Here is a 71556-nt window from a genome sequence, read left to right on the forward strand (position 1 = left end):
GCACGGTCACGGCAAATGGGGAAGATAACGTTCGTCTCCCCGAGGCGGCGGCGGCGGTGGCGGCGGCGTTCTACACGTGCAGACCTTTCGGATGGGGGGTCTGGTTTTGGTCCTGTACTCCAACCGGGCAAACTCCGTAATTGAAGTCAGCTTTCACCTGGGTCCTCTCTGTGCGTGCGGTCCATGGCGGCAGGCCCGAAAGTAATCACGCTGAAGTTGCTCGCAGCTATGCACAGTAGAAACAGGTGTGCTGGCTGGCTCCAAACGAGACCCGCTGACGTCGATCTTAATAGCGCTTGGGCACGCCCTCAACTGGCACAACCCCCCCACTGCACCGCTTGCCTTGCATTGGGCAGGCGTCAGTGTAGCGCTGATTAGGATCATGGTCCGACGGTGGTGCCCTTTGTAGCGAGCGGGCATTTAGGAATGAGCAGACCGCTGACTTGATGCCGCAAAGCCTGCGGGGGAAGCGCTACCATTATGCCGGTTCATGTGGTGCGTTTCCATCGCCAACACCACGCGTACTTCAAAATTTTATTGCCTCTGGGAGTGAGCTTCATCCCGCTATCGACCAAACATGCTGAAAATTTCCCGATGTACCACCGGAAATTGGGGTTCACTTAATATAGTTCCCGCTGATTTTTGCCTTGCTCCTACGAGGCACCGATGCAGCTGCAAAGCATGCGCCCTATATGTCTGTCCTGCATCACATTGCTCCTGCTCCTGCTGCAACTGGCTTTTTTGCCTGGATACTATACAGCCGCAGCATCATGACGCTTCGCATAATAAAGCCAACATACGCGTGTCCAAAACTCGGAAAAAGGTGGTTAACCATGCTGAAAATGACCTTCATCGAGGTTTGCTAAGGGCAATGCCACAACATGTTTTCAACATCGTAAATAGTCTCGGCCAGCCGTTAGATCGCGTTCGCATGAATATCTCAGCTAAATACTTAGCTTCCGAATGTGCATAAAACGCATGTTCACCCCAAAAATATGACTTGCTCTAATCTGGGAGTTTTGAAAACTTTCCCCGTATTTGCGTAACTGGTTTAAAGTGCAGGTTTCGCTGCTGTTGTTCTTCAGACAACACCAGGCATTTTAAAACGTGATGGAACACAGCAAAAGAGGATCTAAAATAACGAGCAGCCGAAGCTCGGCGGCACAGTGCCGAGAGTCCGGACAGTTATGTCGGCCACGACGGACATTAGCTGCCCAGGAAGGTCAATAAAGAATTCAAAAATGTAGTAGGGTTTTCCCGTAGTTAAACCGAGAAGACATGCGGTACCACGTGTTTAGCCTGGTTGACTTATGGTTTTCTTTGCTGGGTCGTCGGCATGTGTGGCGACGTTATTTGTTTGTTAGCAGCGAAGGGTGGTTTCTTTTGACGTGGGAAGCGCTGGAGACGAAGGCACACACGGAAGCAATCAACGAAGCAGCGGGGCGAGGGGCAGAGTCACAAGGAACAGTTCTCCAGCACGAGCGTCAGCCGGCCGCCTCAAGACAAGAGCTTCGTAGTTGTTTGCGCATCTTCAATCCAGTAGTATTGGCCGATGAAGACCACGGCGTGCAGTGCACAACGTCAAGAGTGCGCATATTAGTTCTAGTAGTATTAGTTGATGAAGACGACAACGTGTAATGCACAGCTCGTGGATGTGTGGCAGTAATTACCACGAAGCGTGACCGGATGCAGCGATAAAATAGCGCTCTAGTGCAGTGGCCAGTGAAGCTTTCATGTTTCAGCCCCCGCAGGTTCAAATCCCAGTCGCAGAAATATTTATTTTATACACGTGTTTATAGGTTGGCCAAGGGTACCTTCAAGGACAAGCTTCAAACATTCTGGTTGAACCGGTTTGACCTCTTGAAGTAGTAGTTTCGCGCCAAATGCAACAAAGACATTATTACGCAATGATGACAGTTCAGAGTGTGGTGCCTTTGCGTAGGTTGACAGGTGTGAGCGTGCTGTGAAACACGGAAGTGGAAACATGGGAAGAGCGTAAATGGCAAAGTTCAGTTCCCGATAATTCTTCTTGCACAAAACTCATTGAGGAAATTCTTTCGAGAGGACAATCACGAAGTGCCGTTTAGCATGGAATGCATTCTGAGCCTATTTTGAAGCACAGTCCACGCTTTAAACCGTCGTTAGCTGTTCTGGAAATGCGCATTTTGGCTTTCACGCGGATATGTTCTCTGGGCAAAGGCAGTACAATTTTCTCGTCCCTTTTAATAAAAGCAGCTGTTTGTCGAACGACCTTATTTCCGTTTCTTCTCTTGATGAATTCCTCTTTCGCACTTGCTTCAAATTAATCAAGGAGGGCTAACTACTAAAGAACGTGGCTCTCTTAGTGTTAAAATTCGGTACCTCTTGCACTGTCCTCAATTGTACTAAATTTAGCCCAAATATACAAAACAAATAATTGTTAATGGAACGAATATTTACTTCTTCTGTTGTAATCTTACACGGTCCCAGCGCAAAAGAAATACAATTCCTGATTCAAAAACCCTTATTATAAATCGCCTACGTTTGGTTGAGACGTCCTTTATAAATATTCTACAAGAGTAAAACGCTTACAGTGATTGCTGAAGGCATATACTTGCCTCTTTGCACGACGTATATGTTCTTTGCGCGAGGTATATGTTTCCCTTTAGAGGTTAGGCAGACATGAATTGCAGCACGTCAAGGCGACGCCCATCTTGATGAGCTGATTTTGACGGCGATGAAGGGCAAATTTTATCTAGTTTATTGATCGATGCCTTTCGACGTAAATAATAAAGCAATAGTGATAAACGTTATTTCAACAAATATCTATTCCTGGGCAGCTTTGTCATTTCACTCGCGTTTTCTTTGAATACGAACGGATGCATTGTACCTTGCAGCCAGACTGAAACCATTGCATACAAAATATCATCAATATATTGAACAAACTCTGGCAGGGATTAACACAGTTAAACCGAGTAGACTTGCCAAAGCATGTTTTCCTACTTCACTTAATCTCCGCCTTAATCGTATGACACGATCGCTTGAGTGGATTAATGCCCATATTTGCAGAATTGTTCATTTTCTATTTAACATTCCTAGATCACGGCGGCTCCTCGTATCACTTCCAGCTTCGTGGCGCAGCGCATAAGCGGTGCGTCACTACAATGGCAGGTGGCTGTCACAGCGACTGCTAAGGATTGTGCGTCCCATGTTGCTGTTCCCCACGAACCTCTCGCGACCAATAACTATTCAGTTCACCCGTGTGACTGGGGTAAGCTTTGGTTAGTTCGCAGCACGAGACAAAATCCGGAGCACAAGGCAAAGCAAGATTCTAGCTCGGGGTGTGTAGTCTGGACTAGTTCTTTCGCGATAAAATATATCCGATGCCAGCTAGGCGTGCCAGAAAATACTTAAGTGTTAAGCAAAGCAAGAGAGGAGGCTGCTGTACAGCGACGGGTATCTGAGACAAAAGGACAAAGCCATGTGATTGGAGGCAGTTTTTTTTTGTTTGTTTATATAGTAAAAACAGTACAGATGACTTTGGGATGCGCGAAATGATCCCATGGTTCGAGGAGGCAGTTTCGTTTTTGATACAGGCCATTGGGCAGCGCATGTGTGAACTTGTGGTCAGATATAGTTTTCGAGTGCTGGCTTTTGTTTATTCACTTTATTGAGTTCCGCTAAACCCGACACATCTGTTGTGCGTAGGGTGTCTTACAAAGAAACTGTTTTCCGCACGACAGCCACCGCAAAGAGTTCCTTCTCAGCTAATATCGGGTGCTCATTCAGCAGAGTTAATGCAACTTCAGAAAGCCAAGCTGGGGATGTTCCCCACCTGCTGTGAACTTGTGCAGTAACAAGGGCTTCAAGGACACAAATTCTACATTATCATCATCAGCCTGACTACACCCACTGCAGTGCAAAGGCCTCTCCCATTTCTCTCCAATTAACCCTCTCCTTTGTCAGTTGCCGCCACTGTATCCCCGCAAACTTCTTAATCTCATCCGCCCACCTAACTTTCTGTCGTCCCCTGCTACGTTTGCTTTCTCTTGGAATCCACTCCGTTACCCTTAAGGACCAGCGGTTATCTTGCCTTCGCATTACATGCCCTGCCCAAGCCCATTTCTTCCTCTTGATTTCAACTAAGATGTCATTAACCCGCGTTTGTTCCCTCACCCACTCCGCCCTCTTCCGATCTCTTAATGTTACACCTATCATTTTCCTTTCCATAGCTCGCTGCGTTGTTCTCAGCTTAAGCTGAACCCTCTTTGTTAGCCTCCACGTTTCTCCTCCATAGGTGAGTACCGGTAGGATACAGCTGTTATATACTTTTCTCTTCAGGGATATTGGTAAGGTACCATTCATGATCTGAGAGAACCTGCCATATGCCCTCCACCCCATTCTTATTCTTCTAGTTATTTCCCTCTCATGATCCGGATCTGCGGTCACTACCTGCCCTAAGTAGACATATTCTCTTACTACTTCCAGCACCTCGCTACCAATGGCGAACTGCTGTTCCCTTGCTAGGCTGTTGAACATTACTTTGGTTTTCTGCATGTTAATTCTTAGCCCCACCGTTCTGCTCTGCCTGTCTAACTGATTGATCATGCTTTGCAGCTCTTGTCCTGAGTGGCTTAGCAAGGCAATGTCATCAGCGAATCGCAAATTACTCAGGTATTCTTCATTAACTCTTATCCCCAACTGTTCCCATTCCAGACCACGGAATACCTCCTGTAAGCAGGCAGTGAAGAGCATTGGCGAGATCGTGTCTCCCTGCCTGACACCTTTCCGTATTGGAATCTTATTGCTGACTTTATGGAGAACTATAGTAGCTGTGCAATCGTTATAAATATCTTCTAATATTTTCACATAGCACTCTTCTACACCCTGATTCCGCAATGCCTGCATGACAGCTGAGGTTTCCACTGAGTCAAATGCTTTCTCGTAATCAATGAAGGCTATATATAGGGGTTGGGTATATTCTGCGCATTTGTCTATCACCTGATTGATAGTGTGAATGTGATCTATTGTCGAGTATCCTTTACGAAAGCCTGCCTGATCATTTGGTTGACTAAAGACCAAGGTTGTCCTGACTCTATTAGCGATTACCTTAGTAAATACCTTGTAGGCAATGGACCATAAGCTGATTGGTCTGTAATTCTTCAAGTCCTTGACGTCTCCTTTCTTATGAATTAAGATAATGTTAGCGTTCTTCCAAGCTTCTGGTACTCTCGAGGTCACAAGGCATTGCGTATACAGGGTGGCTAGTTTTTGTAGCACAATTCTACATCAAGTGCGACTAACGGCCACAAGGGAGGAGGATTTCTCGAAGTGCTGAGCGACAACTACAAGAGCACGAGCCTTCTCCGGTTTCTGCGCGAAAATATCTTACATGATTTCCTGCAGTATACAGCAAGCACAAATTGCTACCTCTTTTGAAAGACGTAGCACTTTAGGTTCGTAGCAATTTGGGAAAAATGTAACTGCTAGGTGCTTTCCGTGATTGCCTCAACCCTCTAAGGCGCAACGAATTTGTGATCAAATGGAATGCGAAATAATATTCCACTTATTCGTCTTACGTGTTTTTACAGGGATATTGCCATATTCCCACTCTCTGTCGGTGGACTGCATTTATTTTTTTTAAATCCTGAAACTCATTCGTAGGTTGCAGGCTATTCTTCGAGGCGTGTGGTTGCTACAAATAAATAAAATGTGTCCACTTCTATCGTTAAAAAAAAACGTAACTGATCACTGCAGCACCCGCTTTGGAGAAATTCGTTAGCATGAGTTTTCAACTTCGCACCACGCTTCGTTTTCAAATTTGGCGCTACGCGCTTGCTCCGCCCACACTCTCCATCACGTGGTGCCACACTTTCGGCGTTTTCAAATTCTGCGCCACTTTTGCTCCGGCCCCACCCACTTTTTGGACCGTTCTGGCTCTAATTAATTGACTAATTGACCCATCTCTACCCCCAGATTTCCCTTGTGAGATTTTTTTATGATCTATCAGATGGTACAATTCTTTTACGCAAAAACCCATTCGTTCGGACGTAATCATGCGGACATGCTCCGCAAACATAGCCTTACAGTGCTTACGCATTAATAACTGAGTCGTTAACATCCGAGAAGCAGAAGAAATTTGCCATAGTTCTCCTTCCGCACTGTTGCGATACTTCACCGCCGCAAGGAAGGACGGTTGCATGAGGGAAGTAGCGTTGAAGTAACAGTTTGAAACGCATGAAGAATTTAAGGGTGAGGTATTTCAGTCGCTACGTAGGCTATTTTTGTATCCAGTATTATTTTAATGACGGTAAAATTGCACGCTGGTCATTTCACCTGCTGTGTTCCAGCGTGCAAAGTGAGCGCCATTGCCAGGTACATCGCGAGCTTTCAGTTCAACGCGCTTTCATTGGAACGGTTAAAATACTTCCACTGGAATCGCAATCTACTGTGGCTGCCTACAAAGCCAGTATGTGCCATCGCCCACTGTCGCGATAGTTACGACAAAAACGAGATGGCAAGTGAAACTACGTGGACAGAGTAACAAACTTTAGGATCGAATTTAGTTTTTTGTAAACACAAGAGACTGAAAGCCTGGATAATTATGCCAAAGAACATCCAGCTGTATGTTATTGGCTTTGCTTCAGAAGCAAATTGCCAAATGGTGAGGTTCGGCTAGCCACAAAGTGCCATTACTCGTCCGAATGAACATTAGTGCATGCCTGATAATAATGCAGAAAAGCGCACTTTAAAAATACCTACCCTATCCACTAGCACTAATGGAAGAAAGGGTGTTTCAACGAGACGTGGCGTGCCAAAGATGGCCTTAAGGCGTCGTGACACAGTCATCAGAGAACGCAATGAGCTTTACGTGCGCGTACCGAGAAAATGACTTCCTTCATGGTGAAACCACGGTAATTTCAAAACCAATAGCTTGCTACTTGACGTTGGCCAGCTGCAGTTGCCCAAAACAGGGACGAAACTGCGAAGTAATGAAAATTCTACCTCTTCTTACATTGAAAACAACGCACAATACCTTCAATACTTGCATTAAAAGACACGTGAAATGTCAGAAGATTGGTCCAACTGCTAAGTTTTATCGTATTTATATCAAAGTATTTTGCCGCCAACAAGCCTCCCTTGATTTCAGAACAGCTTAAGAAAATGCTAAAGCTAGCATCCCCAGTCACTCCAGGCGACGTAAAAGGCTCTCGCTTCTTTCAGTTCATGTCATCTTTGTTTAAAAAAGAAAACGGATAAAAAGGTGAGCGCAGAATTGACGAATGCTACTTTAATTCATCACCTGCTGCGCAAATATCAACGATTACATTCACTAGAGTCGAATGAAACTTTAAGCTTCCAGCTGCCTTTTCGACTACGTTACTTGTTTGTCACGACTCCCCTCTAAATGACCTTCAATATGAATTTTGTAGAGTTTAGGAAAATTTGCTAAACCTTAATGAAATCGTTTTATGGCCTCATCTTGGACAAATTTGTCCAACTTATTGCGCATTGAAGGAATTTATGCTTTGCACAGACCTACTGCTAGCGCCAGCCGGTGGCTTCTCCATTGCGTCGGATATATAAGGCTTAGGGAAGTCGAACTCTAATACCACGGACTGAAACAATAAAAGTGAAAAACTTCCTGACATTAATTACAGTGTCGGTCGCCTGAGGTTTGACATCAAGTGTCTCCGCCAATGACACATCAGCGTCATCAGACGCCTAACTGGGCCCAATAGAGGAAAAAGACCTCTCCTCTTCTCGTCCATGAACCCTGTCTAAGAGGCAGCTATTTTATCCCCGCAAATAAGCAATGATACCCACTGCTGCAAAAGTGAAGCCCCTTCATCAGAAAACCGAGCTTCTCGGTGAGACGTTTCGCATGTTGGCGTTTTCCACCTACAAGTGACTCTCGAGAGCAAAGCCGCCTACCAATTCTTGCGTGTGTGAGTATAATAGACTGCCAACATCAATATGTGACATCAACGACATTCACTGCTCTCAGTATCCCTGTGCGTGACCAAAGTCGACTAAAATATGGGCGTTGCGGAAACGTCTTCAGGTATGGTTAGAGTATAAGTATTAGCAATATACGATACCTCTTCGGGCAAGTGCTTAACTTCGGTTCCTTGCAAAGACTTCACGTTGCACAAGAGTATTGTATGTTCTTGATAGGTTGGTTAAAGTGAACCATCACCGCAGATTCCAGTGGAAAGAATTATTTGCAGATCAATGGGAATGTTTTTCTCCTGCATAGGATTTAGCTGGGCTGATGATGACGACGAGCTGCTCTGATGGGCAAAGAATTTTGAGCACTGCTTAGTAAAGGCTTTCTTACCAATTTATTCCTTTGTCCTTACGCCTTTTGTGCCTGCCGCCCTTCACATCAGAGGTGAAAGATAACCTGGACAGTCTCACTGCAAGAAACAAAATGAAGTGTTCATTTCAAAAACTTCAGTCTTTCGAAAGAAATTGCTCCAGAATACGGCTCCTAGTATTAGATTGCAGCCTATAATGTCCTTATTGTCACCCGGATCCAGTGGGGAAAGTCAGATCCGGCCATTCTCGACTTCATTTAGCATTTCTGCTATCCTTCGCTATTGAAGCCTAACTAACCGCACACAGCCTACTAACAAGTGGTCAGAAATAACAGCCAAATGGAGCACAGTGGAAAGCTCCCTGTAGAAGCGGGTGTACCATAGGGATCCATTCTGTCTCCATTGCTCTTTAATGTATTTAGTAGTAGTAGTAAAAGACTTTTAATCAACCATAATTTACAGGCCGAGCATTTCGACCGCCTGGGCGACCAGAAGCCGCTGTTCTTCTTCCCCTTCAGCGCCAAGCCAGTCGAGCCAGGTGGTGATGGATAGAGAGGGTGGGGGGAAGGAACCCGACTGCTGAGCAGCCGGGCAATAGAATAGGCAATGGGCCAGGTCCGCATAGATACAGGGGCAGTTGGGACAGGAAGGGTCCGATCGATAGCGATAGAGGAAGAGGCGGGACGGGGTGATAACTGCATTCATCTGAATGTGCCGAAGAAGGCGAGACTCCGGCACCGTGAGTGATGGATGAGGGGGAGGGTAAAGGCGTTTGTCGAGGCGGAGCTCAAGGTAGACCTCTTTTATGGTGCGGCGAAGGGTGAGTCTCCCACCGTCCTCCGAGGGCTTGGGCCAGGGGATCAACGGTGCCCGGAAAAGTGTGTCGCGGGCGAGCTGATGGGCCAGCTCATTGCCGTCAATCCCTGAATGCCCAGGGACCCAGCGGAGGAAAACGATGGAAGGCTGCAGTGCGGAGACCGCTCGTTCGACCTCCTGTTGGAGAGAAGGGGTCAGGGTGCGTTTCTGTATGTGGTGTATAGCGGCTTGTGAGTCCGAATAGACTGTGTACTCTTGGAGAGAGGGAAGGAGGGAAAATGACTGGAGGGCATGCGCAATGGCGAGGACCTCGAGGGACAATGCGTCTGGAGGGTGTAGATACGGCCCGCTGGTGTGGGTTTCAGGAGCAGGGAGGTGTGGATGGTACAGGGCGTAGCCGCAGGAACCTCGAGGAGCCACGAAGGAGGCATCCGTGTAAGCTACACCCTGGGTATCAAAGAGAGGGGAATGGTGCTGTGCGGCCGCATGACGACGTCCGGCGTGCAGGACGGGGGACATGTTGGTCGGGAGGGGAAGGATACGAAGATTGGGGGCGGGGGTGGGAATAGGAGAGGTAAACGGGGAGATTGGAATGGGCGAGATACCCGCTTGAGTCAATAACCACTGACCCTGACGGGTAAGGGAAAGCCGGGCAAGCTGCGAGTCACGATGGAGACTGAGAAGAGAACGAAGAGGATGGAAGAGGCCTGTGGCAAAGAGCTTAGTGGTAGAGGTAGTGATAGGAAGGTTGAGAGCTGCCTTGTAGAGGCCCACAAGAGCAGTCTCGAGAGCGTTAAGTTGAGTCTGAGTGAAGGAAGCGTAGGGTGCAAAGTACAAGACCTTGTTGAGGGCCAGCGCGTGGGCAACTCGGCACGCGTGAGCCTCGTGGAGACCTGAGCGTCGAGTGACCACGCGCCGCAGGAGGTGAGTTACAGAGTGGCAGGTGGTGACAGCGCGGTGAAGGGATTGCACATTCTTAGCCGCATGCAAAGGGAAGCCAAGAACTTTGCACTGTGTGACGACAGGAATGGGAGAGCCAGAAAGGTGGAGAGACGAAGTGGTTGTGTGAGCGCTGGTAGGAGGAATGGCTGAGAAGGAGAAGCTCGGATTTCTCAGGAGCAGGAGAGAGGCCAGCGGTGGTGAGAAAGGAGTCGATGAGATCTAGGCCACGTTGCAGGGTGTCCTGTACGTGACCGGGAGATCCAGATCAACACCAGAGAGTGATGTCATCGGCGTAAAATATATGATGCAGGTCGGGAATTTCAGCTAGCTGGGAGGCGAGAGGGGCCATAGCAAGATTGAAAAGGGTAGGAGAGAGAACCGCACCTTGAGGAGTGCCTCGGGTGAGGTTGTGGGGGTCGGACAGATAGGTGTCGACTCGAAAGCGAGCGACACGTTTAGAGAGGAATGAGCGGATATAACAGTACATGCGGGAGCCACAGTCTAGGGAGGCGAGTTGGGAAAGGATGTGGTCGTGGCAAACACCGTCGAAGGCTTTGCGAACATCGACGGTCAAAAGGGCGTGAATTTGAGTAGGGGTAGGTGACAGAAACGTGTGCTGGAGAACCAGAAACATGTCCTGTGCACAGACGTGGCGTCGGAAGCCGATGAGAGAATGAGGGAAGAACTCCCTCGTCTCGAGAAAATTAGAGAGGCGAGTCAGGGCCATTCGCTCAAGGGTCTTACCAACACATGATGTCAGGGAGATTGGGCGGAGGTTAGAGAGAGAGGGAGGCTTGCCCGGCTTTGGAATCATAGAAATGAGGGAGGAGGTCCAGGAGCTGGGCAGGCAGCCGCTGTCCCATGCATCATTGTAGGTTTTAAGGAGGAATTCTTTGGCGCAGTCAGGAAGGTTGCGAAGTGTGGTGTATGTAATGGCATCCTCACCGGGAGCCGAGCGTGTAGCATTAGCAGCCAGAGCCGATTCGAGCTCCCGGAGAGTGAAGGATTGGTCCAGATCGGGGTTAGGTCCACCGCAGTACACCGGGTAGGAGGGTGCCAGAGGGGGCGGGAGATAGAGAGAGGCGAGCTGATCAAAAACATCGGAGGGAGTTCCTTGAGTGAGGGCTTTAGCTAGAGTGGGAGCAAGGGCAGGCTTAGTGCCAAGGAGGGATTTGAAGAGAGACCATGTGGATCGCGAGTGCAATGCAGAGTCAAGACGGTCACAAAGAGCACTCCAACGAGAGTGCTCGAGGGAGGCGCAGTGGGCGACGATCTCGGCCCGCAAAGCAGTGATCCGGGAGGAAAGTTGGGCATTGTGTGGTTGGGAGCGAAAGGAGCGTTGAAGACTTTTACGGCGACGCCATAAACGGAGAAGGTGAGGATCTGGGTCTTGGATTGGGTAACGAGAGCGAACGCGACGGCTACTGGACGTGAGCGCTGCAGAGATGCGCGACGTCCAGTCGTCGTAGGATTGAAAGGAGTCGGAGGCGAGATTAGTGCGAAAAGCATGCCAGTCAGTGTGAATAATCGGATGACAGCGAGGGATGTGGGAGAGAGAGGTGGTGATATGGATGAGAAAGTGGTCACTTAGAAGAGTTTCGGCTGTCACCTGCCAGTGAAAGGAAAGTGAACCCCGAGAGAAAGTGAGGTCGGGTGTCGTAGGGCGTTGTGAGGCAGTGCCCGCTCGAGTAGGAGAGCCAGGAGTATTAAGAAGGGTGAGGTGGCGTTCCTGGGCCAGACAATGGAGGAGGCGGCCGGGTTTGAGGGTTTGTGGGTAGCCCCAGAGTGTGTGAGGGGCATTAAGGTCACCACCAAAGAGGAGATGGGAGGTAGAAGAAAGAGAGTGAAGGAATTTGCCCAGAGCAGAGAATAAAGAGGAAGTGACAGGGGGGTTGTAAAAAGACAAAAGGACGAGTGAGATGCGGGAAGAAGGGTGGTAATAAACCACACCAACTAAATATTTAAGGAGGGTGGAGGGGATGTCAATTTGCTCTACGAGCACGTCACTGCGTACATAAATAGACGCAAGTGGTGTGGCCGTAGTGGCATGGTAGGCGCGGTAGCCTGGGACATTGCGGGCCGTCCGGGTCTCCTGGAGAAGGAGAAAATGAGGTAGGGAGGGGCGGGTGAGTAGATACTGGTGGAGGGGGGTCTTATTGTGACAAAGATTTCGGCAGTTCCACTGCACAATCTCGAGGTCCTCGCCAAACGCCATTATGATAGAGGAGAGGAACGCGATGGTACGCGTTCCTTCTTTTTTGCCGGGGGCAGTGACTCATGGACGGATTGAAGCATAGATGCAAAGGATTCCAATTGCTTTGATTGTGCTTGGAGGGTGGTAAGGATCTGGAGAACCGAAGTTTCCAGCTGAACCAAGCGAGTGTGATGTGCCTGTGTGGTGGTTTCTACAAGGTCAGCCAAAGGGGCGACCTGGGCGCTGGAGGAAGGAGTGGTGAACGTGGCAAGGTGCTCATTTAGCTTGCTAAGCTGGGAGGTAAGAGAGGAGGTGGTTGTCTGGAGGGTTTGAGTCAAGGCATGTATCTGCTGTTGTAGATCGTGGGAAATGCGCTGCTGCTCTCGCTGCTGGCGTTCCAGCATTGCGAGCCGGAGGTCGAAGGAGCGGTTCTCGTCAGTCAAGGATGGAGAGGGTGGTGTAGTGGAAGAGAGGGACGCTGGCACCGAGGATCCTTTAACTATGGCGGCATAGGAGCCTGGTGGTGACGTGATCGGAGATGATGGAGATTCATGATTAGAGGAGGAGGAGGAGGAGGAGGAGGAGGAGGAGGAGGGGGGAGGGTTGGTGGGTTGAGTGGCCCGGCGCAAAGCTAGGCGTCGGAGGTATGCAGCTTTAGCACACTCGCGTTGCTTAGCAAGGATGAAGGGGCAAGTGGGGTCGAGGGAGGGGTGGGTGTTCACCTGGCAATGAACGCACCAGGGCTGGGCACACACATGAGCGGAAGGGTCAGCGGGTAGAGGAGCAGCACAGCGACGGCACTTGGCCGGAACGCTGTGCTGGGGGCACTGGTGGGCGCGATGGCCTAGAGTGAGACAACGGGTGCAGGTGGGAGGCTTAGGTTTATGAGGACGGCACCGGAAGGCAACGCGTTTGAAATAAACAAAGTGGGGGATGACGGTGCCAGCGAACGTTATGAGCACTGATTGAGTGGATCCCATCATGCGAGCAGCGAGAATATCTGTTTTGAAAGATTCCAGGTCATGCATGAGGTCATCAGGAGTGAAGTGGCCCCCGACGTTATGGATGACGCCGAGGCATGAGATGGGAGGATGGGGGGTGTAAGTTTTGATGGTGACAGGCTTACCATGAATCTGAAGATGCGTGACAGAGAGTAGGAGGTGGGCGGTGAGAGGAGAATGAGTCTTTAGAAACACAAGGCTTTGGGCTGGCTTGGCCTGAAGGGTGATGTCGGCACTGGTCTTCGAGGAAAGTTGAGCAGCGGAGGCGACTGCGGCGAGTACATCGTAGAGAGGTAACTTGGGGGTGAGGGTTCCAGGGGGAAGCTGGATGGCAACTGTGATGAGCTCGGCGCGGGGTCGGGCTGCGGTGGCAGGCTTACGGTTTGCACCGATGGTGGTCCAGCCGATTTCCTGGGAAGGAGTGTCGTCTGCCGGGGACGTCGTAAGGTCCATGTCTGAGTCCTCAGCCGGAGTCTCAGTGTGCGACGCGGGTGTCGGGCTTGAGGTCTTGGTGTCAGTGGGACCTTTGGCTGGAGTAGGTGCAGCGGCTCCAGCGGCGGCGACGAACGCAGCCGGCTGCGACGCGTCTATGGCCCCGAAGCCCTTGGCGTCCCTTGTAGCGTGGAGTTGGCTAGGTGTGGACGCTGCGCCGCCGACGAACGCTGCCGGCTGCGCCGCGGCCGTCGATCCGGTGCTCCCAGCGTCGCTCAAGGCGTGCAGTGCGGCAGGAATGTGATCGGTTGCGTGGGCGGCGTTGAACGTACCCGTTTGAGAGACGGCTGTCGACGTGGTTGGAACAGGACCCGCGGTGGCGGCATCGGTGGGTCTGGGCTGCAGGGGCTTGGTCAGACGCTGCATTGCGGCGGTGGAGGCGCGGCGCGTTAGGTTTAGCGAGGCGCCGCGCCGCTTCACAGTTTTGGAGACGCTTGGAGGGCCAGTTCGGCAGCGGGCCGTGATGCCGATGGTTTTCACGTGCTCCGGGAGCCTTCCTGAAGCGATGGAGTGTAAATCCAGGGGCGGGCGAGGCCCTGGACCAGGCCAGGGGCAGGTTAAAGCAGAGCGCGGTAGGCAGCCAGCTAACCAGGGCGGCGCCACCTAGCGGAATCTAATGTATTTACAAATGATCTGAGTCCAGTAACATCCACACGCTTGATGAGAAGCAAAAGTTGCGGCGTGCTACAGAGATCTGAGTCCAGTAACATCCACACGCTTGATGAGAAGCAAAAGTTGCGGCGTGCTACAGAGACTGATGAAGAGCGTGAAGAACGTCTAGCCAAGCGGCGTGCTCGATATGCAACTCGGCGACAATATGCTTCGCATCTGACTGAGCTTAACCTAAGCTAAGCCTCAGCCATTTTTTTATTTGTAGTTCGCGCTTTCTGGAATTTAGTGTTATTTCATTATTTTGTGTGCGCAATTGCCGAGTCGATATCGTGAAATATGGAAGGCCTTTTTTAAGCATGAAATGCTTTTAGCTCCCGTTGTCGGCAGTGGTGTGACGTCACGCCGAGACCGAGAGCCAACATCCGAGCACTGAATTCCACTCATCCGGGCATTGAATTCCACTCATCCGGGCACTGAAACGAGAACACCCGGGCACCGTACGAGATTTAACGAGACACACTCAGCCCTGCTACAGGACCGGCATACAAGCGCCGGTAGCTTCACGCCGAACGGGTGGTGGCGTTCCTCCCTTCCTGTACGGTGCGGTTCGGGTGTCCACCGAGATGATAGAGAATTACTGCGTCATTTCCTTTCCTCAAAAAGCGTTGCGTTCAAAGGGCAAGGCATCGCGCCGAACAGGTGGTGGCGTTCCTCCCTTCCTTTACGGTGCGGTTCGGGTGTCCACCGAGATGACAGAGAATTACTGCGCCATTTTCTTTCCTCAAAAAGCGTCGCGTTCGAAGGGCATCGCGCCGAACGGGTGGTGGCGTTCCGTGGACTGCCTGGCAGCGCTACAACACGCTGTCGAGTTCCACTCCTAAAGGCGAAGCTTAAGCGTAATTAATTAGCAGTTAATTAGTAGTTTGTCATTAATAAGAAATTAGTCACCAATTAGTAATTGACATTACTTAGTCATCAATTATGTGTGACGTAATTCAGTGGTGACGTCACCAGTGCCACATAGGCAAAGTGGTGCGGAAAACGCTTTCGCCTCTACGCACTTTATACAGTTTCGAACGCGCTGCATATACATTCTTGTCAGGTCTGCGTCTCGTCATGTCCGCGTACGCTTATGCATCGTTCTGCATTTCATGCTTACCCTACTCTCGGTTACGGGGGAGGCACAGATTTTATGCGAAGCATACTAAAATAGCCCAACCCAGCTCCTCGAGCGCGGCGGTGTCGTTACCATTGACCTTTCGTGACCTCCATGTCATACCACGTGGTGCGTGACGTCACAGCAGATGAGAAACGGGGGCCCAGCTCGCGCCGTCGCGCGAGGCGTCGCGACCAAGGAGGACCACGTGATGCGTGACGTAACGACATAGGAGAAACAGGGCCCTAGCTCGCGCCGTCGCGCGAGGCGTCGCGACCAATGTGTTTCCTGCTTCTGCCGCTAGGTGCGCTGTAGTGAACACGTGATGCTGGAGCGGCGGTATACAAGGGGGTGTGCCTGCCTCTGCTAGGTGTACACGGGATAGAGATGCCTCCTGGAGACAGGGCTGCTCGTTGGAATGAGAAGCAAAAGTTGCGGCGTGCTACAGAGACTGATGAAGAGCGTGAAGAACGTCTAGCAAAGCGGCGTGCTCGATATGCAACTCGGCGACAATATGCTTCGCATCTGACTAGGCTTAACCTAAGCTAAGCCTAAGCCATTTTTTTACTTAAAATGTGGTCACTAATGTGTGGTTAAGATAAGCTTCGCCTCTAAGAGTGGAACGCGAAAGCGTCTTGCAACGCTGCCAGGGAGTCTATAGAACGCCATCGCCCATTCGGTTCTACGCCTCGCTCGTTGGTAAATTGGTTTTTGAGGAAAGGAAATGTATTAAGGCGAAAGCCTTTAATGTCTCATCGTTGTAAGCAGCAGTTGTCGACAGAAATGTCACGCTTTTCAGTTGGTCGAAACGGTCGTGACGTCACAGTGCGCCAATTTCAAACGGGGCCAATTGTACTTTGGCTAGTAACCATGCAACCAATTGAAGTAAGTGGGACTGAACTTAGATAATTGCTTAGTTACCCAATCAGCCTAATTAACTTTTCAAGTCAGGCCATATAGATAAATAAAAACGAGTAGGAAAATGGTCGAGCTCGGGAATCGAACCCCGGTCTTCGGAGTGCGAGACGAGCATGCTATCCACTCCGCCATGCCAGCTCGATGGTTTGGAATGAACAAAGGCGTATCTAGTGAATACGGTGTCTTCGCTCACTGCCATCCTCCTCTTTTCCCTTCCGGCGAGGTTTAGGTGCCAACCGATATATAGATAAATTTCCTTTCCTCAAAAACCAATTTACCGACGAGCGAGGCGTAGAACCGAATGGGCGATGGCGTTCTGTGGACTCCCTGGCAACGTTGCAAGCCGCTGTCGCGTTCCACTCTTAGAGGCGAAGCTTAACATCTTCACCACACATCAGTGACTGCACTTTAGGTCAAAAAAAGGCCCCCCCCCCCGAATTTTGACGGGTGTCCACCGAGATATGTGAGACAGTTACTGCGTAATTTCCTTTCCTCAAATACAATTTTCATTTTCTTGCTTACGGGCCATCTTTGTCTTTCTTCTTTCACTCCCACTTCCTCCCTTCCTCTGCGGTGAGGTTCAGGTGTCCACCGATATGACAGAGAATTAGTGTGCCATTTCCTTTCCTCAAAAAATCGTTGCCTTCAAATGGCAAGGCATCGCGCCGAACGGGTGGTGGTGTTCCGTGGACTCCCTGGCAGCGCTACAACACGCTGTCGCGTTCCACTCCTAAAGGCGAAGCTTAAGCGTCATTAATTATCCGTTAATTGATGAGTAATTAATCAGTAATTAATCAGGTATTAATCAGTAATTAACCATTAATTTGTGATTTGTCATCACTTAGTAATTAGTACACAATTACATGTGACGCCACCAGTGCCACAGAAGCAGTCAAAGTGGTGCGGAAAACGCTTTCGCCTCTACGCACTTTAGACAGTCAAAGTGCCCCCTGAATTTTTTTCTCTCATATCTCGGTGGACACCTAAACCTCGCCGGAAGGGAAGGGAGGAGGATGGCTGTGAGCGAAGACACCGTATTCACTAGACGTGCCTTTGTTCATTCCAAACCATCGAGCTGGCATGGCGGAGTGGATAGCATGCTCGTCTCACACTCCGAAGACCGGGGTTCTATTCCCGAGCTCGAACAATTTCTTACTAGGTTTTATTTATTTATATGGCCTGACTAGAGAAGTTTATTAGGCTAATTGGGTAATTAAACAATTAACTAAGCTCAGTCCCACTTACTTGGAGCATCACTCTATGGTCCCTTCAATTGGTTGCATGGTTACTAGCCAAAGTACAATTGGCCCCGTTTGAAATTGGCGCACTGTTACGTCACGACCGTTTCGACCAACTGAAAAGCGTGACATTCTCTGTCGAGAACTGCGGCTTACAACGATGAGACATTAAAGGCTTTCGCCTTAAAAGATCAGCATAGCAACGGCAAACAGAAATACATGCTGAAAATTGAATACAGGAGAGTCACTTCCTTTTTACTGAAGCAAAAATGTTTTTAGCGCCTGTTCTATGTTAGGAGAGTTAAAATCGATTCAGGGAGTGCGTTATAATCTGCTATTGTTTGAGGGAAGAAGTTGTGCTTAAATGAATTTGTTTTAGCGAAAAGAGGCTGTAAGGAGTGCTCCCGAGTATGAAACGGGTCCTTCGAGCAGTGGCGTGCTTGATGAATGAAGGGGGAGAAATGCGGAGCTTGGCTGAGCTAATTTTCTGAAGGAAAGACATACGGTTAAGTTTTCTGCATGTATGAAGCAACGGAATGCTATTGTCTTTCATGAGCTGTGTTGGGGAGTCAGGCCTTCTATATTTATTAAAAATGAAACGTACTGCCTTCCTCTGGATGAGCTCAAGTTGATAGATATCTTTCTTGGTGTGCGGGTCCCAAATTTCAGAAGCGTGTTCAAGTTTGGACCTGACAAAAGTTTTGTAAGGCAAAAGCTTAGTACTTCTAGGAGTATGTTTTAATTTGCGTCTCAAGAAACACAGCTGAGAGAAAGCAGCTGAACAGATCTCAGAAATATGAGTGCCCCAGGTTAATCGGTTGTTGAGAGTAATTCTGAGATTTTTTTACTGTGAGACCTCTCTGATTTGACTGTGGTGAAGGCAATATTGGTAATTACTAACATTTTTTTTCTCGTAACTCGGAGAAGCGCACTCTTATCAATGTTTAAATCCATGTCCCATTCTTCACACCAGTGGAATATTTTGAGCAAAGAATCTTGAAGCAATTGATGATCTGCAATTGAGGCTATTTCTTTATATACAGCGCAGTCATCCGCGAACAACCTTATTGACACAGACGGAGGAATGGTATCTATTAAATCATTTATATATGTTATATATATAAAACAGCAAAGGTCCTAACACACTGCCCCGAGGAACACCGGAAGTAACAGGAAGCGATTCAGAAAGAGTACCATTCACATCAACACACCGAGTTCTGCCGCTTAAGTATGCTCTGACCCACTCAACAAGGTACAACGGAACACCAAGTAACTGCAGTTTATAAAGGAGCTTTGCATGTCGTACCTTATCAAAGCTACAATTGTTATCCCTCTCGATGCACGCCGGTCGCCTACACGAACTCGGTGAAATACCTGGGAGTATTCCTCGATAGTGATATGTCATGGCACAGTGCACCTATGACATATTTGCAATAAGCTTCGGAGCGCAGTTTGGTTCTTTTTCCACATTAAATCTATCGTTCCGTTTCAAATAAAAAAACAATTCCGCATGCTCTAGTCCACAGCACCTTTAGATGTGGGATCACTGTTTTTGCTCCACTCGATGGCAAAACCGTGTTGATCCTTTGTTAAAGACCATTTTAAGAAATATAGCCTACAATACTCCGACAATCGCAAATCCTAACATCTTTTCACAACTTTGTCTTCCATGCTTCTGGAATCTGTTTGTACAAACTGTGGTTCCATGGCATCTCTGGTTTAGTGAATTTAAGATATGTTACACTGCCCCCCGAAGCCTTCATAACAGTGTTCGTTTTGTAGTTCCGCGATCTTCAACAAGATACGGCGAAGCTAAATGTTGTGCTTATCTGCCGAAAATTTTGAATAATTTGCCAGATGAGGTATTCTCGGTTACATCAAAAAATGCATTAAAAAACATGCTTGGTTCTTTGCAAAGTAAAATGTATGTTTTCATTTCTGTAATCTGAGCGCGTTATCTATTTTGATTTTTTTTTGTATACGTGTGTGCATTTCGCCACATCTTGGTATTAATCGTCCCAACTGTTAGCAATCCTTCGTCACTTTTTTTTAATGCCGATATGAATTATTGCACTCTCGTCCGCTGACTTAGCCTGGCCTTGTCCCTCAAGCCATTGGTGGCTTTGATAGGCCCGCTTCTGGAACTGTGTATCATTATGTGCAATAAAACATTATTATTATTTCATTTCATTTCATTTATTAAGTCCTCAAAGGCCCCATTTAAGGGGTATTACATGAGGGGTGGGCGGGGAGTACGGCAGTTATGACAAAAAAAAATGATTTTCGATGGCAGACTTGAATTGTTGAAGATCTTCAAGGGAAGCGATATGGCCGGGAAGGTCGTTGCAGTCCAGGGCAGTACGGAGGAAAAATGATTTTTGGAAAGTTGTGGTATGGGCGCGCTGGGGGTAGACTGCTCTGAGATGGCTGTGACGGGATAAACGATGGGCTGGGCGGATGAGTGCGTTGTTCGGTGGCAAGCTGTGAAAAAATGTATGATAAAGTTCAAGTCAAGATTTTAGTCCAGTTACACTAGCGCAAGAGATAATGGATCAGTCATTATTATTATTATTATTATTATTATTATTATTATTATTATTATTATTATTATTATTATTATTATTATTATTATTATTATTATTATGGTGAAGCCGCATGGTGAAGCGATGTATGATGATTTTTTGGACTGTTTCGGCACTTTTGTTCAGACCGCCAAAAGAAAGGTGAAAGTAAAAAGACGCAATCAAGACCTCAGTTGGTTGCATCCTGATGTACTCGCAGCGATACATGAAAAAGATACCTTATGGCAGCGATGTAAGCGATATCCGAAAAATGTGGCATTGCGAAACGCTTTGAGAGCCGCAAGAAATAGAGCCACGGCGCTTTCTCGATTAGCAAGAAGAAACCAGTACCAGAAGCAGTTTTATGATTCCAGAAATGACTCTGCTAAAACGTGGCGGCTGGTAAATGAACTGCGCGGTTACAAGCCTCGTGACACACAAGGGATTATCGAGCGAAATTTTGGCCCTGTAAGCAAGGATCTTGCAGATCGATTTAACCTGCATTTTTCATCCATGCGTACTCTTGAATCCCTGAGTGTTTCTTCATCGGCGCGCATGCTTAATGTCGCAGTCTCTGAGTCAGCTTTTCTGCCTGAAATGAGCGAAACTGATATGCGGGAAATTTTGCAGTCGTTCAAAAAAAGAAAGTCCGCTGGCATCGACGGCATTCGTATGGATGATATTGTTAGAAATTTCGAGGTCCTGAAAAACGTGCTTCTCTGTACGTTAAACACTATCATTGCGACCGGCAAAGTCCCCGACTCTATGAAACGTGCAAGAGTTATCCCTGTGCCTAAAAAGGGTGATTCATCAGAAATTAAAAACTCTCGTCCGATATCTGTGTTGCCTTGTTTAGCGCAAATTTTAGAAAAAAATGTGTCCAGAGTTATGCACAGTTTCCTGGATTCACATCAAACGATTGCAGACAGTCAGTACGTATTTGTGGCAGGAAAGGGCACACTGAGCCTGCTGGAAGACGTCTCGGACCTGTTGCACTCTACTCTTGAACTGAATCTGGTGGCCTGTGGTCTGTTCTTAGATGTGTCCAAAGCATTCGATTCAATAGACCATCAAATACTGCTTCAAAAATTGCTTATTTATGGTTTCCGTGGTCTTTTCCATGACTTTTTGAAGAGTTACTTGTGTCATCGTACTCAACTTGTTTGTATAGGAAAAAAGAGGAGCTCCCCCGTAGAACTTAGGTGTGGTGTTCCGCAGGGGTCTATTCTGTCAACTTTGTTATTCAATATTTTTGTCAATGACTTGAAACAAAGCATTACTTCATCTAACCTGTACCAATATGCAGACGACACACTTCTTATTTCTCGCCACATAGACTATTACGCCTGTGTTGAGCTGCTCCAAAAAGATGCGACTGCCGTATTAGACTGGTATGACTCAAACCTAATCAGTATAAATAACACAAAGACCCAACTAGTATGTTTTAGAAGCCCTCTGAAGATTCTCAACTTAGATGCTCCTCTAAGGCTACATTCCTCTAACTGCTGTTCCTGTCAATGTTCGCCGGTTCCCTATGAAGAAATGGTAAAGTACATGGGTATTTATCTAGACTGTGACTTAAGTTGGCGCTCTCACCTATCTTATGTTTGTAAACAGCTGAGAAGTGTGTCTTGCCTTTTATACAATGTCAGATTATACACGCCTGTCTCGGTTAGAAGGGTGATACCTCACTCATTAGGCTACTCAGTGTAGCGATATGGTATTTTCTGTTTTTTTAACTGTGCGGAATTTTGGAAAACGCGGGTAAAAAATTTGTTAAAGAGTGCGTTAAAAAGTGTAGCGTACAACACTTCTGTGCCTAAGGAGGATTTGTTTCTTAGCTTTAGTTTTCCAAAATTTAACAATGTCTTTCTTCAGTATGCTGCCGTCAGACATATGTGGACTAACGAATTCAAAGTAGCACGGTCATCCGGTCATAACCTCCGTTCTGTCTCCACCTATGAACTACCAATTACTAGAACTAAATACGGAGAAAGCCAGCGCTGCTTTCATGTCCCCGCAATATTTAACAGTCTACCTAATGAAATAAAGGTACTGAAGAATAAGAAGGCAATAAAGAAAGCCCTCATAACCTACACTGTCTTAAAGGAAAAGACAGTATAAAGGAAGAAGTGCTCCAGATATGTTTTCTTGTGTTCTTAGGGTATAACGCTCTCATCACCTTCTTTTTTCTCGGTTTTAGTGAGTAACCCAAAGCAAACCACTTGATCATTTCCTGTTGTTAATGACTTTTTTTTTGTTTCCTTGAAGTGTTTTTTTCTTTTCCTTGTACATTGTCAATTTGAAATGTTTTTCCTGAGTAGGTAAAAAAGATTTGCCGCCTGCTGCCGGGTTTTGCCCAACAAGCCACTGATGGCTTTGGCATGCCCGGAAATGTATTGTATTGCCTGACGGGAAATAAAATTATTATTATTATTATTATTATTATTATTATTATTATTATTCATGTTATTGTTTTGATATGTTGTGTTAATATTATGCTCATATTTCATGTTTGTATTGCACGTCCGCCTGCCGACTTTGCCGGGCCTAGTCCCTCAAGCCACTAGAGGCTTTGACAGGCCCGTTTCTTTATTCTGTATATACTATGTGCAATAGAAGATTATTATTATTATTATTATTACTTTTATTATTATTATTATTATTATTATTATTATTATTATTATTATTATTATTATTATTATTATTATTATTATTATTATTATTATTATTATTATTATTATTATTATTATCCGATAACATTTTCACAGCCCTTGGTCTTCCATGCTTTCGAACGCTCTTTCTACAGACAGTAGTGGTACGGCATTTCTGGGACAGCAATTTCAAAGTGCATCATGTAGCTTCCCGAAGCCTACGTAGTACCATTCGTTTTAAGGTACCGCGCTCCTCAACAGGGTATGTAGAAGCCAGGCGCTGTGTTTATGTTCCCCAAATTTTTAATGATTTGCCAGAGGAGGTGCTTTCCGCAACATCAAAAAAAGCATTAAAAATCATGGTTCAGTCATTGTAACACGGTTCTTATTTGTCTAAATTTTCATGATCAGGCACGAAGTGTTAAATTACTATTGTGTTAACATAGGCTCTTGCAGTTTATTTTTATCTCTTGTTGATGTCACTTACCTGAACTGTTACACCTTGATCACTACTCATTTCGTGTTATTGTTTTGATATGTTGTGTTAATATTATGCTCATATTTCATGTTTGTATTGCACGTCCGCCTGCCGACTTTGCCGGGCCTAGTCCCTCAAGCCACTAGAGGCTTTGACAGGCCCGCTTCTTTATTATGTATTTACTATGTGCAATAAAAATATTATTATTATTATTATTACTATTATTATTATCATTTCCTTGATCATTATCACTTGATCATTTCCATTTGTTAATGACTTTATTGTGTTTCCTTGAAGTGTTTTTTTCTTTTCCTTTTACATTGTCAATTTGAAATGTTTTTCCTGGGTAGGTCAAAAAGATTTGCCGCCAGCTGCCGGGTTTTGCCCAACAAGCCACTGATGGCTTTGGCATGCCCGGAAATATATTGTATTGCCTGACGGGAAATAAAATTATTATTATTATTATTATTATTATTATTGTAATGATAATGATAATGACTTATCCGAAGTAATTTCCGAAGGTCTAATATTTCAATACGCCGACGACACTTTTCTGCTTTCCAAACACTTTTCTTACAACACGGTCTTTACTAATCTGTGCGAATTGTACGCTATCGTACCAGTTAGGTCAGTCATGCTCCGGAATTGCACCCAGTACCTTCAATGCAATGGGCCCAGCCAAAAGGGACATGTGGGTGTGTAAAACATGCAGCGCAGCAAAAAAACGCGCTGGTGCTTCCGCCTCTCAGGTGGATGCTTCCGATGCTGATGAAGGTGCAGGCATGGATTCAGCTCTCCTTTTGGAACTGCTCAAGATAAAGAAGAGTCTAGAATGTCTACCGGAGCTTAACAAAAAGGTTGACTCATTGCTCCTCCTGAAAACCGAAGTTGTCAGCTTAACCCAGTCAGTTCATGAACTGGAGGACGCGGTGACTTTTCTAGCAAAACAATATGATTCCATTCTTGACGAAATGAAGACCGCCAAGGAACAAGCCACGTCTAGAGATGCTGAGATAACCGCCCTCCGAGCAACAGTTCAGGCACAAGCCGAACAGCTAGAGCGGCTACAGGTTGACGTGAAAGCGAGCAATATAGCCGCAACATGAACTTAGAAATCCATGGTCTGCCGGAAAAAGAGAACGGAAATCTGAAGGAAATGCTAAGTGATATCGCTGAAAAACTAAACCTTCAGAAATTTTCCCTGTCGGAGGTTGAGACGATTCATCGTTTTCCGGGAAAACGTGACTCCATTCCGGGGGTCCTTGTGCGCTTCACTCCTATTGCTGCCAGAAACAATTTGTTCGATGCCCGTGGAAAGCTTCTACAACTTTCCGAAGCTGGTTCGCTTGAAAAGATATATTTGAACGAAAACCTGACAAGAATAAACCGTGACTTATTCTGGCGTGCTAGGACAAGAGCAAAGCAAATGGAGTACAAGTTTGCTTGGGTGAAGCGTGGCAAAATTTTTGTGAGAAAGAATGAAGGATCGTCCCTTCTTCGAATAATCAGACAAGCAGACTTGGATAATATTGTGTAGCTATCATGGCTAACACGTGCTACCAGCTTCCAGACTTTCAGTCGTTTAAGGACACTTTTGGTGTGAGCGTTGACAATGATTTCACTGTTGTAAATACCAATATCAGGAGCCTTCGGAAATACTGGGAAGAATTCAAGTTATGGGTTTCATCGATGTATTCCTCCTGACAGAAACCAATACTTCAGATGCTTGCTTGCGCACATTTTCAGTGCCAGGCTATCAGAGTGATTTTGCGACAAGGCCTCATCGTCGAGGCGGTGGAATCGCTATCTTCGTAAGTGATAAATTTGTTGTTTCATCACTGGACGTGAACTTCGCGCATGCGCAATGTTTAGCGCTGAAGATAAATTGCGGTGCCCGGTGTGTAAATTTGTTACCTTTATATCGGCCGCCGTGCTCTAGTATCACCCGATTTTTGTTAAAGGTCGAGGAAATATTGATCCTCTGGAATTCCGTAGAAGAGATATGTTTAGTGGGCGACTTAAACATAAACACATTGTGCCCTACAATGGGCACCGTTTCCGATTACTTGTCTCTCCTGTCCTAATGTGGTTTAATAAATACAACAGTTCCCACTCGTGAGGAAATAGTTAACGGTCGTCTAACTAGTTCATGTATAGGCCTCATTGTCTTCCGTGCTCCTAACTATTCGTTTGCCTCCTGTGTTATTTTACAGCGCTTCGCGGATCACTATCTGGTTGCTTGTCGTTCGTCTCCTTCGTTTCCTTTATCAAATGCTTCACGAAGAGCTCTTCCAAAAAACCTCATCTCTATCACTATAGATGACCATAAAGCCTTAGATAGCTTGATCAGCAGTTTTAATTGGTTAGCCATAACTGAGTCTAATTCGCCAGCGAAGGTCTATAGTGTCTTCTGCGACCAAATAAGAAAATTTGAGGGCAATTCGAAAGGTGTCAAAATAAAAAAGCGCCGACGATTTTATAACTGGTTGACCCCTGACGTAATGCGTGCCATTTTATACAGAGACATACTTTGGAGACGATGCAAACGTATACCAAAAAATCAAGCCTTACGACTGGAATATAAAGCCGCAAGAAACAGGGTGGTCGCTCTACTAAGGTCCACGAAGTGCTAGTACTTTTTTCAAATATTTCGCCAGTCGTCAAGGGGGATGCCGCTAAAACGTGGTCACTGATAAACCATCTTCGTGGCAAAAATTCCGCAAGTACCTCCCCGCTTTCTTTCTTTCCGGGAGATTGCATCGAAGTCGCTGATAGCTTTAATCGTTTTTTTTGCGCTGTCCTCAGAGAAAGCATCTTCCAGTCGGACATACCAATGCACGTTGAAAGAATCAAACTCTGCGTCCGCTTTTCTAGCCAGCATTACGAAACAAGAACTACATGATATAATCTTTAGCTACAAGCGAAATAAACCTCCTGGTATTGACGGCTTGTCAGCAGATTTGCTCCAAACGAATTTCGAGGCATTGTCTGATGTCCTGGTTTACATGCTGAACGGGTTTCTGCACACTGCGTTTTCTCCAGATGAACTTAAAACTGCTATAGTTAAGCCGCTATTTACAGGAGGACAGAAAGACGACATGAAAAACTATCGGCCCATCACGACCTTGCCTATACTTTCCCACATAATTGGAAAATTTCTTTTGAGATCTATGTCATCCTTTGTCGAAAAGTTTTCTATATTATTAACCCATCAGTTTGGTTTCGTTCCTGGTGGTGGTACTGTAGCTCTTCTGGAAGAGTTCTCAGATGAACTTTTCTCAGCTTTCGATCAAGATTTGTTCAGTGTTGCTTTAATTTTAGACATTTTAAAAGTTTTTGAAACAGTTCATCACGGCATTTTATTAGAAAAACTATTCCATGGGTTTCAGAGGTCCGTTTTACGATGTGCTCAAGAATTATCTTTCCGGTCAATCACAAGTTGTTGTGTTAGACGGGATGACAAATGTAAGTAGTAAACTTCCATTGGAGGCCGGAGTTCCGCAGGGCTCCATATTATCACCCCTTCTGTTCAATCTGTTTGTTAATGACTTATGCCAAGTAATTTCCAAGTGTAATATTTCAATACGCCGACGACACTGTTCTGCTTTCCAAGCGCTTTTCTTACAACATGGTCATACTAATCTCTAGGATTACAAACACAAAACAATAACTTCGTTGACTGATAACTGTTTGGAAGTTAACCCGGTAAAAAGAGAACTCGTTTGCTTCAGATCCCCATTAAAACTACCAGCTATAGATGCGCCGGTTTTTCTACATATTCACAACTGTTTTCCCTGTCGGTGCGTGCCGGTCACCTATGTGAATTCGGTAAAATACTTGGGAGTCTTCTTCGACAGTGATATGTCTTGGCACAGCCAGCTATCACACGTCTGCGATAAGCTACGGAGCGCAGCCTGGTTGTTTTTCCATATAAAATCAATTGTTCCTTTTCACGTAAAAAAAAATGTTGCGCATGCTCTGGTGTACAGCATTCTCCGATATGAAATGACTATTTTTACTTTTTGCTAACCCAGATGGCAAAACAGAGTTGACACTTTATTAAGAAACATACTGACAATTGTAGCATATAACGCGCCCTTTTCTGTATCCGATAACATTTTCACAGCCCTTGGTCTTCCATGCTTTCGAACACTCTTTCTACAGACTGTAGTGGTACGACATTTCTGGGACAGCAATTTCAAATTGCATCATGTAGCTTCCCGAAGCCTACGTAGTACCATTCGTTTTAAAGTACCGCACTCCTCAACAAACTATGGGGAGGCCAGGCGCTGTGTTTATGTTCCACAAATTTTTAATGATTTGCCAAAGGAGGTGCTTTCCGAAACATAAAAAGAGCATTAAAAATCATGGTTCAGTCAATGTAACACGGTTCCTATTTGTTTAAATTTTCATTAACAGGCACGAAGTGTTAAATTACTATTGTGTTAACGTAGTTTATTTTTATCTCTTGTTGATGTCACTTTCCTGAACTGTTACACCTTGGTCACTACTTATTTCTTGTTATTGTTTCGATATGTTGTGTTGATATTATGGTCATATTTCATTATATTGCACGTCCGTCTGCCGACTTTGCCGGGCCCAGTCCCTCAAGCCAGTGGAGGCTTTGACAGGCCCGTTTCTTTATACTGTATATGCTATGTGCAATAAAGGACATGATTATTATTATTATTATTATTATTATTATTATTATTATTATTATTATTATTATTATTATTATTATTATTATTATTATTATTATTATTATTATTATTATTATTATTATTATAAATTAACTGTGCTAGCCACTTCCCCTCTTGCAACTACGACATCCACGCCAGTATTACCAGAATTAAATCATCTCTACATTTACGCAGTCACACCTAGACTGAAAGCCGCTCTTTGAACTCTGTTCCATAAAGTATATTACACTTTTTCTGCCCTTTGTGGTGGCACCAATGATATACCTTCCATGAGTGCGTTTCGCCACCTCTTCTGTTAAATGAGCATTGAGAGACTGCATTGCGGCACTTATGCACTAAGGAAATCACTTTTCAATGTTGCCTTTAAGCATTTAATTTCTGTACTTGCCTACAATTTCATTGAGTTCTACCGTTATAAATTCTGGCAACCAGTAATATCTAACTAAAAAAATTAACCTTGACTAGTTCTCGGGCTTTTAGTTTTGGTGTCATTTTTTGCAGATGATACCAAAGAAAGAATTCCTTTGCTTCTTTGAAGTGTTGCCTGCGGCATGTCATTTTTTGCAGATGATATCAAAGAAGGTGTAGCGTGCCATCGTTGTCCGGCAGCCGAAGACGACGACTGTCCCGGTACGCCTACCTGGCCATGGATCCCTCCACTCCTCTGCCGTCTCCGTCGCCTCGCACGCTGCCACTTCATGAGTCCGCGGTCTCCGCCCTCAAACTCCCCGACTTCTGGTCATCGGACTCGGAACTTTGGTTCCTCACAATCGAGGCCTTGTTCCGCCGGCACCGCATCAAGTCACAGGTGACCATGTTCGATCATGTCATTGGTGCGCTCACGCCTGCTACTGCTGCGGTTGTTCGCGACGTGTTGCGCTCTCCGCCTGCCGATCGCCCATACGATCATCTCAAAGCGATGCTCATCCAGAGAACTACTGAAACGGAGCCGCGTCGCCTGCAGCAGCTCCTTACCTCAGAAGAGCTCGGAGATAACAAACCTACCGAGCTGTTGCGTCGCATGACCGCCCTGGCTGGAGACTTGGCTACTCCCCACGACAGCACGCTCCTGCGGGAACTCTTCCTGCAGCGCCTGCCTCCGCAGGTGCGCATGATCCTGAGCGCGTCTTCGTCTCAGACCCTGGAATCCCTGGCTACGCTTGCGGATCATGGACGTCGGCTTTCCCTCCCTTGCAACACTTCATCGCCCTCCTGCCCCTCAGCTATCGAGCCCAGCTCCTGACGATTGCTATACCCGTCTCACTGCTACTCATGAGGAGCTAGCCCGGCAGGTGGCGCAGCTTACAGCTGAAGTTGCAGCTCTTCGTGCACGCCGGCGGCATTCGTCGTCTCCACACCGCCGTAGAAGCCCCAGTTTTTCTGGCAGTCGTTCTCCGCCCTCGACGACCCTTTGCTGGTTCCACCGCCGATACGGCTCTCGCGCACGCCACTGCCGCCAGCCCTGCTCCTTCGCGGGAAACGGTCCGGCCGAACACTGAAGGCGACCGGTGTTCTCGGCCCGCGATCCAGTCGCCTTTTCCACGTCACTGACCGTGTAACCAAAGTCCGCTACCTCATCGACACTGGTGCCGAGATCGGTGTTCTTCTGCCTACGTTGGCTGAGCGGCGCCGTCTTTTAGACTCTCCTCCTCTGACCGCAGTCAACGGATCCACCATACGGACATACGGCCAGAAGTCGGTAACGCTTGACCTCGGACTCCGCCGTACTTTTCGCTGGGCATTTGTTATCGCGGACGTGCGCACGCCAATCATCGGCGCCGACTTCCTATGGCACTACAGGCTCCTAGTTGACATGCGGCAAAACAGAATACTGGATTCAGAAACAAGCCTAGTCGTCCAAGGCGTCCCTTGCCGAGCTCCACCACTCCGGCTCCTCCAGGCGCACAGCACCGTTTCCGACCCTTGGTCCAGCATCCTTGCTGAGTTTCCAGATGTCTTCCGACCCCCGTCCCTCCAAGCGCCAGTCGCTCACAACGTGACTCATCATATTGTGACCACTGGGCCTCCCGTGTTTGCTCGCGCTCGTCGCCTGGCACCGGATCATCTCGCTGTCGCCAAACAGGAATTTGAGCATATGCTAAAGCTTGGCTTCATCCGCCCCTCCTCCAGTCCTTGGGCGTCGCCTCTCCACATGGTGCCCAAAAAGACCGGCGACTGGCGGCCGTGCGGCGATTACCGGGCCCTCAACAAGGCCACAATCCCTGACCGCTATCCGATTCCCCACATCCAAGACTTTACATCGGCTCTACATGGCTGCACAATCTTCAGCAAAGACGATCTTGTGAAGGCATATCATCAGATTCCTGTGGAACCGTCGGATATCCCGAAGACCGCCATTATTACACCTTTTGGCATGTTTGAATATCTGAGGATGCCTTTCGGTCTTCGGAACGCGGCCCAGACTTTTCAGCGTTTCGTTGACCACGTCCTACGCGGCTTGACGTGCTGCTTTGCCTACCTTGACGACATTCTCGTCTTCAGCCCTACGGTAGAGGCCCACAAGCTCCACCTGCGTCAAGTGCTCGAAAGACTCAGCCGCTTTGGTCTCGTGGTCAACGGACAGAAAAGCGAGTTCGGCGTTGCTGAGTTGGACTTTCTCGGCCATCGCGTCAACGCCCATGGCATTCGCCCCTTGCCGGCCCGTGTCACCGCCATCAGTCAGTTTCCCCGGCCCACCACCACCCGACAACTGCGCGAATTTCTTGGCCTCGCCAACTATTATCGGCGCTTCATTCCTCGCTGCGCTGCAATACTGCAGCCTCTCCACGACCTTCTCTCGGGCCACGGCAAGCCGACCACTCTTGTTGCATGGACCGATGCCGCTGACCGCGCATTCAGCGGCATCAAAGCAGCCATTGCCGGAGCGACGCTGCTGGTTCATCCTAAATGTGACGCGCCCACGTCCGTCGTGGTTGACGCATCGGACACTGCTGTCGGCGCGGTATTGCAACAGTTTGTCGCTGGTGTTTGGCAGCCAATTGCCTTCTTTTCCAAGAAGCTCGCGCCCCCTGAACGCCGCTACAGCACCTTCGGCCGAGAGCTGCTAGCAATATATTCAGCCGTGAAGCATTTCCGACATTTTCTCGAGGGACGCAGATTTCATATCCTCACTGACCACAAACCTCTGACGGCCGCGCTAGCATCCAGCAGTACCTCCTACGCTCCTCGCGAAATCAGGCAGCTCGCCTACATTTCCGAATTTACCTGCGACATTCGTCACGTCAGCGGCAAGTCCAACATAGTTGCTGACGCTCTTTCTCGTGCTGAAGTCAATGCGACGGACAATGGACGGCCAGTCATCGACTTTACGGCTATGGCTGCTGCTCAACGAGCCGATGCCGAGTTGCAACGGTTTCGCACGCGCGACACCTCTTTAGTGTTGCAGGACGTCTTGCTTTCTGACTGCGCCGTTCCCCTAGTTTGTGATACATCAACCGGTCGCCCTCGCCCCTACGTGCCTCCACCATACCGACGAACCGTCTTTGATGCCCTCCATTCTTTGGTCCATCCTGGCATTCGCGCAACAGAGCGCCTTGTCACGGCTCGCTATGTCTGGCCTCGCATCAACGTCGACGTTCGCCGCTGGTCGCGCGCGTGCCTGAGCTGTCAGAAAAGCAAAGTGCATCGACACACTGCGACGCCGCTTGGCACGTTCCCGTCCCCGGACGCCCGCTTCAGCCATCTGCATGTCGACAATGTCGTCCCCTTCCTACCTGCGGGAACCACCGCTACCTGTTAACCTGCATTGACAGGTTCACGAGATGGCCTGAAGCGATGCCCCTTCTGGACATAACGGTGGAGTCGATCGCAAGAGCACTCATCACACTGTGGATAAGCCGCTACGGTGTCCCTTGCACCATTACGACTGATCGTGGTCGTCAATTTGACTCCACCTTATTTGCTAACCTATCTCGGCTCCTCGGCGTCAATCACATCAAGACGACCTCTTACCATCCGATTTCCAACGGTGTCATTGAGCGTTTTCACCGGCAGCTGAAAGCTTCACTTATGGCGTCCGCTTTTCCTTCGCCATGGATTGAGCACCTACCCTTCGTCCTGCTTGGTCTCCGCACTGCACTTCGCAGTGACTCTTATACCTGTGCAGCAGAGCTAACGTTTGGCACTACTCTCCGTGTCCCTGGCGAATTCTTCGAGCCCTCACCACCCACGCCTGCTGACGTCTCAGATTACGCCTACCGCCTACGTAGCGCTATGAGCAGTGTAGTTCCACCACGTCAACGCCAGTATTCCCGTCGTGTCCACGTCCCCTCCGACCTTCAGCGGTGCACTCACGTCTTTGTTCGCCACGACACCGTACGCCCGCCCTTACGGCCACCATACGATGGTCCGTACGAAGTGCTCCGGCGTGCTCCTAAGCACTTTCTCCTGCTCATCAACGGCCGGCAGGACACAATCTCAGTTTACCGCCTTAAACCTGCTCATCTTGACACCGACGTCGTCGCTAACTGTGTCGCTGCATTCCCTCCCGACCGTGCCAGTCCTCGTCGCGTACGATTTGCGCCAAGCCTATCCGCTTTTCGCCATTCACACCTCGCTCATGGCTTCATCGCTAGAGGGGGGGCCCTGTAGCGTGCCATCGTGGTCCGGCAGCCGAAGACGACGACTGTCCCAGTACACCTGCCAAGCACGCGCAGACTGGATTTTCATGGCTGCTTAACTGCAAGGCCGGCGCAGCGCTGTTCCATCCCAGCCTGGCTGAGCGCGTCCAGCCGAATATATTTGTGGAGACCTGACGACGACTGGTGCCCACGATTGGTCTCCACAAAGGAATTCCTTTGCTTTCTTGAAGTGTTCCCTGCGGCATTTCAGCGGTCCTACTGCTGTGACCGTTTTGATAGTCTTCCTCTCCCCACACCCTCTACATGTAATACGTGAAAATGAGGCTAACCAATGATGACAACGATGAATGTCACCGACTTTCTAACAATTTCAGGTCTGTGAAACTTTGCCTGGTATTCTACAGATCTCACAGCAAACCCGCACGCTCAAAAATAGACACAAAACAAAACGAACAAAGGCTGAAAGGGGAGTAATATTCTAGTTACACGGCCGGCTTAACCGCTGTTAACCGCTACCATGGTTAGGCGAAGTTAAGCTTGGTCATCGCTAACCTCAGTTTGGGGGTGTTACACGCGAAAACCTGTCCTAGGGGCGTGTTGCGGCGCTGGCCACGTGATTGCTGCACCAGACACAATTATAAGGGCCATTTTATGCCCGTGATGCACATAATATTTAATAAAACACTATGACAAGAAGTTCTTTTGGTGAACTAAGCTTGGTGTCACCTGTGCATTTAAATTTGTTGCCCGAGGTTGTTCGAATTCAGACAAACCATGAAGCATCGCTTTGCGACTTACGCGGAAGAAAGAACTGTGGCAAGCGGGCTTGGAGTCAGTCACTCCTCAGTTAACATTATTGTTAGGGGGTTCTGCGATGTTGTTGGGCGACTTGTTGGGGAGAATGCCAAGGACGCACGAACTGACCGAACACCTACGACAGTTTTCTGCAGTTTCAGGCTTCCCTCAAGCTGTTGGAGCACTAGACGGCTGCTACATCGAAGTCTGTCCACCTTCCGAGCATGCAGTAGACTACCATATCTATGAGAGGTGGCATGGTGCAATTCTTTTGACTGTTGGTGACCATAGGTACAAATTCCTTTACACAAACAGCGGATCTCCTGGGACGAACCATGACGCAGGTGTGTTTGAGGAATCGAAGCTGCCAAAGATTCTGAGCAGTGAATTGTTTAAGATGGAAGCCAAAACCATCGAAGGTGTACACGTTTCATCTCTGCTGCTGGCTGATCAAGCCTTCCCACTAAAAAAAAAACATCATGAAGCCATACGCGCATTTTGGCAGTACTGATTCTGCTGCGCAGTCATATAACTTTCATCTTTCAGGTGCAAGGCGTGTGGTAGAAAATGCCTTCGGGCGGCTCAAGGAACGTTTTCGCATTCTGCTTAAGGGCCTTGAATGCGGCATTGTCAATGTGAACAAAGTCATTCGCTGCTGCTGCATTCTCCACAAAATTTGTGAGGAATTGTCTGACAGATGTGATGCCAAGTGGCTGAATGTAGTCCGTCTAGAGGATGGACAACTACCGCAGCCTTCCTGCACAAGCAATCGAGAGGAGCATTCTGTGGTGGCCGTGAGAAACGCCCTGGCAAAGCACCTTGCTTCACAGTGAAGGTCTTGTATGGTCTAAAGTGTCTTGCAGGACATTCTAAGAGGTGCACTTTTGATGTGTGAGTTTTTCTCAGGTAGTGAGATTCAGAAGTTTATAAAGGTGTGCATGTCGGTGGCACTCAAGAACATAGTTCTGTTTGCAGGCACAGAAAGGTCTCCGTATTTGAAGAACTGTTTTAACACTGGCCACATTAGAAATTTGGTATCAGGTTTATATTGCATTGCATTTACCGGTGTGAGTGCAATGTCCTTTAGGGTAACAAGGTAGCCATGTGGGCTAGTTGGTGTACATCAGACATAACTTCACCAGCGAAAGAACGAGACACGAGGGGAAGATGAACACAGGACAACGCTGGACTAACAACTGAAGTTTACTCGAGAAACGGCCAACCTAGGTCACCAGAAGACGCATGCGTATCAGACACGCCAAACAAAACAAACAGATACATAAGTGGCAGATCACCGAGGAGTAGATACACGCTCCAACATTGGCAAACAACAAAATACAGATAATATGTCTATCAATCTTGCACGCGCACACTTCTGCTAAGGAAATTAACTTCCTTGCTAGTGAGATGCAAGGACGGTGCACTGATGCATGTGTCACTGCCTTGCAGCCTAATATGAAAGGCCTCAAGGATTTCCCTCTCCTCCCTGTTTTTCCCTTTTCCGATAACAGAAATGTTGTTAAAACCTGGAGCACATTCTTTACAACTCCTGCAGTGACGTGGGAGAGTATTTTGATCTGACGAATTTTTCAGAGAGTTATTATGTTCGCGTGCCCGGTCATTCACACATCTGCCAGTTTGGCCCGTGTACACTCTACCACATGACAGGGGTATCTTGTAAACGACCCGAGTCGAACAAGCAACGAACTTGTTAGCATGCTTAACAGTGCAGCTCTTGGGCTTCTTCCCCTCACTGGCCTTCGCAATTCGTGCACATAAACCAGACATCTTACAAGGTGCCGAGAACACTACCGTCACGCCGTGCCGTTGTGCCACTTTCTTCAGGTTATGCGACACACCGTGAAGAGGAATTGTCCTGCGTTGTCCTGTGTTCTTCTTCCCCTCGTGTCTCGTTCTTTCGCTGGTGAAGTTATGTCCTTTAGGGATTTACTCCGCCTCTCATGATTTACTGTTCTGCTGTGCTGTTCAGTAGCGTGCCCATTATTTGCACAATTGCCACCTATGGGTTTTCTTTATTATGTTATATTAATAGGAAAGGCCAGTGGCAGTAAAATGACACGTCTGTACCACACTGTACCCTACTATTGCGGCTGCACAAGTTGTATAGCATGACGAAAACTTTTGTCTTTTGCAGCAGAGTTTGTCATGAAATGGTGACGGTACACTCATAAGTCAAAGCACCTGCCCACTTCATAATATACCTATTCATTACACTGCAAAAAGTATTTAGATGTGGCCTCAGCCTAGTGATTGCAGCATGTATGTGTATCGTTTTTATGCAGTGCTACCACTGTGTCATGTTGTGCAAAATGGCATTGTAGGGTTCAGTCGGTTTACGACTTGGTTCTTGTGCAGTTGCCTATACATTTTATAATTTTGATAGCTTGTCATATAGCATGTATGTTTTATTAACAATGTTGGTCACAAAATATTTTTATGTTGGTAAAATGCTTCTTTAATCTTTGTTGGATAAAAGGACAGTGATAAGTACTTTAAAGCTTAAAATATTTAAGTGAGTGCCGCATCATTATTGATGTCGCCAGAGTAGACGGTAGTAGTTAAACATGTTTCGGCTTAAGCATGGGACCATGTTGCACTGTCTGTCGCAGTTGGTAAAACATCACTTATTTCAGAGGCGACACACTATTTCATTCCTAATTTTTATTTGGTGTGAAATACGACTGCATGACATCAAGTATTCCTCTTTGAATTTCGTTGCTTTTGTTCTGCACTTCCAAGAGCTGCTTTCCCTGGCGGCCTTGGCTGCACGGCCATCGACTTGCTGCTGCATTTTCAGCAGCTCCTGCAAAAGCGAGCTCGCAGGTCTTTTTTCAGAGTCGTGTGGTGCTGTCGCTGCTTTCTCTGAGTTGGGTACTGGCCACAGTGTCTTCAGCTGTATCTTGGTCCGGTTCAAGCGTAAAGGTAGCGAGAACCTCTCCAACTCCATCTTCAGAAGCCTCCGGCCCCTGCCAATACCAAGCAAAAGTTAGGCACTATAAATATGTATGCCTCATAGCTGCAAGATATGAAACGTAGCTGCTAGGCAAGGCTCGAAATACAAATTTTTTATTCCTTATCAAAAAAGCTCAGGGAAATGAGCAGGATAATAAGGTAGAAAGCACGACTTCTAACTCAGAAGCCATTTTATGATGGGAAATGCTGTGTGGATTCTTCTTTCACTGATATATTTCACCTTATACTTGATTAGACTGAATTCCTATTAAGGAACACCTTAGACGCAATATAATACGGTTGCCACATGCTTTGGAAAATACAAATACTCGTTCCCTATTCCTTTAACTCCGGCCAGCTCCTGCACACAGCGGACACAAAGGCAGATTTAGGATTAACCGGGATGCAGAAAGTGTTGTGCAGTCCCAATATGCAATGCATATCTTGTACTGCAATTTGTTCGTCTTGGAGGGTATCAGTACAGTCTGACAGCAAAGTTGTGTCACAGCACACAGTGCAGTGTGTTATTATTGTGTTATGTGTGATGACATTAAAACACAACCAATTCATGTGCAGCTTATTGGAAACATTTCACATAGCTATGCACCACCTCCGCTTGCTCACCTTGTCGTTTTCCACAGGTTTTCTTTGCTTGTTGTCTCATGAACATGTTCAAATTCTTTCATGTTCTCTTTTCACTGCCTGCTTTGGAGCAAAGTGCATGTATATTCAAATGAGTTTGTTCTGTTTTCTGTAATAAAAGAGAAAGTGAATGAGGTACGTCTTTTTAGAGTTTTAGTCACTTGCTTTTGGTTGTGTAGTGTTTTCGAACTACATAGCTGTGATGGCTGTAACACTTCATCTTGGATAGACAAAAAATCATTTCTTTCTTGCAGCGTTGCAAGTCGCGATGGATTAAAATACTCGTGAAGAAAATATACATGTTTGCAGGCACTGTAGGATTGAGTTTTCCTGAACCAGTAAAACTATATTTACCTCCACACTTTTTTGCATCAGGGTACTGTCATTCACTGGCAGCGCTCTAAAAGAGTGAAGCAGTCAGTAAAATGGCCACCAAACACCTTTAGATCCAGTGCTTGAACCAGATCTTCTCAGCTTCCTATAAACAAAGGCAGTTTTATTCCATGAACTTTGCATCACACAAATTTATAGGCGGGCAGTGTTTCTTTTCACGATAAATAAACAAACAAGAAAGAACCGGCTGCCAATATAGAAGAAGTACATATCGCGCCTGTCCTAGTACAGACTGAAAGGTTGCAGAGTCAGAGCACAGTCATGCCAGTGAGCACATTCAGCAGATAAAGTAGTATGTACAGTTTTTGTCAAAAGTAACCAGGCTCCATGGTTTGCTTCTCATTCGTATAACGGAGCCCTCACGGCTGCCCTTAAGATCAAAAAGTTCTTTGAAGGCGAAAACAGGGGTTCTTCTTACCATACAGAGATTTCGAGCTTGGGGGCTGGCATAATAGCTTTAATATACGACTGAGATGAAAAACGTGCCGCCTGGTTACTTTTGACAAAGACTGTACATGTCAAGTGTCAACCGTGCTAGCGCAGGCATCTGATTTCACAAAGATATTGCTTTGCTGTTGCTAGGGTTAATTTGGGGACGGAAGATATAAAGTAATTACCACTTCTGTACACTCGGCTGCTGACCCGAAAGACGCGGGCTCGATCCCGGCCGCGGCGGTTGAATTTCTTTGGAGGAGAAGTTCTATAGGCCCGTGTACTGTGCGATGTCAGTGCATGTTAAAGAACCCCAGGTGGTCAAAATTTCCGGGGCCCTCCACTACGGCGTCCCTCATAGCCTTGGTCGCTTTGGGACGTTAAACCCCGATAAACCAAACCAAACTTCTGTACAGCCCCGCGCATTTACTAATACCGCGCGAGCGCCGGCCGTGACCGCCGGCAGGCCGCAAAAAACGTAGCAAACTGTGCTAGCTCGAGGCAGGACCTTCTAGTGTTGCGCGAACTCTCATCATTAACCCCGATTATCGTCATTATACGGCGCGTGGAAACTACGTCAGTGACGTTCGCACTGCCAGGCGGATGCATGTGATGCTATGCGCTCCATAGAGCATCAAGAACGAAACAGACCTGTGTGCTGCTGGCGCACATCATTTTGGATGATAAACGAGTCAATGCAGGAGACGCTGCCGAAAAATACTGCACTTCAACATCATCATTTATTGACCCTTAAACGCCCCTGGGTGGTGGGGCATTACATAAGGGGGAGGCGTTACATAAGGAAAATACACCAGGTCACAATCAGTGCTATATACATGTACTGGCAGGATATAAAGAAAAAAATGCACATGAACCCATCACAGAGAGTGGCCAAACATTTATGAAATGGTAGTTAAACACAAAAAGAATAATCAACATCAGGTTTTTAAGTGCGACAGCAGCAATATGCGGAACTTACACGGATCTCGTTCGATGACAATGCACTCGGGTAATGAATTCCATTCTTCGATGGCAACGGGTAGAAAAGACTTGTTAAATGCGTTAGTGGAGCCGTGCACGCGTAGAATGTTCATGGAGTTAAAGAGACGGTGCGAAGTTCTGAGGGGCGGAAGCAAAATGGAGTCCCGAAGTGATGGAAAAAAATGGTAAAGTTTGTGGAACAATGACAAACGGGCAATTTTCCGCCTGTGCACCACAGGCTCTATGTCGAGAGACAATTTTATATTTGTAACGCTAGATTGGGTGTGATAGTCGGATGAAACAAAGCGGGCTGCATGGTTTTGAATAGCTTCTAGGGTGTCGATTAAGTGAGCTTGTTGAGGGTTCCAAATAATAGAGGCATATTCTAGTTTAGTGCGGACGAAAGTATTGTAGGTGCCATCTGATAAACCCGAGTGATTTCGAAGCATCAGCTGCCAGTTTCGTAATGTGCTCGGACCACGTGAGGTTGTTGGTGATATGAATTCCTAGATACCGGTATGAAACGACTTTGGCAACGGTGGTTGAGTTCAATGAATATGCGTAGTTGTCAGTGGTGCGCTTGCGTGTTACCTGCATGTACTTACACTTGGAAACGTTGAGCTGCATTAGCCATGTGGAACACCAATCTTCAATTCTGCTTAAGTCATTTTGAAGGATTAGCTGGTCTTTTTTAGTGGTTATGCGACGGTACAAGACGCAGTCGTCTGCGAAAAGACGAATGGTCGATGAGATGCCTGCAGGAAGGTCATTTATGAAAATTAAAAATAGAAGTGGACCGAGCACCGAGCCCTGGGGGACACCGGACAAAACCTCAGTTGCAGGCGACTGATCATCATCGATAATGGCGTATTGACAACGAGCGGTTAGAAAACAACGCAGCCATGTTAAAACCAGAGGATCGAGGCATAAGCATGAAAGTTTGGCTAGAAGGCGCTGATGGGGTACACGATCAAAAGCTTTCGAGAAGTCCAGGTATATGACATCAGTCTGAAATGACGAATCTAAATTTAGGCTGAGATCGGTAGTGAAATGAAAAAGTTGGGTTTCGCATGAATAACCGGATCTGAAACCATGCTGATGGGGGGGAAAAGAAGCTGTTGTAATCTAGATGAGAAGCCACGTGCGAATATATAATGTGCTCTAGTAGCTTGCAGGCAATGCATGTTAGAGAAATCGGACGGTAGTTAGAAGGATCGGACCGCTTACCTGCTTTAAAAACCGGGACTACTCGACTCATCTTCCAGTCATCTGGAATTGAACCTGAAGCAATCGATTCCTCGAATATTATTTGCAAAAACTAGCTTGAGATATCCTTAGTGCATTTCAATATCTTTGAAGGTATATTATCAGGTCCTGGGGCGCTTGAAACCTTAAGCTTATCTATGAGATTTTCAATACCGTTGGCAGTTATAGTAACAGGCGGCATCTGAGAAAATGGAATCTTTTGTAAGGGGGGGGATATTTAAGGAAGGTTCACTGGTAAAAACAGAAGAAAAGTATGAGTTCATAACCGCACTGCGTTTGTCTGATGGAACCTCAGATCCATCATTATCAACTAATGAGATATTGCGTGATGACCTGTCACCTGGAGTTAGAAGTTTCCAGAATTTTTGGGGGTTGGAGTGAATGATGCTTAGCAGATCTTGATGATAAAATTTCTTTTTTTATTGTCGAAGAAGTTTAGTGTATTCGCGAAGATACGAGAAATACCTTTTCCATGTTGTGGGCAGCCCGAGTGCTTTGCTACACGGAAGAGGCGTTTCTTTTTCCTTGAAAGTTTTCTGAGTGCATTAGAAAACCATGGTCTGCTTGCGTCACCTCGAATGCATACAAGGGGAACGTGTATATCGATAAGTAATAATAACTTTCTTTTGAATAGTAACCAATTATCATTAACTGTTCTTGCTGCGGAGCACATACGGAAATGATTGAGGAAGTTGCCTAACTCTGAGATAATACTTGGAATATTGGCCTTGTTATAGTCACGAATATACTTGACTGATGGTTGACGAGTAGAGACCGGCACAGATAAGTTGAACAATAAGGTGCAATGATCACTGAAGCCAGCAATGCATGATAATGACTGAATAGAATCGGAGTTAGAAGCAAGAACAAGGTCAAGAGTATTGTTGAGCCGTGTTGGTACGTCCACTTGTTGAGAAAGGTTGAAAGTAAGCACTATATCCAAAAACTGCTTCGATTGGGTGCTATGTGCAGGTAAGTCCGGCCAGTTAATATCAGGGAAATTGAAGTCGCCACAAATTAAGTGACTTGCATGGGGAAAACGGGCCTTGAGGTCCAGTAGTATTGAATACAGTTCGTCAAGAAATGAAGTGTCGCAGTCAGGAGGACGGTAGCATGCAATTAATATGATTGTACTTGAAGGAAGCATAACTTAATAGCAGTAATTTCATGATTGCTGGTTGATAAAAGGGAGAAATATGGCACATTCGATTTCACTAAAACAAGAACACCGCCCCCCCTCCGGCCCACTCTGTTACGCCTGTAGACCGCAAATGATGATGCATCATGCAGAAGCTCGTCGTTCGAAACATCCGACGTTAGCCACGACTCAGTAAATATAGCTATATCTGTACCGCTATCGTTTAGGAAGACATCTACAGCGTCTTTCTTGGGCAGGTAGCTGCGAATGTTGGCTAGTAGGACGGCTAATGTCTGACAAGTCGGTGCGAAGTGACGCACGCGTGGGGGCTGTGGCGGGTGGCGTGGTGGCGGCCTGGAAGCGGGCGGCAATGGCTATAATTGCACTTCCTCGACAGAATTCGTGCTTGCGTTGTATCTAAAGTGCCTGTTGTTCATGACAAGCTTGTCGAATCTGATCTTGAAGTTGGAGCTTCTTCCTCGGGCGTAATTGTAAAGCATTTTCCTGGCTGCTGGCACACTTGCAGAATAATCATCACTTGATGTGGTTACCATTAGTAGACATGCAAGTGGTCAGTTCAACCGAACCGAGTTCAGGGCAATAACAATCCGCGCACAGCAAAGGTCAGCCAGAAAAACAGTAATGTATTCTATTTACAGCGGAGTAGTTGTCACGCCGGACGAAGCACCGTGCAGCACGGCGAATGTTCGTGCGTACGCGCAGCGCACCGGATACCAACACTTAAAAAGCAATAAAATAGCTTGTAAACTACACCATTGTATGAAATTGCTTTCGTACTTACCGGTAGTGCTTATTGAGGTTTTTCAGCTTCTGCCGTATTTGCTTCGCTGAATACGGGCCTTCATCTCCCGGCAGGCCTGCGTTCAGGGAGTCCGCCATGGCGCTGTATATTTTCGCATTGCGCGTATTTCACAGCAGAGCCGAGAGATTGTCCTCCCTGATGCATATCAATGCTCCTGTTGCGGCAACAGACCAGATGACACGCTTCTGTTCACTTGATGTGGCAGCGGGCATCGCGGGCTCAGCCGACACGGTGGCAGCCATTTTTCAGTTAGCCGCTTGACTGAGGTAGCCAACCTCAGCTACCGATAACAGTGGTTTGAGGCATAACTGCGGTTAGGCTCTCGTTCTAACAGCGCACAACAGGGCTAGTATTAACTGAGGCAAACTTAACCACGGTTAAGTCGGTCGTCTAACTAAGGCGTTTGGTTTATGGGGTTTAACGTCCCAAAGCGACTAAGGCTATCAGAGACGCCGTAGTGGAGGGCTCCGGAAATTTCGACCAACTGGGGTTCTTTAACGTGCACTGACATCGCACAGTACACGGGCCTCTAGAATTTCTCCTCCAAAGAAATTCCAGCCGCCGCGGCCGGGATCGAACCCGCGTCTTTCGGGTCCGCAGCCGAGCACCATAACCACTGAGCCACCGCGGGGGCTGTAACTAAGGTGTGTTTAGCCAATGTTTCGACAAGAGGACTTGTAGTCACCCAGGCTCTTGTCGAAATTTGGCTAAGCATGCAAATTCAACATTACTGACTTTTTATGTTGCAAACGTACCCATCTTCATGCCTCTTTCTACCATGGATTGCAATATCGGTCAGATTGAAACGAGTGTATGCAACGTGTCGCTTGTGCAGGGTTGCTACATATTCCACCCTGCTCACCGGAATCCTTAAAGCTACAGGCGTTAAATGAAATGCATAACATCAGTGCAGGCTAGCTTGTTTACACTTATTTCACCAGCTACACTTTTTTCTGCTTACTTAAAAAAGAATGTTTATTAGTCATGCCAAATGTCACAAGTACTTAATTTTGCTTTTTTTGTGTTTCTCCCGGTAATTTCTGAGCATTTTGAGAATTTGGTTCTCTTTTTCTTTAGTTTGGAGCTATTTTGGGCATATCTACTTTCTCATTGCAATCGATTATTCTTAGAATTATCGGTCACTGTGTGGTACAAAAATTACAATTACTTTCTTAATGCTTTCCACAGGTTCGCACCTCCATAATAAAATGAATCAGCGAAGACGTTCTTTTCCACTCTTTCTACATGTTCAGGTATGTTTCGATCTTTTTCTCAGTTATGTGAACTGAAAGGATGTTACTTCTATATCATATTAATCTGTAGCTGCGAATAATTTGGCTATATATCACAGCAAGGCTTCTGCAGAACCAAAAGAGATTCAGTTTATAATCTATGGGACACATTGCATTGACGCTATGTAGGAGTGTTCACTGACTAAACCAGGAAACTAAGGCTTAACAGTAGAACCTTCATGACTAAATTGAATGATGGGCAACAAGCGTTTTGGCATTCACTGGCAAACCAATTCACTCTCACGAATCACATGGTTAGTCACTCTCTTTTACTCGGTTTTCATCGGCTGTTCCATCGGCTGAGCTTTGCGCCTCACTGCGCATGCGCCATGTTGTTTCCGCAGCGGTGCGCGCTGCTGCGCTCGCTTGTCAGCGTTATCGTGCGCTCGCTTGTCAGATGCGAAATGGACGAAGAGGCCGATTGCAAGCGTACGTACTCAGTACTGCATCAGCAAAGGCTATGAGAAGCTACATCGACGGATCCCGAAGTCGTAGCATGGCACAAGCCCGGCCGACAACGCGAGAAGGAAGCAAGGAAGGCCAAGCGGGCGGCTGAGACACCTGGAGAACGGGAAGTACGGCTCGCTAAACGACGACGACAAGAAGCGGACAAGCGACGACACCAAGCCGCGAACGAAGCCGCCGCCTTGACGTCTGCTCAACAACAGCAGATGGAAATTGAAGGTTTACTCGATTTGGCTGCACTTTCTGAACTAGTTCAGAGAGTGCAGCACCTCTGTACTCGTTTTTTGAGTGCAGCGCGCGCCCCCTGCACCTCGCTATTTCTTTTGCAAAGGTGCAGGTCTAGTTCAGCGCGAGTTCACAAATTTTCTGAACTGCTTGGCGAGGAAGTGCAGCGAAAATGCAGCGATGGGCTCTTGCATGCCAAATTCCGAGCAAACGACGATGGTCATTCGTGGTACCGACGGCAGAGAAAAAGACGCTACGATTGTCTTAAATCCTGACGGATCATTCCTGCGGGACGGCAGCGGCTACGTTTATCAGACAGCAGGTGAGTACCGAGGCGCGACTGCCTTGAGCACGGTGTCACCGCTTGAAAAGACAAAAAAAATAATAATAAACAGTACGCGCGCAGTTTTGAGCGCTATTTATATGTATATTTTCTCTTCGGTGCTCAATTTAATGTCTCGTATTGCACTACGAAACGTGGTCCCTTGTGTTTTAAGGTCGGTCATGTGCGGTTATAGTGCGCACGTGTGTGTGGTGCGTGTGCGCGCTGTGCAGACATAATTTTGATTACACAAGTGCATCTTTGAGCGGCATTAGTCGCCTGTTTCGATGTTATCAGTTTTTTGAGCGACAGCAGCCGCTTTTTGTGCTTCATTTAGGAAATACATTTTTACTTACACACAAACACAAAGAAGTCTCGGTGATTCTGGGCGCGCATAAATGTTGGCGCTCGTCAAGGCAGCTGTAGTCTAAAAAGCTCTGCTGTCAAAATGTGCTGTGAACGAATTTCATTTTTCTACTGCAGACGGGGAGCGTTACACGCTGGTATTCTCCCAAGAGGCTGCCGGAACACCCCCCTGCCAAGCACCGCCTGCCAGCCCCCCTGCCTTTGAAGACCCCCTATCTGCTTCGGCCGACCATCCAGATTCTGAGCGGCAAACGGGAGGCCATCAAGAAATCGATTACGACCTTTGGAGCACCCGGAAAACAAAATTTCTTATCAGTAAATATTCCGAGTTCATAGACCTTGTAGGCAAGAAAGGGGGATTTCGGTGAGTTGAACGATTGCACTTTTTGTTTACCTTGCATACCATCCATGTATTGTAGATCAGCGCCTTAAATTTAATTATTTGCTTCATACTCAGAACCAAAAAGTTGATGTGGCGGAGGATCACTGACCTTATCAACGCGGAGTTTGGTGGGAGCCTGACGCTGACACAGGCGGAAAATAAATGGAAATCCCTTGAACGGGCCTACAAAAATGCAAAGAAAAAAAAACAATTCGTCGGGTCATAACCGTGTGATTTGCGGCTTTGAAGAGTAAGTTACAGCTATTATATTTTTGTCCTATTTTGCTCTTAGCGCTGCTCTGACTTACTGTGACATGCAGGGAGCTATCAGGCCTCCTCGAGAAGGAGCATCACATAAGCCCTCCAGTTGTTCTGGTGCCTGGAAGGGCACCACTTTTGTCGCAACCAGGAAATTCGGAGTAAGTGCTGGTTAGTGAGTGATAAAGCGTTCATTATTGAGCATTTGTGAATATGTACTTCTAGCAACACCACCGGTGACCCAACCGAGGACACCGAGGAACCGCCGCTTTCGCTGCCAGCTGCGGTTGAAAGGCCAGCACAGCCACAAAGGAAGCGACGTAGTGTGTCGGCTGCACAGAACCTAAGCCGCACTTTGGAAAGGATGGAAGACGGCCGGCAGAAGCGCCACAATGAAAAAATGATGCGGCTGGACCGCCTTATTGATTTGTTTGAGAAGCAAGTTCAGGGCAACAAACCGCAGCAAGTATAGAACTGTCAGGAGACACCTCCTGTAGAAATTACCGGCATGAAATAAACTTTTTTCAAAGAGCTCAGGTTCATTCTTGCCATGGTGGTATTCTTGTCAGATTCCTTCGCACTCATTCCAAAGCACTAACAAAAGGACATGCAGATTGCTAAAGTCCACTTGTTACCGGGCCAAATCAACTCCACTCATGACTGAATAATAGTAATGTGTCAAGCAACTAGCCAGGAATGTGGTAGCAGAAATATCCCTCACCTTAATTTCTGCAAAACTTCAGTGTGAACATTCGTTATCGACCAACTAATATAGCATATTCATAGGCGATTTGTTCACCAAAATACTCAACACTTTTGCAACCATCAAGATGACAATAAACACACCATTTGGCAGGGAAACGGAAGAACATTTATTGTTCACTTTAGCACACATCTTAGCACTGCTGCATCGCAATGGCATATCTCTTGGCTTCGGCGGTGTCTACCAAAGTGCAGTCGACATCGTGCTGCACATCTTCATTGCCCACGTCTTCCTGCTGTGGCACAGATGCTTCTTGCAGAGCATCTCTGTCCTCATTGCACAGGTTGTGCAAAACACGTGTTGCCATAACTACGAAGCATGCCTGCATTACTGTCTTTGAATCTGCAAGGTACAGCCTTCTGAAACGCTGTTTCAGGAGGCCAAACGAGTTTTCAATGGTAACTCGCTGTTGGCTGAGCCTCCTATTGAACCTTTTTTTCCACGACGGAAACGTGGCCTCATTATCGCGATATGGAGTGAGCAGCCAAGGCATTAGCGGATACGCACTATCCCCCAATAGGTATCCATCGCTGCACAGCGCTGCAGCATTCCCATAAAATGGGCCCTCTCTCAAAACACGGGCGTCATGCACAGATCCCGGAAATCCGATACACACGTCAAGAAATTTGTTTTCATGATCACAAATGCCCTGAAGAATTATCGAGGGCCATTTCTTCCTGTTATAGTAGGAGTGTGTCGACTCATCTGGAATCAAAATTTCTATGTGGGAGCCATCAATGCATCCCACTAGTGTTGCGTGGCCCTTTTCCAGAACTTTTGGCTAAAAAGCCAGCCTTAATGCGGGCGATCTCCGCACCTGTGGGCCAGCGTATGACTTCTCCGCTGATGGAATGTAGAAACTGCACGACTCTGCACGCATGCGTTCACCGATGAGTCAGTCACATCAAACTTGTCTGCAATAGAAAACATTGACGTCTGCGAACCAAGGTAGGCCAGCGCAATAAGGCACGTCTTGTCTGCGAGGATTTGCGGCCGTCCTCGTCCAGCACTTGGGAAAAAAGACGACATTTTAAACTGTGAATACAGGCCTTCAAAAGTTTCCCGTGAAAGCCGGAAATGCCTCTTAAATTCCTGATTGTAATATCTAGTCACAACACCCTCACAGTACATCGGCACACGATTGCGCTGTTGTCTCGAAAGTACACAAGCCACAGCCACGAGCACATCGTCGTCGTCTTCGCTGTCCGTCTCCATAAGCTGTATTGCCGCCTCCACATACATGCCTACATTTGGCACGCGCGCCATTCTCTTCGACAGCACGCAGCACTGCAGCAGTAAAAGTATCGCGAACCACAGGTCACTGCAGCCCAACACCTCGACAACGCATGGAAATGAGCGCTCCCCTTTGTTTGCGGCGCGCAATGCAGACGACAAGGCCTGCACTGTGTGCATTCGTTTTAAGTAGCAAGTGAGGAGCGTTGGTGGCGCTGGCGTCGTGCTGCACTTGAACCAGTTGAACTGTAGCTACACGCCATCTGCACGTAGTCAGAACCTTCTTGGAACTTACCAGAACTAGTGCAAACAGTGCAGCCAAATCGAATAAACCTTGAGTCAGAGAGACGGACTAACCACGTGATTCGTCTCAGTGAATTTGGAACTGCAACGAGGCAGTTTCACTAGAAATTCGCTGACAACCCGTTCGGCAGCGTGTGAGAAGCTTTCGCGTACACACACTAGGTTTAACCAATATAAACCATCAGCATTTTTTTTTTACCTTCAAATTGTAAGGGTTTAACGTACTTAAAGAGAATCAACGTGCGAAAGCACGTCTTTTGCCGGATGGAACTTAGTAGAGCAGAACGTTGGGCCAGTTGGTGTAGCGACATATTCAGGAAAACTTTGCGCAGAATAACACAAGATCGAGGGTGAAACACGTACACAAAAACTCGCTCGTGTGTGTATGGGTGTGTGTTTGCATTCGTGTGTGTGTGCGCGTTTCTGCCTTCCGTCTTGTGTTAATCTCAGCAAAGTTTTCGTGCGTATACCGAATGGGCTCCTGGTTTCCATGGCAAAACGGCGCATGCGCAGATGTGGCTGGCACCCGACACGGCGGAATGCTCCGCAGCTATTAGGTATTGTTTGCCGGTCCAAGAACAGCACGTTCATTGAACAAGAACGGATTTACCTTGATCATGACGCGACAAGTGATGAAATGCACTCTAATATCCCGTTAGAAAGACATCCGCCCGGCGGCCACAGCCATTCCTCGGAGGTTGCAGTACGCTGATGTGGGTCCAAAGTTTCGGACCTTTCTTACACGAGGCAACCGCACTGAATCGTGGGCAGAAAACGGAAAATTGTGAGCGCTGCGGCTCTGGCTTGCGCCGAACGCCTTTAACGATCAGAAATCTATGCCCTCCTCTACAGTTATTGTCTAAGCCCAGGATGCAACATTCATTCATGAAAACATAGAAAAAGGCAGAACCTGTCAAGGGCAAAAACTGATATCAAGCCCCTCAGTAGTTAAATTGTGTAATGAAGCCCTTAGTCGTAAAAATATATAAATTAAAAGCCAATGATCGTCAATGTCGTAAATTATCAGTAAGATCACCTATTAATAAATTATGCTAGCGGAGGAGCTGGGTGGATCGGACGTCTTTCACCTTTTCTTGCCCCGCCGCGGTGGCTCAGTGGTTACGGCGCTCGGCTACACACCCGAAAGACGTGGGTTCGATCCCGGCCGCGGCGGCTGAATTTCGATGAAGCCGAAATTCTAGAGGCCCATGTGCTCTGCGATGCCAGCGCATGTTAAAGAACCCCAGGTGGTCCAAATTTCTGGAGCTTTTCGCTACGGCGTCCCTCATAGCCTGATTTGCTTTGGGACGTTAAACCCCAATAAACTAAACCAGGGGCGTTATGCTGGAAGGTCCGAGTTTGCTGAAACTCGGAATCTTCCCGAGCTCTAGCGACGCCCTCAGATGAGTGAACTAATGGTAGCAAGACAAAATCCCACCCTCGTCACGCCTCCAACTTCATTGGGTTACCTGGATATATTCCGTGCTTTATCATCACATCGGCGCCACCTCATGGGCTTCTTGGGCGGTCTACAAACAACGGGTCACGTGAGCCAACCACCGGTGCACTTTTCATTTGTGTGTCGCTCCACCAAGTGCTTTGCGTCTGCAATTAGACAAACGAGGTTTGTTTAATTTTATAATGCACTTAGTACACCTTTATAAGCATTTTATCGTGTGCAAGATTGTGATTTAAAGCGCTTTAGAGTGATTCATGCATTATTAAATTTTCCTTTGTACCGCGAGGGAACACTACCAACGCAACGGTCCCGTCATCAGCTGACTGCCAATGGCGACGAGGTACATGTGCAACGCTGTGAAGACTACAGAAGTAGTCTGCAAAAAAAAAAAGAACAAAGAGAGGTGTATCGCTCCGCGCCTGCCGTGTCAGTGCAAGTGTTGCTCACAAGTTTTACTTCTTTGTACCGGTTGTGAAAATGCAATGAAGAAGGAGAAGAAAAGTTCTGTGGCCGTGTGGTCTAACGCGTCGCTCCGGAGAGTCGACAGACAATGGGAGTGGGTGGGTTCAAATCCTGCATGGTGAAACTTTTTTATTCGCACATTTTTTTTTCATCGCAAGTTGAATTTCGCGTCACTTGAATGAGAAAACTCGTTTTGTTCAGAATCGCTTGAATATTATGCGGCGTTCTGAAATGAGCTGCATGCATCTGTTCATTTGATGCATACCGCGTTAATGTGAGTGGTCCGAAATTCGTTGTCAATGAGCTCTCACCGGCTTTTGGTCAGCAGTGGCGGTTTTCTTCCCGATTCGGCAGCATTGTGACTATAATTTTTAGATGCAAGCGAGAGGTTTGTGGAAAGATGACATTCATTCGCCGGGTTTAATTAATTAGCATAGTGGTGAGTGCTCTACAGTGGCCCGATTAACAAGTGGCCGTCTGCAACTTTCGATTTCGCCGTTGCCGAGAAGACCACTTTTTTGCGGGCCTCTTTTAAGGTATCTGGCATGTTATGAATTGTTGCGTGCAACCGGCTAGCGGCTGATCCAGTCTTCGCCAAAAGAGTCTGGGACCGACTTTGGCACTGTGCTGTAGAGTAGCCCAAAGGACTTGGCGAGAACAATTATTTTTTACTGTTCATTTAGAATGCTGGTTTATCATGCAAGAGCACAGAAAATATGTTCTAGACTTCTTAATCGCCTATTTTCTCACTGTATATGTGTCACATTCTTGTGCATATCGGCAATTCCTTTGTTTTGTTAACATATCTTTCGTTCATAAGCAAAGCGCGTTTTACTTTGTCACTGAAGAGAGCTCTATAACTTGGATATGCGGCAAAAGAGCAGTATAATTAAACTGATTGGTCAAATTATATTTACACACACCACCTCGATATGGCCGGTTTTCCCGTGTTAAGTGTTAAATTTTGAACATAGTGTTGATTCACACAGTGACAGAAAATAGTACTGCCTCAAGAGTCAGCTTGGATCGATTTCCCTGCTCTCCTAGAAGAGCAGAAGCTGCTCAGGCAGGATGAGGAATGAGAGTTCCAAGCTGTGGGAGCGTCAAGTAAGAATACAGAAAAAGTTGTACAACGCTAGGAAAAAATTTCGAAAGAGCAAACTATAAATGAGTCAGGACAATAAAGAATGCTGATCACCGCAGTGTTTGCGAGAAATGGTTTATTCTGGAAACAGCCAGTGGCATGGATCACAGTGAATACAAATTAAAGGACACGTGCAGTGGATGTACACCAACACGCAATCAGTCAAGTGCTCCAAAATTGAAAAAAAAATGTGGAGCCATCGAACAACACTATTTCATAAAACGAAAACCTGACCAATGTACAAACAAAGATATAACTCGAAACAAATTCACACTCAACTGAGCAAGAGGCAGCTTGAAATAATTCACACCTCCGAAAAATTAAGGAAAAAACATACAGTACTGGCTACCTCAACACTGGCACTGCATAACATGTCAAAACGACCAGAGATTGACAGTAATGCAAGGCAACACAAACCAGGAATCCCTTTTGAGGACATGAAGATCAGACACCCATACTTACCATTCCCAACCCTCACACACAAAATGAGGACAATGCCTAGGGGTTTGTGAATGTTCCAACTTTTTGGACAGCATAATTGAATAAATTCCTATTCAGTTAGTCGAACGAATCAAACAGTATATGTTCAAAATTATTTTAAATGAATCCAATTTGCTCTTAAATTTTCATATACTTTTCGAATAATTCACATAACGCTTGATTAAGCTCTGTATTTTTCTGCAATTACTCTTCCAAAAACTTCACACATTGACGACGTGTACCAATTTACGTATTCTAATTGGAAAAAGTACTATTTGCATTCCCTTACAAATTATACTTCAATACAGACACTGTTAACACGACCACCTCACCACCTACACTACAAGTTACTGCCCAATACAATTTGATGCAATGAATTGCAATAATGCAATGATTTGATAGAAATCTCACAATTTTTGATGGAAATGTTGCAATTTCCTCGGTAGACTGATCAACACACACACTCACATGCACACATATTTCACATTTCCACCCACACACGCACAAAGGTGATCACAGCAAGCCAATGAGTCCTCTCTCTTTCCCCGGTAGCATGTGTATTACACATCAATTCGAAGTCAGCCAAGTTCCTCGATGCCACTCAAGTCTTCATCACTGGAATCAGTGCTCGACTCATCAGAGGAGGAGTAGCACGAGTCAGAAATGCTGAAGACAACCGGTTAAATTTCAGCGTCAACAATCATATCGCGTTGCCACGCTTCAGCCTCAACTTGCTCCACATGGACACACCAGTTTTGCCACTTTTCCTGGCTTACAGACGCCAGTGCTTCCGGCAGGAGCTTTTCGACTTCAGAAAAAGTGAAACATTTATTGCGACGATGAATATTGCATAAGAAAGCAATCTGCTAAGTGACACAAATGCTACCGTTTAAAAACCCATTAAAATGCATGCATGAAATAGCTGGAAAAATCCATGCACTTATTACATGCGCAAACATGAGGTAAAGCAAAAAATTATCTACACTGTGTGTAAAACTGCTCAGTTACTGATAAACGGAAGCGGTTTTTCAGGTTTAATGCCCCACAGTAATTCAAGCGATGAGGCATGCCATGGTGAAGGGCAACATCCACTGACACTGCACAGTACACGGGCCACTATCACTAATAAATGGGAGAACATACTATTAACCATGACATGCATGAAAGCAAAAACAGAGCATTCTTACAACCATTGTGTTCAGTGCATAATATGCCTGCCTCGTGAAATAGTTGGCCTTCACCATGTCAGGGCTGCACCTCGAAGGGGCCTTTACGCCAATGTAGGTCCCGTCGACGCATCCCACGACGTCTGTGATGCCGCCGCGCAGAAGGAAACGCTCCTTAATTAAGATAGGCACGCTCGGCCGCAGTCGTGGGGAAAGCGAGCCACGGCTTCTGCACAGCCGCGTCGATAAGCGCGTCGGAGACGTCTTTCACACAGCGGCTCACAGTGCTTTAGTGGCGTCCAATAAAGCGGTCTGCGCTGACGCTCCCCTGGAAGCTCCCGGTCGTGAAGAACCGGAGGGCGTAGAGGACTTGCTCTTCGATCGAAGGCGAATGAGGCCCTGTACGCACTCTCCGCAGGCGTGGGTCGTCGCCTAACTCTTCACACAACCATCGTACCGATGTTTTGGAGAGGCGAAAATGTCGCTGGAATTCTTCGTCGGCCATGGCAGTAAACGGGTCCAGCCGGCCGTACTGACATTTGCCGTCAGAGGAAGCGATGACCCAGGCTGCTGCTGCTGCCGCCATGACAATCCCGAGATGAATTCGGGGCACTTCACCGTTCACTAGTTTAGCTCCGAGTTCACCTGTCAATCAAAACCACTGGTCACGCCCCCGGCGTGCCGTACATAAATTATAGGCGTACGCGCTATGGGTGGGCCACTCCCAACATCCCTGCCGACTACAGGTATGCCACGCGGCTGTGCTGATTGCTGACAGACATCGACGATGTTGACCATCGAAATATAACAGGCAAAACGGACGTCATCGCTGATTAATCTAAGCACCTCTGCGAAGGACACGCAACGTGGCGAAAGCCGCCGATTTCTTCGCTCGCATACCAAGACTGCACAACACGTTTCAACCACGTAAGACACAGCACAACGCTGACGGAGCGTCACACCTGCTTGCAAGGCGTCAAACACAGAGCACGACGACGAAACGTTGCTTGGAGCACGCCCTACTCCAACAACATCTCATCACAGGTGTTTGGCTTAGCCGTGCTTTCATTCGGGATCGACAAACGGTCGCTGCTCTAGATCCAGTGCAATAAAGAGTTTGTAATTCCCAGCACGCAACAAGCACTGCGTACTTCACAACCGTAACACTTTCTCTGTTATAAGTCCGATTCCATTATTACAAACAGGATCTCTCATCTGCCCGAACGATACTATTGCGATGTCACTGCGGTATGCAACGGCGATCGACGTTAGTGACAAAACCAGTCCGCAAAACCTTGATGTGCGCGACGTAAACAAATACTACGCAGATACGCCCGCCACCACCTTCACAGCTTTTAGTCAGCGTCTGATGACATAGGATGAGTTGTGTCGCTGGGTAGCAAGCTCTTCGCATCCGCAGTGCACTAAAGAGGCGTCACACACAACAGGCATACGTAATGAATCATTGAATACAGCTAAACAGCAATTTTATTCCCACACCGCATCACAGCCGCTCGCACGGCCAATTTCTACCGCTGAGATTCGCCAAGAGCGTACTAAATAAAAGCAATGGTTGGCAATGGCGGGGTGCGGCAGCGGCCGTAGCAGCGGAGAACTCCACCTGAGGTCACTGCAAACAGCAGCAGTGACGCGGGGGTGCAGTGCAGTTCAGTTTTTTGCTTTTGTGTATTATGCAAGCCAGAAGATGCATGTCTGTTATATTTTTATATACGACACAATAAAATATAATATCGCAATGGCCGAAAAATAAGACAGATTCAGCGTGTAGTAGTTGCCCAGTCTTTCCAGTCGAAGGCAGCGCTATCGGCGGCGTGTCAGCCCAAGAGCTCTCTCGTTTTCAGCACGGTGGGCTACCGCTCTAATTCGTATGCAAGCCACGCTGCAAGCAATGACCTCACTATCGCCACTAGCGGCAGAAACTGTCAAATCTTTGTTAATTTCCTAAAGCTATGCTTTTCAACAACGCTTTATTGAATTCAGATTTTAAAATACATTTGGAAATTAACGAAATGTTCATAATATTATCTGTCGCCTTTTAACGTATTCGAGAGGAGAGAAAGGGTTGATACAAGAGTGCACCTAGTGCGCACTGTTCGTCTTCGGAAGTGGAGAGACAGATAGAGCCTGAAAGAGAAGACCCGCCTTTGACGCGCCCGAAAAGGCGTGTCAAACAGCTAGCGGCGAGTGTGCAGATAGATAGCAGAGAAGTCACGATTTCGCAATTGCTGATATGGCTCTGATAACTTCAGGTAGCGCTGCGGCCTGGTATTGCGCAGTATATTGTGTTTGAAGTGTGAAACAGGCCCGCAGGGTGCGCTTGTATCGCCTTTACGTGGCTTTATCTCTACAGTTTATTGTCCGCTGCCTGCGCACGTTCCGCGCTATCTTCTTTCACTGCCTACCGTCATCGCAAACTCGGATGAAACTCGGGCGAGCGCCAAACTCGGGCCTTCCGGCATAGCGCCCCAAACCTTTTCTTCATTCGGGAGAAAACCGGGACGCAACGATATATAAGGCTTTGTTCAGTTTATAATAAGCGACTACGCCATAAGGGTTCAACTGTGGCCGTTGCTTTTTCATGTAGAATATTAGGGAATGGGATTACTTGCATTTCTGGAGGATTCATGTCATTCACAACCTCGAATGACTGAGCTCACCCAGCAGGCCCGCTTCTTCTGCCAATAACTCAAAGCTTTCAAAAACCCTCTCCTCGTACGATGTTCAGTAAATGAGCGCTTGCTATTCTAGTGATGTCCTATGCCGTAATTGAAAATTTCCTCAGTTAGATATATAAACTTTTATTTCAGGCCGTTTTTCCCTCCAGGAAAAGTAACACAGTATCATTTCTTACAATTCTCTAAAAGTGCGTAAAAACTATTAATCAATTTAACTCGAATTCGCTGAAGGGAAAATTCTTCGAACGCCAAGCACATCACTGCAAAAATCATGCGCGGCTTCTTTTTTCAGCAAGAATGACAATATACAATGATTACGTGGCATCTTTATGGTCAAAAGGATAGAAATTCTGCAAAAAACTATGAGCGAAGCGCACGAGAAAAGGCAATTTTTAAAGCAACATGGACTCGCAACTTAAAAACTTGTGTGTAGAAGAAATACGAGCCACATTATTCGCCTTTTATCTGTACTCCTTTCTCATGCCAGGCACAGATCAAAGAGCTTGCGCCAACAAGTATGTTATTATTGCGGCATGATCACATCTGTATAAACGAATGCAGTAGCACGTTTGAGGTTCGATCGAGCCCTTAAAAAACTCCCATGTATCTTTTGTGCATAGACAGTGTTCTTTCCGCAGGCTTGCGAAATCAACGGCGAGCAATAACTGCTCTGCCATATGTATTCGCCAAGTGTGCAAGCATTTCGTTTGCTGTGCTCCCACCAGTCCACAATCGCGTGCGCTTCGCTTTGACACCATGTGAAACAAAGTAGCGCCTCGAGAATCCAGTGCGGTAGCCTCAGTCACGCCGTTTCCTTGTTGCTCTTGCTTCCGCAAGGCAAGTGTGCATTCTGTTCGAGCAACCGTGACCCTAACTTTCAAAGCGCTTCGTGCCTAAAGTGAAGCAACCGTCAGTGAAGACGAAATCTCCGGCGCGCAAGGGAAAAAGACACGATGTGTGTCGAGGACTGGCGGTGGTCACGTGACAACCTCTGAGGTCGGCAACGTCACTATGCTATGACCATGGCCACCAGTGAGGGAAGAATATAAAAGCGTGATTGCAAACCGTCCGTCGACAACAGAAAGTTTCAGCTTCAGTTGCAACCAGCAGGAGTACGCGAGACAGCACCTAGGATTAGCGGAAAAGTTTTTGTTCTCTGGAAGAAGGAATTTCCCTCTTACGAAGATGATCGCCAAGGTAACCATAGCTGTTCTTCTCTCAGTGCGCGCTCTATAGTTTTTTTAAGTGCTTGGAATGTTTGATTGAGCGATGTGATTTAACAAAGACGGTTTGTGACCTCGCGTTGTAAGTCTTACCCAGGAGCGATTTCTTAGGGCAAGAACAAGGCGGTGTGCCAAAAGACTTTCAAATCCATATTTTTGGCCAAGACTCTCGGTTAATCCTCCTGCTAGCCTGCATATGTTAGAGAACCTGTGCCAAAAGCCCCTCAAAAAATTACTTTCGTATACTTGACAAAACAACCCCTTTTTAAGGAAATCAGGACTCCTTCGTTATACGATAGCTGGCGTCATTCCTTTGTTAAACGGTCCCAGAGGTCGCAGGCACCGAATTCGCAGTATCATAAGGAAATGATGGGGATTCTATTTATTGAAGTAAATGTTCAGTAGATAGTTCGGCGCTACGGTTGTGAGCCTCTTCCATTTGTGCGCGACAGTTTTCTTTTAAGATAACAGTGTATTTAACTCTCGCCATTTGCCGCCGCGATGGCTCGTGTGGCACTCGGCTGCTGACCCGAAAGAAGCGGGTTCGATCCCGGCCGCGGCGCTCGAATTTCAATGGAGGGGAAATCGGAGAGGCCCATGTACTGTGCGATGTCAGTGGACGTAAAAGAGCCACAGGTGGCCGAAATTTCCAGAGCCCTTCACTGCGGCGTCCCTCATAGCATTAGTCGCTTTGAGACGTGAGACGTTAACCCCCATAAACCAAGACTCTTGCAATTATGTTATATGAACTCCTGATTCTTCTCATTGCGACCATCTCTTCAAAATGCAGTTCTTAGTCGCCTGCGTTGTCGCCACTGCTGTCGCTGAACAGCGCGTGGGCAGCCACCACAGCTTCGGCGCCCACCACGCCCTCCAGCGAGGAGGTTTCCGCGGCGGACCACTGGTTGCGGCAGCCGCGACGCCAGGCTTCGCTGCTGCTGACGCATCCGGGGTAAGAAGTGTTTATGGCCCGCTTTCGTTCGTTTGGCCACGCACTAATGACTCCGTTTCTTCTCTGGCAGCAGAAGATATTGATATTTTTTCTCTTTATTTTCTATTCATTTCACACTGCAGATCATGTTACAGATTCAAGCAGAACAAATAGAGATCTAGATATTACAGATCTTAGGGCAACAAGTAAAAAAAAAAGAACCAAACAAGAAGGCATGCAGAATGACTATGAGCTGACACTCATTGTGTCAGTGAACGTTTCAACGTCACAAATATAGCTCAAATTCGGGAAATTAAGCAGCGGAAAATGAAAGGCGACAAACCAAAAATACAGCACTTAATAAAAGACTTTGCGTTAGTTCAAGCTTTCTTCGATAAGATGTATAGCGCTTACAACATTCCTTCAGCCCAACTTATCATTCAGCACTGCTTATAAAAGGACAACAGCCCGTACTGAGTACCTCAGGAGAAAGATTTTAACTAGACCAAGGCTATGTTCAGATCTCTCGACTAAGATAAGTAAGTACGAAGTAGGCCTTGTTATTATGCTACCTTTTCGCAGATCTAACTGCTGTAACACCTGATTTCTCCATGGAAACACGGAAGCATGACTTTACCCCCAAAAAATCAAATAATGCTCGAGTGATTATCATCCGCACGCATCATACCAATCATTCGCCATTGGAAAACGATGGCCTACTGGCGCACGCAACGACACGCTAATCGAACAATTCCCTGCATTTTCTCTGCTTACAGCCTCCCCAGCCTTACAGTTTCGGGTACGACAACACGGACGAGTACGGCACCCAGCTTTTCCACAACGAGCAAGGAGACGCCAACAATGTCAAGACCGGTTCTTACGGATACCGCGATGCCAACGGCCTGTTCCGCACCGTGAGCTACGTGGCCGACGAAAACGGTTTCCGCGCCACGGTGGACACCAACGAGCCGGGCACCGCACCCGGAGCGAGCGCCGACGCTGTGTTCAACGCCCAGCCCGTGGCGAACCCCGTGGCCGCGGCCGCGTCAGCACCTGTCGGTGCCACCTTCGCTCGTCCTGGGGCGGCAGGTGGCTTTAGGGCTGGGCAATTCGGCGCCAGGGGTGGTGGTTCCTGGTCTGGCTGAGCTCTGAACGTTCTGTCCGTAGCTTTGGTACCTCGCGACAAGAAATTCCACGAGGAAGAAGAGGTGAATAAAGTCATGTATATTCATGAAAGGCTCGTTGACGCACATAGCCACTGAAACAGCGGCTCATTTCTTTGTGATTCTGCGGTGCACTGATTGCGCGCGCCGGAGCCTGATGTATATTCTGGTTTCCAAAAAAACTCTCCTTGTGAGATGTGTTATGCAAAGCTGCTTGCTGCTGGCCAAAACCAGTTACCTACCAACAGGGCAATTGTAACAGCATTTTTCTAACAAAGCGCTCATACTATGCAACCTAGCGTCATCAGATCGGCATATCAAAGCCAGATACGGTTTAAACATTTGGGGGGGGAGTAGCACATGACTCGCGCAATCATTCCTCAACACGGAAAAAAATTTACTTCAATACCTTTTGACATTGGTGAGGAAAGACACAACGCCAAGAAAGTTTTCACAACAGGTATTTCCACCTTTACACCTGATCAACAGTATAGTTCCAGTAAACTAAAGAAGTGTAACCTAATTGCGGTGTTCTATAGCACAGTATATCAACTCTAGGAGCTTGGTTCTAAGGACCCACGGCTTCTGAATATTGACGGCAATCGAAGAGATGGGTCATTTGAGTTCATGTCGGCATCCACACCTCTGTTGAAGGAATTATTCTTGAGTCACCCTGGAGTTTCAAAGCTGTCGCTAGCCTCACCACAGCTTGTCATTTTTTTTGCAGTAGCTCTACAGGGTTTATAATTGTCTAACAAATTGATTATGGACTTCAACATGATGAACCACAAATAATGGACCGCAGTCAATGTTCTCAATTCAACATTACTCTCTAAGTTGTTTTCTTAAACTGTCTTTTCCATATTTGTTTAGAACTGCTCACTGCACTCACAGGCCCCAAGTACTTTTCGTGTTGCAGAGTAGTCTACGCTAATTTTTGTTTTGCAATACCGGAGTTTCCTCCCCAGCAAAACATGTGTTCATATGATACAGGTATGTGTTATGCAAAAAAGACGCACCCCACTGGAAAGGCAACTAGTTTATCTCAGTGTTACTTTCGGATTGAGAACGCGAGACGGGCGAGTTGGACGCGGTGGGCGCGAGAGGCGAGATTCGTGAGAGAAACACTACAATTCCCTGACCATGCAGCACGCGAGCTGGTGGTGATTTCGGTGTCACGTCACACTCTCGTCTTTGCCGACGTCCTTTAACAATAACAGCACTGCCAAACACTGTTTTCTACGAGGAGCGTTGTTTGAAGCATTGCGTTCCTGCTCACATGACTTGCAACCATCGTCATTGACAAATCTCCTCGAAAACTGCGCTTTAACAATAACAGCACTGCCAAACACTGTTTTCTACGAGGAGCGTTGTTTGAAGCATTGCGTTCCTCCTCACATGACTTGCAACCGTCGTCATTGACAAATCACCTCAAAAACTGCGCTTTAACAATAACAGCACTGCCAAACACTGTTTTCTACGAGGAGCGTTGTTTGAAGCATTGCGTTCCTGCTCACATGACTTGCAACCATCGTCATTGACAAATCTCCTCGAAAACTGCGCTTTAACAATAACAGCACTGCCAAACACTGTTTTCTACGAGGAGCGTTGTTTGAAGCATTGCCTTCCTCCTCACATGACTTGCAACCATCGTCATTGACAAATCTCTTCGAAAACTGCGCTTTAACAATAACAGCACTGCCAAACACTGTTTTCTACGAGGAGCGTTGTTTGAAGCATTGCGTTCCTCCTCACATGACTTGCAACCATCGTCATTGACAAATCTCCTAGAAAACTGCGCTTTAACAATAACAGCACTGCCAAACACTGTTTTCTACGAGGAGCGTTGTTTCAAGCATTGCGTTCCTCCTCACATGACTTGCAACCGTCGTCATTGACAAATCACCTGAAAAACTGCGCTCATTGATGTTGGGGTACACCTGCATCAGCGCGTGTTTCTCTTCGTTGTCGATGCACAGTCGAAGTGGCTTGAAGTATGCATAATGAGGACACGCATCAAGCAGAGACGCTATTCACCGACTTCGTGACATATTCGCAAGGTTTGAGTACACCGACACAATTGTCTCTGATAACGAACTAGAGTTCGCGTCAGCATAATTCAGGACATTTTTTCGAGAGTTGGAAGCACCACGGTACCACATCGTCCTGATTCAAACGGTCTGTCTGGACGTTTCATCCAATCGCTCAAGAGGAAAGAGGGCACTGTAGAGAGGCATAACACTAAAATAAACTTGTTTCCTTTTTACCGGGGTGCGATTTCTTTGGCGACGATGATGCCAGCAAGATTTGCGTGAAGCAGAAAAGAGTGAGTTCGTTTTTCCTGGTTCTCGCGGCCGGAATACAAGCCGCCGTTACGCTCAGGAATGGAGCTGCCAGTAAGGCAAGTTGGGGGTTGACCTGGCCAGATAGAGCCATTTGACGACTCTTTGGTCGACTGGGGTTCATACTGTGAACGCTATACTCGTTCCTTCATTTCAACAAGCTTTTCGGAGTCATGCAAATTTCATGCATTGTTGAGCTTCGTCAGACCAATCCTATAGCGAAAAAAGGCTGCGCTAAAAATGCATCTCGAACACGTTATATCAATTTCATGTTAATTTTGTATTCTTTCTCCCTATGCTTAAATTCTAATACGAGTACTTTGTAAGTACGCGAAGAATAATATTTTGAATATTCTTACAAATACTTTAAAATATTGTGAGCACTTTATTTACCTTCGTTGTCGTCGCATCTCTGGCTGCGGCTTCATTCTCTTTCGCCTGTAAATTCCCATTGTCATCGCTTGGGGCTGTTCGCTTGGAACACGTTTCTGGCAGAGGGCTAGAATAAACGTCTTACGTGAAGTCTACCCTTACACGTGTTTGAGGTGCACCTTGGATTCGCCGTATCCTCCATCCTCGCTTCTCCCAAGAGCTGCGTTCCGGTCGCCGCTTCGGGGCTATTAGATGAGCATCGTTGCACTACTTAACGGGACGTTCTTTCTACCTGACAGAATTGGCATTTTTCTAGAAAGTTATTAAGGCGGAACCATATTTATATATTTAATAAAGTTATATTATATTAGCTTCTGTTTGCAGCTGCGATAAAGGCAAAGTGCAGCTTAAGCCCATATGCGTTGAATTCGCATAGAATAAACGCACTACTCATATTCGCAATCACTGTTTCGAAGCTTTCAGGAATACACATATATTTCAGTGAATAACTGTAGCAAGCAAGTCGGGCAGGCCTAATGTCCGGGCACAGAAGAGATGAGATTTTTAGCGTACCGGACACTTTCTCCCGCAACGCGCTACCTCGTCCGTCTTGCAGTAGCATAATCAAGAACACGCAACAAAATTTTTCTCTCTGCTCAAGCGGCGACAGGCAACGTCGCGTGGAGGCTTCAAGACTTGCTCTTTCTGTCTTTTGTTTCTTTCGGTCTTGTTCTGCATTTACAGGCTAGCAGAAACTTCTATGTGTCTTTTTGTTCTCGCGAAGCGCCCAACGTGTCCCCGTTTCGTGAGTTTAGTTTTCATTTTATTTCGTTTCAAACGCCGGTGGCAGCGGGCAGGAAGGCACGAGTTGAGCCTACCTGGGTAGCTTCCGAGTTCCGGCGACATATTCTGGGCGACGTCCTGCGCAATCTAGGCGGACGAAATACGTGCGGAACATGATATCTGCCACCCCGGCCGCAGTGCACTGGGTTCAACGCTGCAGAGAAACGCTAAAGCCACCGCTGCGAATCGTGGGGCCACACATACAGAACCTTTTTAGTTGACATACAGAGATTGCAGAAGAGAGCACTGCGGGTCGTAGGCCATGCCTCTTCAAACAATAGCTCCACTCACCTGAATTCAAAGCATCGAGTAAAGTGATTTGAATACACGCTTGATTACAAACTCTGTATTGGTACATCATATTACTATTACTAATACTCCTCAACCGCTCAGCATTTTTTTTATTAACATACCCTAACGCAAGAAGTTCGTTAACAGGAAATTTCTTTTTCGTTGCTTGTCGTAATGTGTAGGGCGAACCCTTAGGTCCATTGTTTTGCTAAGTCACTCTGGAGATTAACTGCAAAGCTTGATCAATGTGTCACACGGGCAGAGCAGAACGGTAGGTCTAAAAATTAACATGCAGAAAGCCGCAGTAATCTTCAACACTCTCGCTAGGGAAGACAGGTTAAAATTGGTCGCAATGTGCTGGAAGTGGTAAGGGAATTCATCTACTTAGGGCAGGTAGTGACCGCTCATCCGGATCATGAAAGAGAAATAACTGCAAGAATAAGAATGGGGTGGACCGCATATGGCAGGTTCTCCCAGATCACGAAAGGTAGTTTACCAATATCCCTCAAGAGAAAAGTATACGACAGCATATCTTACTGGTTCTCACCAACGGGGCAGAAACGCGGAGGCTAACGAAAAGGCTTTTGCTCAAGTTAAAGAAAACGCAGCAAAAAATGAAAAAAAAAATGATAGCTGTAACGTTTAGAGAACGGAAGCGGGCAGAGTGTATGAGGCAACAAACGTGGGTTAATGACATACTAGTCAAAATCAAGGGGAAGAAATGGGCTTGGGCAGGGCATGTAATGAGAAGGCAAGATAACTGCAGGTCCTTAAGGGTAACGGAGTGGATTCGAAGAGAAGGCAAGCGTAGCAGGGGGCAGCAAAGTTAGGTGGGCGGATGAGATTAAGTACTGTAGCGGAGCTGGCAAAGGGCAGGGCTAATTGGAGAGACATGGCAGAGGCCTCTACGCTGCTGTATGCGCAGTTAGGTTGGTGATGTTGCTAATGATGATTGTGGTGCATATTATTGTGAAACCTAGCTGCAAACAACGTTAAGCTGCGTTAAAATTTTGTTTAGTAGTGACCAGGAATGATCCGGGCCTCCTCTTCGCTCCTTTTATTTTTTTGTGGGTTGTGAACTATTTTTTAACTTTAATCGTCGGCTTTTGCGTATCACCGTGTGCTTTACTTTGTATATAATTGGGTGTGAATAGTTGCCTAAAGCGCGTATTTATTCCAGACGTTTACTATTTCTATTTGTTTCTTTCTATTTCGCTCGTTGCGGGTGGCTGGTGTATTCTATTTTGCACTGGACTGCTCTATAGGCCTAGGGCTATAGGTCGAAATATCTTCAATATTATGCCTCGAACTTTTATAAATGAAGAATGATTTGGCTTCCACTTCTAAACTTGGGATGTACGTTTTATTTGACTGCGCAGGAAATTGAAAAGGCGACCAAGACAGCAGGCTTCGCTAAGGCCGAAAATGTTTATTTATTTCATTATTTTACAAAATATTGCTGCTCAAGGACCACGCAGATTGGGCAAGATAAGAAGAGCAATAAAGGAGAAAACAAAGAAGTCAGAGAAATAAAAACGACGTCATGAAGCATCTAACATGCAGAAAGGTAGCATGAAAGCCGTCAGGGTTAATAAAGATCATTGCGAAAGGAGGGAACGTTGCCATAAGCATCGATAAAGCCTTGCTGAGACTTAGTTGAAAGGTGCAGCAAAAAGAAACTTCAACACGGAGTTTATTGGGCTGCTTAGCTCCGCGCTAAGCATTTCGAGCAGATATCTATATCGCTGATGAGAGAGCCCTAAATTGTTTGAGGTTCCTTCGCGCCTGTGGTGATCTTTAGTAGTTGATATTTTCGCTGCGCGCATTATTTTTTGCACCATTTCGTGAAACATGTTAACGACCCAGGCTACCTCCTCTTTATATGGTCAGCATCGTGTTAAACAATTCTGACTTCGTTAGATAATTTTGAAGTGAATCGAGAAGACAGTGTAGGCCGTATTCAGCGCAGGTACATCAACTGCATGCTGCAGGGACTGTGGGAAAGCAACGTCATACAGTTGAATTCAGTATCAAGCGCTGTCCAGTGAACCTGAACTCAAACTAGACACTCTTTTGACATATTTCTTAAATAGCTCGTGCGACCACCAGTGCAATATGGAAGACTTGCATTTGGCCTCTCTCACTAAGCCGAATAAAATTCATGAATTAATGTTTTTAAGCGCTGTGCGTGGATTGATAATCTCCGGTCTCATCGTACCCCGTGCAATGTCGGGGCTGCATTTTGCGTAGCTGGAGGAGCTATGAGGGGCATCATAGCAGAGGATTCCAAATTCATTTATTTATTCATTTCTTACTATACATCACGGGCCCCACAGAGACGCATTACACTGGGGGTTGCTACAGAAAAATATTATGAAAAGACCAATGCGCAAAACATAGGAAGTAAAAAACTTTAAAACCACTTATAATGGGTTAAACAGAGTATGCCATTTGGCGTGAAATAAAATACCACACACAATACAGAGCAAACAGATCAAGAACCATTTGAAGGAAACAGAGGTGCATACATGTAAATAAGGAAGAACTTTAGAAAATTCAAGTTTTGAACAGCAACTAAGCATTGGAAACAGATACCAATTAATATGTTTCGAATGTCTTGATTTCTTTTTTGTGCGCTGGTCTTACACACTACACAACCGTCTTCATCGTTTCATCTACTCTTAAATGCAGCTGACTCAACCGGGACTCGATTTCCTGACACTAGACTAAGTGGCCGAAAAGTGAAAGCCTCTGAGCCACCGCTGCGGGTCCGTTCGGAGCGCTAAAGAAAAGGACTGGCTTAAAGCCATTAGCATAGCCACATAAACAAGAAGACTTTCAGTGGCTCTACCATCGCTATGTTCCTTTGTCTGTACTTTTTATGATTATACGCGAACAGCCGAGGCTTCAAGGTAACCTAGAATGATGGAGCAGAGTGCAAAGCTGGGGGAACTGGTATATCGACTGTATATGAGTGTAGATCGCATACAAACCCTTTAGCAATGATGCCATACGTGAGCGCTCGGGACAATTTGCATGAAAAAATAAACACGCAACAAAAGAAGAATCACCTCCATCACATACGCACCCGAAAGTCTTCTACGGCTGCTGTAAAGCGTTTAACAGTGTAATGTTCGTTTGCAACAGCTTCACTTAGAGAAGAGAGGATGATGAACGGAGAGGCAGGAAAGTTAAGTAGGCGACGCCCAGTATGCTATCCTGCACGTGGGAACAGGAATGAATTGAGACATAGAAAAGAGAGAGAGGAAGGTAGATCACTTTACACGTGGCTGTAACTTAGAGGGTACACTAGGCATACTCTAAATGTTTATAACCTTCAACTCAATCCTAAGTATTTCAAGAATTTCAAAAGCTCCTGCACAGCTGTCTTCTGCAATGAAGGTTCACAGATGTGTTATTAATGAATGCATCTGCTTTCTTAAGGATATGATGTGCCTGTAATATTTCGCGCTGGATGCTTGATTGTCTTTGCCCCAAAAGCGGCAGTGTTCGTAAAGAATGGAGCGCACCAGTGCTTTCTGCTATGCCCAGGAAAGTTCACCCTCTGACTTGATACTGGCCCAAAAGCATCCGGAACGTTTATTCTCGCCAGTAAATTCCGTCTGCGTGAGTGCTACGCTGAAGAACTAAAAACAGCGCCTCGAGAAAGGAAAAGAAAGAAGAAGATGGAGAAGCGCCGACTACTAACTGAAGGTTTATTGAAAAAAACACAAATATTATTGCTCTCTCCAACCAAACCAGCACGCATGCGCCTTGCTAAAGACTTCTAATCAGCAAAATCAAGATATTCTATCTCACAGTGACGAAGGAGCCCTGAAGCTATGCTTACGCACGTTTCACCATTGACATGGATGTAATAAGCTTCACATATTTCTCGTTATTTTGCTCATATGGCTGCAAATAACTTCGATTTCTTTGAAAAGAAGTGTGCACAATTTCGTATCGGGGGAATCAGGGGTATTATTAAACCGGCAACCCCTGTAATGTCGGACCAATTTAAACGACGGAGAACTTTTTAACACCGTAGTATGCTGGCGCATACGGGTGTTTACACGAGTTCCGGTCTGCCCGAAATATCTCTTACCCCAAGAAATCTCAACGTCATACACATGCATTGCCGTACATGGCACGAACTTTGTTTACTTTGTTTGTGTGTTAACTTTGTTTGTGCACGAAGACTTGTTTTACATATTCACCTAACTCAGTTTTTATCACCCTGTCCGCGTGACGGAAAGATGTTGCTTAGCACCGGTGCTACTTTCCATCCTGTGCACGCCCCAGCTTTTTGAGCATACAGCTTTGCTTCCAACTCAACAAAAGTCGGTTGCAGGTAAAACGTCAATAGTTTCAAAAAAGATTCCACAAATACCACAAACTGATGCACTGATGATGCACGAACTCGCTCAGTTTTCGGTTCTTCTACAGTGCTACATTCAGGCACTGTTTGCTAGAACATTTCTCAATGGCCCGATGGCGCTTGCCGCGGCAGTCGGGGCTGTACACTGTTTTGAAGTTTGTAAACAAACATTACTGCTGATAATATTATTAACCCCAAAGCACTTCCGGTATCAATGGCGCGGCGCTTGAAAATTATTTCACCGGTACAGACGACTCTTGTAGATAAGCGACTGAAAAAAATTGTAGATAAGCGACTGAAAAAAACGTTTACACTCCGATCATTTCAAGGAAAGGAAGCGCTCATAACTGGCTCCCTGAATCGCGCTTTTGTGTTGTTGTTGCGGCTGCAAGAGCTGTTGCCTAGCAACCACCCGAACCGCACCGTACAGGAAGAGAGGCAGTGGGAGTGAAAGAAGAAAAACAAAGAGGGGCCGTAGTGAAGAAAATGAAAATTCTATTTGAGGAAAGGAAATTACGCCGTAACTGTCTGGCATCTCTCGGTGGACACCTGTCATCCGTTTGCAGAGGAAGGGAGGAAGTGGGAGTGAAAGAAGGAACCGAAAGAGGGCCCGTATAGTGAAGAAAATGAATTTGAGGTAAGCAAAAAAAAACAGAGGGGGTTGCGCCGCTGCGTGGAGGAGAGGTCACAGTTGGCACAATTCCAGCGCAAGGACGGACATCGCGAGCATGAACGGACACCGCGAGCATGAACGGACGCCGCGAGCATGAACGGACGCCGCGAGCATGAACGGACGCCGCGAGCATGAACGGACGCCGCGAGCATGAACGGACGCCGCGAGCATGAACGGACGCCGCGAGCATGAACGGACGCCGCGAGCATGAACGGACGCCGCGAGCATGAACGGACGCCGCGAGCATGAACGGACGCCGCGAGCATGAACGGACGCCGCGAGCATGAACGGACGCCGCGAGCATGAACGGACGCCGCGAGCATGAACGGACGCCGCGAGCATGGACGGACGCCGCGAGCATGGACGGACGCCGCGAGCATGAACGGACGCCGCGAGCATGAACGGACACCCCGCGAGCATGAACGGACACCGCGAGCATGAACGGACACCGCGAGCATGAACGGACACCGCGAGCATGGACGGACACTGCGAGCATGAACGGACGCCGCGAGCATGAACGGACGCCGCGAGTACGGACGGACACCGCGAGCACGAACGGACACCGCGAGCATGAACGGACGCCGCGAGCATGGACGGACACTGCGAGCATGAACGGACACCGCGAGCATGAACGGACGCCGCGAGTACGGACGGACACCGCGAGCATGAACGGACACCGCGAGCATGGACGGACACTGCGAGCATGAACGGACACCGCGAGCATGAACGGACACCGCGAGCATGGACGGACACCGCGAGCATGAACGGACACCGCGAGCATGGACGGACACCGCGAGCATGGACGGACACTGCAAGCATGAACGGACACCGCGAGCATGAACGGACACCGCGAGCATGGACGGACACTGCGAGCATGAACGGACACTGCGAGCTTGAACGGACACCGCGAGCATGAACGGACGCCGCGAGTACGGACGGACACCGCGAGCATGAACGGACGCCGCGAGTACGGACGGACACCGCGAGCATCGATGGACACCGCGAGCATGAGCCGTTAAAGGCTTTCGCCTTATAAAGCGGTGATACAGATGACACCTGTCTCGCTGGTTTTGATAAGACAGTGAGTGGTTAGAGCGCAGCACTGCGCGCAGAGTTGGGTAAGGCGCAAAGCAGGTAAAAAACAAGATATCTTCTGTATCAAAAATCGCAATGTGAACAAAAAAAAGCGGTCGAAAAATATATATACTTCCCTTCAATGTACTTGGCAATCCAGAGAAGGAGAAACTGGGCCTACAGTTCGGAAACAGGACGACCGCCTGGCACGTTACTCGCTGCGCGGTTTCTTGCTCCTTCACTTGTGCGGCTGGCGCCATCTATGAAATCTTGAGACTGGATGTGCCTGAACGATTCCTTACAATGACAGAAACTGTTCTGGCCCCTCTCTCTAACGTTTAATAAGTGCAGTTATGTTAGAAGGATGCCTTAAGTTCCCAGTGTTGCCAATACACTGTATGCAAGGAAAACTTTTCAGCTGCAATCAGGAACTATATTCCGCTGAGTAAGACTATACAGAGTGCGCATTTCGGCTCAGCGGCTCTGGCAGCACTGCCAATAAAAGTTTCGCTGAATAGAAATGCACATTTTCAAGTTGCACTACTAATGCAAAGGCCACGCTGCCCCGATTCGAACGTGCATTACATTGGTAAGTTTGTTTCCCTGATTGTTGTTGTCTACTTTATTTCCACTGCACTCGCAAGCGCTTGTAAAACGTCTGTAAGAGGAATTCACCTTGCTGCGACTTTCCTGAAAACGCATGTTCACTCAAAAATCCCTGCTGCGGAGGACCTTTATCTCGCACCGTGGGCATTTCAAAGCGTGTCGTAAACACAAAAGTTGGTATTCAATCGTAAATGAAAGTTCTAAATATTTGCGCACGTGGAAAAAAATACGCAGTGAGCCACCACGGTGAGATCTTTTCATGACACATGTGTTGAATAGCATTGCAATATTAATTTCATGAATGGGTGAGTGACGTTTATAGGTGATGGATTCAGAAACTATTTAGGCCTGAAAACTCTCTTGATCAAACATCACTAAACTCCACAAATTATCCTGCGCGATATCGGTGCTCGTTAAAGGCCGCCAGGTGGTTTAAATGAATCCGGACACTCTAAAACGGCGTCCCTTTCTTTTTTTTAGTTTCTCCTTCATGGACTTTTCACTTCGCGGTTCAGCTGCCTACAAATGCGGCAGTTGCTGCGATTTTCTTTTCCTCTGTACAGTATTACGGCTGCGCAGAAGCGGAATTCTGACCTGCTGTAGTATTCCTAAATAAATGGTATTCGTCTTGTTTTATCTTAGTGGGCTGTTTGAAAAACGTTGATCACACTCACTTGCCTTTGACTAGTGAAATTGGGGGCCTTAAATGGATTTTGAAGGGTGTTTACGTACAATGAGATTTAATTTCAGTAGAATATTTGCAAAGGAAGTAAGCACTTGTTTAAATAAAATCCATGGCTAGAGAGAAAAAAGCATCTTTCTGAAAAATAGTGCCTCTGAGGCAATATTCTGCACATAGCACTTTTTTCATACAGAAAGCATCCGAGCAAAAGCCACTCCTCAACAATACTGATGTGAAAAGCGCGCCCTCCACCCAGGACAGGAACCGCTTCTGACTGATTGTCTCAACGTAACCAGCGATATCTCAGCCAAAAACATTCATTTTATACAAAAAAGATCCTAATTGGCATTTTGACTGAAGTACTTTTTTATTTCGGTACCGTTCATAGCGAATTGCTTTTTTGCGAAATATCTGATATGTTATCACCATGTCAAGCACCAGATTTTCTGATGCGAAACATTTGTCGGCGCGCACACCTCTTTCCTGTAAAAAAGGCTTTGTTCACAAAATCTGCAACCCTATAAATAGAAAGGAAAATATGTAGCAATGATTCGCAAGGTTTGTTGAAGATTGGGGTAAATCAAGACGGTAGAGCAGTCCGCAAGATTGGCCGGACGTGAAAGCATTCGAGTAAGAAATGGGCTGGAGAGAAAAATCATGTGCGAGCAAAATTGAAAGATCTTCACGGTGTGTCGCATAACCTGAAGAAAGTGGCACAACGGCACGGCGTGACGGTAGTGTTCTCGGCACCCTGTAAGATGTCTGGTTTATGTGCACGAATTGCGAAGGCCAGTGAGGGGAAGAAGGCCCAAGAGCTGCACTGTTAAGCATGCTAACAAGTTCGTTGCTTGTTCGACTCGGGTCCTTTACAAGATACCCCTGTCATGTGGTAGAGTGTACACGGGCCAAACTGGCAGATGTGTTAATGACCGGGCACGCGAAAATAATACTTCTCTGAAAAATTCGTCAGATCCAAATACTTTCCCACGTCACTGCAGGAGTTGTAAAAAATGTGTTCCAGGTTTTAACAACATTTCTGTTATCGGAAAAGGGAAAAACAGGGAGGGGAGGGAAATCCTTGAGGCCTTTCATATTAGGCTGCAAGGCAGTGGTGACACATGCATCAGTGCACCGTCCTTGCATCTCACTAGCAAGGAAGTTAATTTCCTAAGCAGAAGTGTGCGCGTGCAAGATTGATAGACATATTATCTGTATTTTGTTGTTTGCCAGTGTTGGAGCGTGTATCCACTCCTCGGTGATCTGCCACTTATGTATCTGTCTGTTTTCTTTGGTGTGTCTGATACGCATGCGTCTTCTGGTGACCTAGGTTGGCCGTTTCTCGATTAAAATTCACTTGTTAGTCCAGCGTTGTTCTGTGTTCTTCTTCTCCTCGAGTCTCGTTCTTTCGCTGGTGAAGTTATCTATGAAAGATCATGCCACACATAGATATAGGTGAGTTTGTAAGGAAGCTAAAATATACATAAAGAATTTATGGCAGACGAGAAATTTTTGTTGATTTGAAGTTCTTAGCTCTAAAAAACAAATTCATGACGACAAGAGTTCTTATAAATTGCTTGCGTACCAATAAATTCTGCACAAGTGCATTATCGCAAGCGAACCTCTTCAATAACGCATTTTTTTTTTTGTACCACAAGACTCCATCCTAAAAATCAATTTATCTGCATATTTCATTTCGGGGTGCTTCTCGTTGTCTGGACTTTATTAAAAAAACACTCTTTGGTTTTTTTTGACAGTCATAACTGCTCTAAGCGAACGCAGAACAAACCTGCAAAATGTTTTGCTGCGGATTCAAAGATTAGAGGATTCGCTCCCACCAATATTTTTCAGTAGAATAT

At 46.7% G+C, this 71556-nt stretch overlaps 2 protein-coding genes across 2 annotated transcripts; both read left to right on the top strand.

Moving 5' to 3' along the window:
* The first annotated feature begins 45161 nt into the window (after positions 1–45161).
* LOC149344985 (uncharacterized) lies at positions 45162–45888 on the top strand. Its single transcript, XM_089547341.1, has 3 exons — positions 45162–45408; positions 45479–45577; positions 45642–45888. The coding sequence occupies exons 1-3, from the start codon at positions 45350–45352 to the stop codon at positions 45886–45888; spliced, it is 405 nt and encodes a 134-aa protein (XP_089403467.1). The 5' UTR covers positions 45162–45349.
* Positions 45889–56185: 10297 nt separating this feature from the next.
* LOC149344986 (uncharacterized) lies at positions 56186–58512 on the top strand. The gene is made up of 3 exons (XM_089542703.1): positions 56186–56319; positions 57136–57297; positions 58053–58512. The coding sequence occupies exons 1-3, from the start codon at positions 56308–56310 to the stop codon at positions 58419–58421; spliced, it is 543 nt and encodes a 180-aa protein (XP_089398829.1). The 5' UTR covers positions 56186–56307; the 3' UTR covers positions 58422–58512.
* Positions 58513–71556: the final 13044 nt, after the last annotated feature.

This window comes from Amblyomma mixtum, chromosome 5 (assembly GCF_055824585.1).
Source record: "Amblyomma mixtum isolate Tamu chromosome 5, ASM5582458v1, whole genome shotgun sequence".
NCBI lineage: Eukaryota > Metazoa > Arthropoda > Arachnida > Ixodida > Ixodidae > Amblyomma > Amblyomma mixtum.

Coding starts and splice junctions, on each gene's coding strand:
- LOC149344985 (XM_089547341.1), top strand. CDS start 45,350: ATGCAAAGAAAAAAAAACAATTCGTCGGGTCATAACCGTGTGATTTGC. Junction 45,409..45,478: donor GTGATTTGCGGCTTTGAAGA/GTAAGTTACAGC, acceptor TGTGACATGCAG/GGAGCTATCAGGCCTCCTCG. Junction 45,578..45,641: donor TCGCAACCAGGAAATTCGGA/GTAAGTGCTGGT, acceptor ATGTACTTCTAG/CAACACCACCGGTGACCCAA.
- LOC149344986 (XM_089542703.1), top strand. Junction 57,298..58,052: donor CTGCTGCTGACGCATCCGGG/GTAAGAAGTGTT, acceptor CTCTGCTTACAG/CCTCCCCAGCCTTACAGTTT.